General features: G+C 41.7%; 3 protein-coding genes across 4 annotated transcripts in view; 2 read left to right on the plus strand and 1 right to left on the minus strand.

Moving 5' to 3' along the window:
* The first annotated feature begins 233 nt into the window (after positions 1 to 233).
* synpo (synaptopodin) lies at positions 234 to 18467 on the plus strand. Of its 2 annotated transcripts, XM_078289168.1 has the most exons (5): positions 315 to 335; positions 1162 to 1205; positions 4423 to 5815; positions 10956 to 13087; positions 15224 to 18467. In XM_078289168.1, the coding sequence occupies exons 3-5, from the start codon at positions 5647 to 5649 to the stop codon at positions 16205 to 16207; spliced, it is 3285 nt and encodes a 1094-aa protein (XP_078145294.1). In that variant the 5' UTR covers positions 315 to 335; positions 1162 to 1205; positions 4423 to 5646; the 3' UTR covers positions 16208 to 18467. The 2 variants fall into 2 exon arrangements, with proteins under 2 accessions (XP_071772583.2, XP_078145294.1); XM_071916482.2 differs by lacking the exon at positions 1162 to 1205 and having other exon boundaries at positions 234 to 335.
* A 3073-nt stretch (positions 18468 to 21540) lies between these two features.
* tspan17 (tetraspanin 17) lies at positions 21541 to 38934 on the plus strand. The gene is made up of 8 exons (XM_071916472.2): positions 21541 to 22105; positions 29235 to 29285; positions 30931 to 31077; positions 31962 to 32132; positions 32662 to 32787; positions 34261 to 34308; positions 36709 to 36825; positions 37111 to 38934. The coding sequence occupies exons 1-8, from the start codon at positions 22019 to 22021 to the stop codon at positions 37174 to 37176; spliced, it is 813 nt and encodes a 270-aa protein (XP_071772573.1). The 5' UTR covers positions 21541 to 22018; the 3' UTR covers positions 37177 to 38934.
* Positions 38935 to 70212: 31278 nt separating this feature from the next.
* The window catches only part of mchr2b (melanin concentrating hormone receptor 2b), a 5788-nt gene continuing 3911 nt past the window's right edge, over positions 70213 to 72089 (minus strand). The window contains exon 2 of the mRNA XM_071916490.1: positions 70213 to 70852. Within this exon, the coding sequence (XP_071772591.1) occupies positions 70213 to 70852 (640 nt within the window). The remainder of the gene's footprint in view (positions 70853 to 72089) is intronic.

Below are 72089 nucleotides of genomic sequence, written 5' to 3' on the forward strand. Positions count from 1 at the left end.
AAACAGAGAGGGGCCCATAGGTCCGCCAACATCCCTGTGTTGAATATGAAAATATATTATGGCATAATGTGTTCAGTATGCAAGCTTGAAGGAAACCATATGAAAAGATCCCAGACAAAGAGCCTTCTGTGTTCCAACTGCTGCAGCTAGCCCCCCCCCCCCCCCCCCCCCCCCCCCCCATCCTCCGTCTGGTTCAATTGAGGGAGAGAGAGAGGGAGAGAGAGAGAGTCACACTCAGGAAGAGGTAAAAGGGGGAGGTGTGTGCAGAGCCTGAGGAACTGAAAAGGGGCAGTACACACTCGCCGCCTCACACAGCCAGATCCACCGGAGCACAGGTGAGCAGCATGACTAAGTCAACACACACTAAACGGGATGGAATAATGGACTTTTATCTGTCGCTGTGAAACTGCGATTGTCACTCTCTTGGCTTTGCTGGCAGACTTGAGGGTGAATTCACCTGCAGGCAATTATCTTTTATCTTTTTCTACGGGTAAGGCGCTATCTTTGTTTGGAGGGAGCAGGGAATGCAATGGGCTGCAACAGAAGAGGAGGGGAAAACTTTGAAAGAGAACTCTTTGTCTGAGTAGATGACAAACATCTGTGGCCGCTGTTTTTCCCCCAGTGGAGGCTGCAGACTTGCAGAGGGGGGTTTGAGAGCTACATTAGCACTGTGGTCACTGATATCCCAGTTAGCCTATTGTCCTGACTGTGTGGAGCCGGGTGTGGAGCCAGGTTATGACTTGAACCAACACAGTGTAACATTAGAGGGTGTATCAATTAAAGACCTGGCTGGAGACTGTATTAACTTACATATATACAGTAATTGCTTTCCTGTTACACAACAGGTGAGGCCCATTAACTGCTTTACAGGGGGCAACAGTAGGTTTGTTCAGCCAAATGTTGCCATATATATTAGCCAATGATACCCTATTAGTTTTGGTGTACACAGAAGATGCTTTGAAATTGTAGAATCACTATTCAGTCAAATGAACATTATGTGAAGAAAATAACTCTGCCTGAGAGCCAAGTGCATTCTCTTAAATAATTCCTGATTTTGCAGTATTGATATTGCTCACGCATGTTTTAAACATTTTTAAAAGGCACTTGTACGTTCTTCTTTGATGTATAACCGTTTTAAGGCTATAACTTTGATTGTTTTAGAAGGTTCCTCCCTCTTGGCACTGGCTCATCCGCACCTACTGAAGGTATTTATCTCCCCCCCCCCACCCCACCTCCACCCCCACCCCCCGAAGTTCTCCACCTGTAACTCTGAGAGTCGGATGAGCTGCACATGGAATAGACAATCCATTACAAGCTTTTCCTCTGCATGATTTATGATAGCCTCTGCAGGATTCTTCGAAAACCAGAGAGAGAGAGAGAGAGAGAGAAGAGAGAGAGAGAGAGAGAGAGAAGAGAGAGAGAGAGAGAGAGAGAGAGAGAGAGAGAGAGAGAGAGAGAGAGAGAGAGAGGAGAGAGAGAGAGAGAGAGAGAGAGACATTTGTGAACTTCAGTGGAGTCGGTGGTGACTTGCAGTGTTTTGGATGTCAGTCATCACCCAGCACAAGCCAAGGCATGTTGACTATCACAGCCTCCTAAAGAATTATGAACCAGGAATGCCAATTTCAGAGCACTACCCAAAATTATTTCGCAGTGCTGCGAGGGCCCTTGAATGGCTCTTTGTCTGGGTGAGAGACAGAGAGAGAAGGGCCCTGCTAAAGCCTTTAGCATTTACAGCTGAATGATTTTCGCATGCCAAACTGTAAAGGATTCAGGCAAAGGCTGGAGATTACAGACACACATAGTGGCTCTGCCCCGAGGGGCTGCTGTCATAAAGACTTGCCAGTCAATGTCGTGACCAGACGCCTCATTATAAGCCAGGTAACTGATACACTTTTAAGTCCCGAGTGGAATGCACACTCACCTGCCATCCACACATCTCACATTCCTCCCTACATGTGCGCCCAGAGCAAACAATGATGTAGATATGCCATAACTGAGGTGAACATGCACAGGATTTATGAGTTATTAGGGGGCTGACATGCCTTGTACAAGATGCCGATTGACACAGATGTATGATAAATGTGGGGGATAACAGCCATCAGGGACATATGAGTGATTATAGGACGTGTGGATGATAAACACAGCCAAAATACACTTGTTTTGTACATTGTCATTACAGTAGATACAATGCAGAGAGTGCAGGGATAGATTTGCTGTCTGGCTGTGAATCCATCATAGGTTGAAGATGTACAGGAACTCTGTGATTACACACTGAAGTGGCCTAGAGGGCAGACTGTAAATGATATCCTTGGCTGTAATCACGGAGGTCAATGGGTGGCACAGGAAAGCTGTGTGTGGGGGTGGGAGCAGCACAGGTGGGTACAGTAAAATACCTTTTGAACCTCAAGGTAATTGGAGGGTAGAAGGGGGAAAAGGTGGATAGATGACATCAGATCTCAGGTATGACAAGAAGATGGGATCAGTCAAGGAGTCAAAGGAGTCGAGTAGATATGAGAAGATAGATCAGAAGAAATACAACACCCAAGCAGGATAATAACAAGCTGGGGCGAATAAGAAGAAAAAGATTTTGGCAGATGGAGATTTCAAGAGTCCATATGTCAGTGTTTTGTTGTAAGCCAGAGTCGGGTCTGCATCTCTGCCGGTGTCAGTTTTGAAAGTCCTACATCTGTTCTTTGTCTGGCAGTTACTAAATATTTGCAGACTAGATCAAAGACATCAATGGGACCAAATTTTAATCATTTTGGTACAGCGGTGTTTGGACATGCCCTCAACATGTGTTCCCCCCTGCTCTCTTTCAATACGGTAAACAAGAGCTCTTGGAAGAATGATGAAATCTGTTCAACATGAAAAAACAAAATATTATGAAACCACTGCACCAGCAGAGTGAGGTACACAGTAAAAACTAAACTTAATCTAAAAACACATTGTCAATTTCCGAATGAGATCCAGATTGATTTCAACGTGGCTTTTTTTTTTTCACACTTTTTTTCTGGGGGAATCAAAGAGCTGTTGTCAGAGTGTCTAAACAATGCTGGCCTTCATCTCGCATGACACGATCACACCAGTAACCTAAAGTGTGGAGGATTTTTTTTTTTTTTTTTTTTGGAGGGGTTGGGCAATGTTTTGTTTGGGCTGATTGTCTTGTATTCGGGGTTGTAGGGGGGAAACGAACAGTGCTTCTATAGATTGTCACGACAAAGTACAAAACCCTCAAGAGACGCAAAAACAAGTTTATGGTGCCAGTACACCTTGAGAAAAAATGAATGTGGTTATGGTTGCTATGCCTCTGAGGAATCTGTGAAGAAGCATTTAAAAATAATGGTTACGTGCGGTTTTCCTAGTTCTCAGCAGAGCCCTCCCTCTCCTGAGTGTGATAGTGGTGAATCACTAGCACAACAAATACAACCCTGATCAGCTTCAAGGAGAGACAAGTCTGATCAAGGACAAGGACGCACAAACACTGGTTTATCATTACAAACCGTGCCAATGGGTCTTAATGGCTTTTGAGGGGGAACATGACACTGCCGTTCTAATGAAATGCTTTATGGGATAAGACAGGGGGATGCGATGGATACAGTACATGTCACTGAAGGCTTTAGGAGTTTCAAATCTCTCCGTGTTTGTCTCCTTACAACTTTATACAGCAGGGAAATCTTTAATCTGCATCCACTTTGTCAGCTCCTCAGTGTGCTGTATCACATCACCAGACCTTGAGGCAGAGATAAAGCTAATTTTTGGCAGGTTTAATAGAGATTTCCGACATCCAAGACTTAATGAATGGTGACCTTCCTTCCCCCTCTGAAAAGAACATTGGGTTTATCACGTTCAGACTTTTATGAAGGCGTCTCCTCGTTTCCTTCTCCACCCTTTAGCCTGACTGCAGTTCAAAGTGGGAAGGCTGATCTTCAGCTTTGAAGACAGAGCGTGGGCCTGAAACTGTGACCAATATGGACATAGGTTGAGATTTATGATATTTGGAAGTAAACCAATGCTCATTAAAAACATTGGATGAGGACAGCAAAGTATATTAACAAACGTTTTTCAAACCGCAGTCTCAAAAGCAGGCTCCCATTTCCAAATTGTAAAAGTTGCAGACTTTCTGTCAACCCAAGTCAGTTCTTTTGGATTGCTTTCTTGAGAACTCGTCATGGATAATACCTTTAATCATGTACAAAGCAGTGGGTTTAAAGTTATTATGCCATTACACAATGGGCGATGATGGAAAATAGAGTAAGAGTTTTGTTGCAGTGGATTGCCAAAGTTGTGGGTAGACGTGGCACACAGCTTTGTGTCTTGGTAGATGCCACATTCTGTTAAACAATGCAATTCTGGAAAGTGTATTGCTTTTATGTGATTTTCACATAGCTGAATTAAAAGCTGGATGTTTCTCTTGTTTTGCAGGTGGCTGTGGACGGGACATGGACACCTAGTGGGATTAGATTCAGCACAGTAACCTTTCATAGCACCAGGTTTTCCCCTAATCAGTCCTATTACATAAAGCCCAAGCTGAGTCCTCCAAACTGAAATAGCTGTCTCACAGACTGGCTGAACAACTTACTTGTCAGAACACACAGTCATCAAATCCACTCTAAAAGAACCAAAACAAACAAACTGGGAATTTGAATGGAGGAGCTGTTGACTGAGGAATGACTTAGTTCACGATAGTATGATGATATATTTCAACAGCTAATCAGAACTTACATCTAACAAATAAGAACTTTCCTTCTCATGATTAAATGTCAAAGGGGAAGAAATTGGTTATTGTGTCCACAGAAGCTGTTTCTGGCTATAATGTATAAAAAATAACACAGGAAACCCTAATCAAGCAAATCTAATTGAAGGCTTTGGAGCTCTGAACACAAACCCGTCTTTGGAATGACCTTTTCAGACTGAAATGTTATTCCTCACATCCACCTAACGGCAGGAAGCTACCATATACACGTCATTGCAGAGTTATGGTCTTCCAAGATAAAGAGCAGATCCTTTTCTCCGAAAGAAAAATAATCTGCAGGCAAGAGATTGTGATGCAGACAAAAGGCATGTTTTGGTGACTGAAATAGAAGAGGAGGAAGAGCAACGTCTGGGTGGGAGAGAAAAGGAGAGCAAGAAACAGACGCAGATAGAGAGAACTGGAGGGTTTCTCAGCCCCCTTTGCCGGATTTGCAACGAAGCACATCCCAATTGTGAAATTTTCGTGGCAATTGTCCATGGGAACTCATCCAGGGTGCTTTGGAGCTGCCCCTCCTGGGAGGTCTTGTTAGATTGTGAATAATACTGTGAGAAGACCAAAGTAAGAGTGCACTTCTCCCGTCAACTTCCAGCCGACTGCAGGACAACATTTGGTGGGATTACTGCTGAAAGGGGAGCCATGACCGGAAGCAGTAACCTGGAAAGCTAAGCTACTCCTTTCCTTGTCCCACTTGTGTGTTTTCTTGTACCTCCAAACTTATTCACTGCCTGCCAGTAAGGACTGAAATCTCCCTGTACAGTCCTGGACTGTGACCTTCCAAGTGGACAGACATCTGATCAGGAAAGAGGATTGAGCTGACTGGAACGAAAGCTCCACATCTCCCCCGCTGAGGACTTTGTTTCTCCAACAGCAGAAGCACTGTACTTGGGCTGGTAATGGAGATGGAGAAGGGACATATGTCTATCAGGAGAGGGGTGAGCTGGAGTCCAGGAGGGGTGAGAAAACCTCTCCAGGCAACGCAGGACATGCATGCCCCCAGCACAGAGTGCAATGCATCATGGGAGAAGAGAGAATTCAAGGGGGAACAGATGGGCCGGAAAACAAGTAAGTGTTGTTTGTTTATCTGGCATTTCTTTATCATGGCTGTTTGTATCTTTATTTGATCAGTCCAAGCAACAGGAAAAATATGTACTGTATAACACGATGACATAGTTGTAGATACACTTCCAGTAGGCTATTTGTAGCACTGCCTTAGTGCTTCAACAGGGCTTGAACTAGTATATCATCACGCCAGAAAAAAATATTACTTGGAAATGGGGAGAAAGGAGAAGACAGCAAATAGAGAAAACAGGCAGCCCTGCCTTGTCAGTGCAACTCCAGACAGTGAAACGCTCAGTGAAACATCTGTTTCCATGCTGTAAAAATGCAGGCTGCTCTAACAGCAATGGAAATGCAATCATGCATCACCATTAAAGGGCAATCTTAATATGCAACATAGCCACTGACAATAATGGACTAACTTGTGGGAAAAACGCTGTTCGGAAAGAATCCATAATAACCTCTTCAGACCCTTCTTTTTACTTTCACAGCTGTCAACTCCTAAATAAGTATGAAAAAGAGGAGTTCACACTCTGTAACACCAAACATTGTAAAGTCATTAAATCGTAATGTGGAAAAACACTGAAACAATACTCAACTGGCAAGATAATTACCTCCGGGCTGTGAAAAATACTCTCAGGACAGAGAGAGTAATCAAGGAAAGTAATAAGACATTGTGCTGTGAGGAAGCATAGCATAAAGCTCAGGGCCATAAAATAATTGTTAGTCAGTCAAGGCACTGATATAGATCTATGGCCTCTATACTGCCAGCTCTCCTCCCACCCAGTCAGTGCCCACTAATCACTTTTCTAAAACTGAACACAAATCATCGTGAAATCACAAAGTGACCATTTCTATGTGTGTACGATAAATAGAGATAGAACACATAACAAATATAATACAAAGGCGCTGTTAATAGGCCATAGTACATCTTTGAAAAGACATTTTGAGAATGCACAGAGGTAACAGTATGAGAAGAGCTTGGTTTCCACCTCTGGGCCGGTATATTATTTCCCCCATGGGATTCACTGGACGGTTAGGTCACATTCAGCCTGGTAAGACCCCAGGACCTCCGTTAATCCCTGTCTTTCCATACCGCTTCACACATCACCCACTGGGGGCCGGTGCCGTCATCCCGCTCACCCCATCGCCCGGAGAAAGATAACATCCGACAGGGTAATCTGACCTTTGATACACAAATGCATGGCTGGCCCCCCTGACTTAAACCCTCCCGCTTTTGAGGGAGTTTTCCCGTCTGCTCTCCTCTCGTCCCACAGAGGGGTGAGGGACGAGGTAGAGATAGTTGTTTGTGTTTGGAGGGGAGGGGGGCGGGGGGGATGTTGTGGAGGCACTTGCATCATTGCCAAGGGCTAAGTCTTGGCTCTGCTGCAGGACAGGAAATTCCTATCCTCCCCTTGCAGGTTAGAGCTCAGGGCCCAGGGATTCAGAGAGGGCCAACGCTTGGGGAGGGCAGCATCAGTTGGCCTACTGCAAAACACAGACACACACACACACACACACACACACGCACACGCACACACACACACAGAGTGATGTCCAGACAGACCGGCAGGGCAGAAGCAGTATCAGCAGAGGTCAGGTGCTGGGGCTCTGGAGTCTCAGCGGTCTAATCCATAACGTGTACACATAGTTTGGAGTATCCTTGTGTTCCCTTTCCCCTTAAAAACCCACAGCAGGGGTCAGACACTTCCCTGCAATCGCAGGATGTGAGACAGAGATAAGCCGGTCAATATTTGCCATCGATTGTACACCTCTCCAGCGCTGTCAAAACAAAGTGCGGTCTGTGCAACTACTGAAAACATCAATACTTTCTCAACAGAAGGGATGATCTCTTTTCACGGAAGTATGCCTCAGTTTGTGTGAGCGGCGCACAGGGTGTCAGATCTAAAAAAAATGACTAAAACTGACATGAAAGTTTGAGTCTGTGCTGCCAGTCAGGCTCCAGCCCGGACTCCCCCCTCCAGCCCCCCGTGCTGCTGAGCAGGCTGGACTGCGGAGCAGCGTTTGCTAAGAAAAAGAAACCCGATCCTCTCTCTAGCTACAGAAAGGGCAGAAAGGGGGTGTGAAGGTACCAGACGCAGTTAAATTGGAAAAGCTTGTGGAAGTGCTACAAAACAGCGGAGCTCTGAATAAAAAAACAAAACGGTAAGGAAACAGACTAAATAGGCAAGAGTAATTAACAAACTAGGATTTTTTTTATTTATATAGAATTAAAACCGCGTTTTCAACTTGCGCGTGCCTATACTTTCCTTTCTATTTGTGATGAAATAATTGTTACTGTCTAGCCGTCTAGCCAAGTATTTCTTTTTTGAAGTAAGTCATATGCTACTGTCAATAAAATAGATTATTATGTTTTCCTGATAACTTTAAAAGTTCTGACCGACACGCGCATCTTTTGAGCTCGTTAGCGCTGCTGCTGAGTGATCAGCTCCTCACCATGTGATCCGTGATTCACCGTACTGCCTGTAGCGTGATATTCTGTCGGTATAGTCTACGGCAGGGATATAGTGGATGGTAAACCCACCTAAACTGAGTTTATCTGCTTTTTTAGGCTGACAAAAATGTGTATAATGTAAATTGATAGTAGGCTATCAAAGTTGGAAGTATCAAACTGATCTAAGTTACCTGCAGATATGGTCTTTTAGGGGGGAGGGGGGGAATCATGAAGTAGTCTAATGCTTTTTTGGAAATTTAGGCTAACTGATCTTTGTTTATTGGTGGTCATTTGTCTTGTGATGATCAACGACTGCAATAGTTTAGCCACCACTGTATTTACCACTAGGCATACCATGATGACATACCTGTGCCAAGTGGTTACTTTAAGATCAATAAGTTATAGTAGTCCAGCTTACTCCATTAAACTAATTACTATCAACTTTATTGACAAACCCTGCTGTTTTTTTTATTGTCTCCTTGAAATGATAAACACAAGCCCAGTCATTTCATTAAGTGTAAGCTATAATTGAATTTATAAAACTTGTTTTCAGAAAGTCACTCACTATTTCAGTCATGATATTAATCACTGATGGGATTTGCACCAGCATGTTACTTGATCAGCAATCTGGCGTCCACCAGAGGTAGAGGTTACAGTAAACAACGTTCGCTGATGACATTTCATAAGTGTTATTCCAAGGCTGCTCTTCAGCTCACTGCTGGGATGTGTTCTGGTCGTGTGAATTATAAAGGCAAAATAGCTAATAAAAGTCTTTATTGGGCCTCTGGAGGTAGTGCCACCCACTGACAACCTTGATAGCAGGCACTTGAATGTGTGGACCTGTGTGAAATGTTGGTTCATTTCTCTAACGCAGTCTATAAAACTAAGTGATTTATACTCTTTCCAATAGTGGTAAGTGTATTGCTTGTTTAAAGATTGTTTTGATGGCTAGTTCTTTTTTCCTTGTAATGTTGTTGTCATAAGTATGTTATGTGATTGACATAAGTACCTCTCTCTCTCTCATGCTCGAGTGTTACAGTGACTGGTTGATTGATTTAGTATGGTGGATTCTGACATTGATGTATTTCCATGCAGACATGCCACCTATATCACCAGCATGTACTCTAATTCTTTGCATGGAATGTAATGCGAATGTTTATAACATGAACATGTCCTCTGGTCTCTCTTTACACATAAACCAATCAGTTAAAGATGAGAAAATAAACAAAAGCTATTGAACTAGGTGGATTAAAGTAAAAGAAACTATACCCTTCAATGAGTTAATTCAATTACTGTAAGGGTAGACTGTGCCTGTAAAATGAAAGACAGATGCACATTATTCCTTTTTGGCTGGAGCAATGATCATGCTAGCCCCTCTGCCAGGAAAGTATGCATTCAGAATGAGCTCCATAGGACAGCTTCACAGGCGATTGATTTACCCATAATTATTTTTGATTGGCACATAATTACATCAAATAATATACCTGTCTAGATCCATCACTTCAGTAAATGAAGAAAGACTCACGGCTGTGCCAACTCTCAGTTAAATGCATTTGAGGGATGTCAGATATCGTCCACTAGTCAGAGATTTACACAAATCTAACCTATCAGATGTAACAGTCATCTATTCTCCAACAAACTGAAATGTCCGTCAAAGAATCCAAGGCACGATAACTAACCTCAAGTCATTAATCAGATGCAGTTTCGAATTTCACATTGTGAACTTTGGTTGAATCATGATATTGGCTCTATATTTAGGATGGGAACACTTGATTCTATAGTAAGTTTATAGAGAGAAGTCAACAAAAGCAGCCCCTTTTGGAAGCTGTAGATTGTGAAAATGGTGTATTAAGGGGTTGAGCTGCAGCATTGGACAAATTAACTACAGAAAGAAACCAAAGGCATGTTGGAAGCTCAGGCAGGGAATTTTCTCAGCCGTTGAGGAATGCTCAGGGAGGGACGACTGCAGATGGCAGAGGAAATAGCTCTGCTGCCTGGAATGGAGCTCTTAAGCCCAGACAATAAACTACAGTCATTTTCAAAATAAATGTGTTGTTTTAGCACATATTTTCAAGCAATCAGCAAAACTGCAAAGTCAATGTATTACATGACCGAAAGAAGTATTTTTTTAAGGCACTGCAGTAGACACGGACCCAGACTTTCATATTTACTCAACTGCAGTCGAGAAGCTTTTCATGTCTTTCTTATTAAAATGTTTATTTGAAAGCTGTTTTCAGTGTAGTCTAGCTGCGTCTTTGTCGTCTGCTCCGGTCCGCTGAGTAAAGTGTCTAAAAAGCTGTATTTTTTTCTCGGGTACATTGCTTGGACTCAAAAGTACAGCAAGGAACAATCAGAACCATATGGTGCAGAAACGATTATGTGGGTTTTTAAACACCATATTCCGTCCCAGACTTGTTAAGAATTTGTCCTTGTTTGTACATTTACAAGCACTGTTTGGCGAGCTTTTATTAGGAGATGTTGAGGGAGCCGTCTTTGTTTAGTGTATAGTAGTGTATAGTAGATATAGCACACTGCTAAGTCACCCAAAGCCAGGATCCATTGAGTGATAATGAATTAAACATCTCTGCTATAGAAAATCTCTTGTTTGCAGCTGACCTAAGCTGTGATGCAAAAAACTGATTTATTGTTTCTCTCACTGACCAGGCTTTTTCTCTCTGTGTTTCACTCTAGATCTGACCAGGAGCGCCAGTTTGTCAGAGAAGGAGCTGAAGGAGGCTCGTGTCAGGAGTCAGATCATTGCCGCTCAGCTCACCATCCCATCTAACTCCAACTCCAGAGGCGTCCAGCTCTTCAACCGACGCAAGCAGAGAGTCAACGCCTTTACACTAGAAAGCTGCGGAGAGGGGTCAGGGGAGGACAGAGCGGAGAATGTGAAAGCCGGCCCCTCTTCTAATAAACTAACATGGGCAGAGAGGAGCAGTGAGGAAAAGGATAGAGAACTGAACTGTAAGAACAGTGCTGCCAAGCCACTCTCGTCACCCAGTGGGAGAGCACACAGAGTAGGTGATATCATGGAGGAACCAGGTGAGCATTTCCACGAGGTAGAGGAGATAGAGAACAGCATCATCCAAGAGAGACATTTCCTCCCCGTCAAGGAGAAAGAGGAGCAGGAGAAGGAGGCAAGAGATGAGGTCCTCGGGGAGCTCGAGGATAAAGTCAAGGATGAGATTACCCCTGAAAGTGATAATGCCTTTCCAGCTGGGTTGGAGCAAGCTGAGGGAGGAGGAGGAGGAGGGATAAATGGGGCGTACAGAGGGCCAGTTCCTCCAGGAAAGCTTCTTAATGGCTGCCATAGCGCCTCTGGCCCCGAGAAAGTCTCTGTGTCCACGTCCAAGCAGGCAACCGGCATCATCAACAGAACCGCCAGGCCGTTTTTCTCTCCGCCGACGGTGCAGTCTCCAGAGGCTGTCAGCCCGGTCATGGGCATCCCCCCTGCTCCTTCTTACTCCACTCCTCCTCTCCCTGCTTTCCCCCATCCTGTGGTGTTCTCACCTCCACCCCCGCCCCCATCGTATCCCACACCTCCTCTACCGGCCTTCACCAACCAGCCGCCGCAGTCCTACTCCAGTCCACCTCCGATGTCTCCGGTCATGTCCCCTACATCCCCTCCGGTGTCCCAGTTCCCCCCTGCTGTTTCTCCTGTGTCTCCGTATGTTCCTTCCAACCACCCACCCATGCCCAATTACGGCCCTCCCACAGCCCCCAGGCCTTCCACTTTTTCTCCTCAGCCCGTTGGAGAGAGGAAGGAGATAACAGCAGTCAAAACAGGAATACTTGAGGAGGGCGCTGCCAGACGGGCAAATAGGAAGTCTATGTTCACGTTCAAAGAGAAGCCAGTCATAGCTCCTAACCCCGAGCTGCTCTCTCTGGTGCAGGGGGTGGACGATAGGAAGAAACACGGACACAGATCTGTGCCGGAGCCAGTGTCCGAGGAAGAGCTTCTGGCTCTGGGCGCAGAAGCCTCCAACTTCCTGGCCAAGGATGAGGAGAGGACTGAGGAGGCAAAAGCTCCAGAGTGGGCCTCGTGCCTCAAGAGCTCCAGGACCCGAGCGAGGGCCGAGCACGGGCCAGAGCAGACCCTCACCAATGCGACAGGCAAGGGGGCTGAGCTATTCGCTAAGCGTCAGTCCAGGATGGAGAAATATGTCTTGGAGAGTCAGAACGCAGGACAGATGAGGTCTCCCTCTCCCACTATGTCTCTGCCGCCATCTTGGGTGTACCCGTCAAACATGCCCGGCAGAGTCAAGGCCATTGCTAAAAACTCAGATATTTCCGCTCAGCTGTCACAGAACCTAAAGACCCAACAAGTGATCAAGCGAAAGCCTAGTCAAAAAGCCCTGCCCCCACCGCCGGTTCCAGAGCCGCCGCCTCTGGAGAACGGCTGCACCAAGATAGAGATGGACCTCTCAAGGCACCGACCCTACCAGCTGAGCTCTTCCCTCTTCATCCTTAACCCGGTCAAGGATCCCATCAGTTCCTTACCCAGAGGAGCACCACGTCCCAAGCCGCTGCTCTCATCCCAGTCTTACTCCAGGCAGACATCTTTACCAAACAACCCGCTCACCCACTTCAGTACCCAAACCAGCCACAGGTCTGCCCAGTGTATGTCTCCCCAGCTCCCTCTCAGTCCCACAGGAGGAGCAGAATATCCTTCAAATTACAGGGGAGCCCCGGCCTCTGGGCAGCCCAGGATCACTTCTCCCACTTCTGCCATCTCTCCAGAGCGTGTGTCCTCTCCGCGGTCGGGGGTTCAAGCACCAAGGCCCACGTTTTCTGCTAAGAGGGCAGGGATTGAACCGCAGGTGTGGAGACCCTCTCGTTATTAGCCTATTAGATCTTTTGTTTCTATAAGCAGAGAGAATGGGCCTTTTGTAGAGATTGCACACATGATCACAGTTACAAAAATGAAACTGCTTTTAGTAGGTCTATTATTTACAATATACTGCACTTTATTAAGTTTAACTTGTGCCTGTTTAAATTGTACCTGCAGTTACATCTTCTTTTGTAGTATAATTTGCATTGTAGGTACTTAATAGAGTGGAATGGTTCTTATGTGTGGGATGTGAAAAATGTGAAAATTTTAGTGTTAAATGAACATCTTGAATATATCTTAATTGCTGAGTGATATATAAATGTTTATCTTCAAAATTCAAACTGAAAACTGAACTTTCGAATAGGAATTCTTCCGGTGCGATGGTCAGTTCAAAATGACTCAATGAACATGTGCCTCGATTTAGCCAGATGAATCGCCATACTCAAAGCTGCTAAGCGCATTGAAGCATTCAAAAACGTCCATTTTCAGTAAGATGTAAATTACGGCTTCAGAAATGGCTTCACACTTTTTCCAGTTTTTCTCCCAAGTCTGTGGGCATCAGGGTGATGCTGCTTTACAAAGCACTTTAGCAGATGGTCTGGCGTCTGTTTTATGATCTATGATTTGCAATTTAATACAGGCTCACTGACATAAAAGATGCAGTGACAGAACTCCTTTTATGTCTCTATGTCTTCAGGGTAATGTACTCTGCTTTCCAACATTTTCTTCGTAAATACTTGGATTCTTTGATGTTTCACATTTGCAGACTGCACACTATTTTGCATCATGGACCTATATTGTTTTCATGACTTAACAGAGCAATAATTCCAGATGAAGTATTTTTGTCACAGGACATCATGTAATGAAACGTATATAGGCTATCCTAGAGTAGAACTAGAAGCAATGGCATCAATCCCTGCTGTTTCTGACTATAGGGCATATGCTTTTTCGTTTCATAAACCTTGACTCACTGTTCTCTTCTGCTTCTTATCCTGTCTTCCTTGATTGAATTTTTGTGTTGAACTGTTTCTTTCCTTCTCTGATTAAAGCCTTTATGCTAACACTTTGCTGTGACCTCCTTCTCCTTTCCTCATTTCCTGATTCCACTGTCTTTTTGCTAATTTACTTTCTTAATTTCACAAGCTTATTCTGTGTTTGTTTTTCCCCCACTATCCTGCCTTTCTGAAAGTCTGCAATCACTGCAGGCACTTGAACACAGGTAGATGTATTTTATGAATCACCCGTGTGTGACATTTAAACTTCAGAAACAATTATTTCAGTTTAGCGTTGCAAGATATTTTTGCATTTACATAAGAATTTGAGGGATGTGTGTGCGTATTAAGACCTGCCCCTTTAACAGAGTGGTCTTGGCCTTCTCAAAGGGCCCGAGGGGCTCAGACTTTCAGACAAATGGAATGACCTTTGACCTGGTCGGACCTGTCCATGGAGACCCTGAGCTTTTGTGATATAACCAATAGCATACACACTAAGTCTAAGATCAGCATATCTTCTTTGAATACTGTTCTTAACAATTCAGCCAAATACACTAAAAACGGTCCTTATATTATTATCAGAACCAGAGATAACTTTCTCTTAACCACTACATGCTCAAGATGGAATGCTACCCGGTAGCTTCAGTAGAGTAACATCATCTCCCCGTAAAGGTTAGTCACCTCAGAAAGGCCAGATGGCAGAAACCTGAGAGAGACACTAAAGACCTGGCCTATGTGTAGTGTCCAGGCTTGTTGAAGAAACACACATAGAAGGGAGGGAATAAACAGAGATGACCTGGATGCCACTGGGACTCAGACTGCACACTAAATATTATTTTGGCAAAGCAGTGCCACTGAATGTAATTGAAATGGGTATGATTTATGGAATAGGGCTATGGTGTGTCAAGTTTTATAGCAATATTTATATTCTTATAGATATTTATGTGTGCGTCTATGCAGAACAAAACACTTTGTCAGTCTAAATCTCATAATTTAAAGTTCTAAGATAAAAAGAGAACTGTATATTATACTTATTTTACTTATTTGAAAGTTTTACAAGCACTTTTTACATTGTGTGGGTGGTTTTTTTTTGGCAGGAGTTTAAAACACAATATCTGTCTTTTTGCCAACAGACGAAAAAGGAGTCCTCCCCTGATGCAACGCCCAGCGGGACTTCCACACCAAACAGGACGCCCAGCCTCACCAGGCGTTTCAGCAGCCCACAGGGCCCCACCACTGGGACCTGGTCCCCCGGCCTGCAGACCAACCAGCCCTCCTCCACCTTCTCCAGCTCCAGACCCTCCGTCATTTCTCCTGTGTCTCCTCCCTGGGGTTCAAGGTGCCAGTCCCCCATGGTCACCCAGAATACCCAACCTGCCACTGTCTCCTCTATTTCCACTTCCAGACCCGCCCAAACATCTACAGCCACATCTCCTCTGTCCCCTCCCTGGGGCTCAAGGTGCCAATCCCCCATGGTCAGCCAGAATACCCAACCTCCCACCATCTCCTCCATTTCCACTTCCAGACCCTCCCAAACATCTACAGCCACCTCTCCCCTCTCTCCTCCTTGGGGCTCACGGTGCCAGTCTCCCACTGTCTCTCAGACCAGTTGCTCCTTCCCCAGCACTAAACCTCTGTACACATCCACCGCCAGCTCTCCTGTTTCCCCGCCCCGGGAGAGTCGCTGCATGTCCCCCATCGCCAGTAACCTAGACTCTAAGGCCAATCATCGCCTCCTGGCAAAGAACATCATCAATGCAGCCAAACGTAAAAACAGCCCTTCCCCCGGCGCACTGAGCAGTCACAGCCTCCCCATCTCACCGCTGGGCAATTCCCACCACGGCTACGACTGTAACAAGCCATCCGTCAGCCCCTTCCAGTCGCGGGCTTTGGGGGCCCAGTCCCCCGTCTTCACCAGCTCCCCTCCCACCCCAACACAGAGGATCTGCTCCCCGGTGAGGCTCTACAACACTCGCTCCCTCACCGACTCTGACGCCTCGGTGGAGTCGGAGGATTCGGGCCTGAGGTCGCCCGGCCTGCACGGCTACAACACCTGTCCCCGTGGCTGGGGGGGCAGCCTGCGGGTGAAGAGGGGCAGCGTCTCCACCGACCTGTGAGAATGAGATCGGCCCGTCTGGAGAAGTTATTGGAAGGCAAATGAAAGTTGTTTTGGGCTTTCATGGACTTAGATGCTCTTCTGTGGCATGGGATCAACCAGTAAAAGAGATACTGATGGGATTTGATCAGGCTAATATTTTACACTTCTGTAGATCACATTAAAGGAAATTAAGGGATTAAAAAAATCTAAAGTTACCTGTCTGTAACTTTGAATAATGATCCTGTGAATGACATCATTTGATGTTGCATTAAGGTAGTGATAGTGTTTTATATGACTCATATTCATTGTATGGACTGACAAGGACAAGCATTTTACATAAAGCAATTGCTGTGGCTTGTAGGCTTCTAACATACCAAAAAGTGCTCAAAGACTCAAAATACCAAAGACATTTTGAATTCACTTCAAAACAGTGTTACACTTGTTACCCCCTTATTATAACAAGCTGACTTCTACAGTCACTATTCAAGTTATATAGTTTTTAGGTAATAGGGTTTTGATTTTAAAAGAAATCATGAATTGACATGATGTTTGCTGGTCTGACACAAGTCAAAGTGGAAAGAGACTTAATAATTATAATGCATATATAAGGGATGCAGGGAGTTAGAAATGTGTAAATATATAGCTTATTGGACTGTACTTTGGTCAAGATGTTCTCTTGAATGTTGGCATAGTACTGTATTAGTAAAGGCTAAAATGAGACGGTGCATTCATAATGAATATGGATTTATAATAGACTGGCTAAAATAAATTTACGTCAACATTCCATAATCTTTCTGCAAAAGACGGTGGTAGGTGCTATACTTGCTATTAATAATATCATACATGGTTGAAGTACCACAGTTTATTATCCTTTGTAATCAATGGGGGAAAATCTTCTTATGCATTATCACAGTGCAATAATCCATTTAACACAATGTAAACAGTATATGTTGTTTTATGTACTGCATTTGCTCAAATGAATGTAAGCTTTACAGACAGATAGAGAACGGTAGAAAAGATAGAGAGTGCTGAGTGAGAAGAGTTATGTAGAGATTTGATGGGGCATTAAAGCACATATTCAATCAAACACTGTTTCCATGTTTCAGAGGAAAAACTATTGCATTGTTTTGCTGAAATTAAAATGTTGCTCATGAACAGCTTAATGAACAAATGTAAGCAGTCAACGTGTGAAAACTAAAAGGCAAATTGATTATAATATTCCTATTGCACATTAATCTATGCCTCGGTTTTGTTGAAGTTCATACTGTAAACAGTGTTTGGTGTAATATGGCAACAAACAATCGTACTTTTCTTATGTTGTTAATGTCCTTCACGAGCAGCAGATTAACATAGATTGTGGATAACAATGCATTATTTTGAAATGCCTGTTTGGATGAGGTTTAGAGGCAGATGTGTACGTCACGGAGGTAGAGAAGGTTCAACAAGACCACTGTTAAACCTTCATGAAAAAAAGGTTGGCAGAATGTTGTAAGATGTGAAATATTCATCTAAATGTTTGTGAATAGGATCAAAGGAACGGTATGTATTTCTTCATACGTACGTAGCTCTAATGCACATGCTCTTAAATGTCTTAATTTTCATATTATACTTGATTTGCACTTCTGTTCATTGCATTTCTATGGCTAAGTCGGCATTGTTTAAAACTTGATTCACTCAGACAGGGTGTCATTCACACCAAAGCATGCTCAAGTCAATACATAGAGGTCCTACTGTAAAAATCAGACCAGTCACTCTGCACAATGCAACATAATAGCATGTTGGCATGACGGAGGTAATTAGCTGCAAAATAGCTGCCTTCAGAAGCCCCAGCTGGCTTTCTGTTTCCAGTGTGGGGTCACTGAAAAACATTTTGCACCATTTCCATCTCTCTCAGACACAAGAGGCCGTTCCCTCGTTCCCTGACATGTAGGCCAAAAGCATCAGCACATTTCTAAATATTTACATGTGTGCATCTTTTGAGTGACAGGAACACCTGCTGCATGGTGACTTGGCACCTTCCGCACAGCGGGAATAACCTTATCACTGTCATGGATTGGTTTCAGCCCGGGTTAACCTCTGGACCGGCCGAGCACAGTTTGACATTCATTGAAAAACAGAGAAGAAACTTTAACATTTATGACTTTTACAATTACAACCAGGATTTTTGGATCTGATACTGCATGCCTGAATTACAACAAAACTCATGTTCCATTTCATAACTCTGTGATGTCTGAAAATGAACGCAAAATAAAAACATGATGACACACCAATTAAAACTATTTATAGTGTCTGTGATTTGTTATATTATTTTAGCGCTTTTCTGAAAATCTTCAGTCAGTAAGTGAAAACAATGTGAATAATAGTTGATTAATAGTAGATTTTTTTTTTTCTTCATTTGATGCAAATGAAAAGTGCAGTGGGTAAGTCAAGGGTAATTAATAAGTTACAGAACAATTCACGTACATTTAGACCCTGACATTTTGAGCTCTTGAATGAGCTATTTAAGCCATACTAACCTTAATTTAATCGTATTTAATTAATCCTTATTGCCGAACTGCAGCAATTAAGGAAAAGATATTAACAAACCTGAGACTGCAGTAATTGTGTTAGTGCTTCCTAACATGGCACCCATGGGCCAAATTTGGTCTTCTACATAATGTTTTTAGGCCCTTCAAAGGTTTCCATAAGAGTGATGCAATAATCTAATTGGTATATTTTGATCCATTTTAATATTTTTAGTGGCTGATTTGATATAATTTGCTAATTGTAAGGCATATTAGCAAAAACATACAGCACCTAAGAAGCTAATACAAACTTGTTACATTTATAAATAATTAATATCTAATAATATATTTTGGCATGCAGCACATCACACACTGTAGCTATTCAGAGGTGGAAAGTAACAAAGTACATTTACTCAAGTACTATACTTAAGTACAATTTTGAGGGACTGGCACTTTACTTTACTACATTTCAGAGGGAATTATTATACTTTAACTTCACTACATTTGTCTGACAGCTGTAGTTACTAGCTACTTTGCAGAATACAGTTTTACATGCAAAACATAAGCTCATAAAATATGTTGCATTGTTAGAGTTTAAACTTCCCAACAGTATATGTAGTAGTTAGACCTATAGCGCCACCTGGACCACCTACAACATTAAAATACTTCTTACATCATCAATAATCAATAATCAGTAATTTAACACTCTGAAAGGGACCGTTTGTACTTCTGTACATTTTACTGCTAATACTTCTATACTTTTACTTAAATAAACTTTTGAATGCAGGACTGGAGTATTTGTCCATTATGGTATTGCTATACTTTTACTTAAGTAAAGGATTTGAGTACTTTTTCCACTGTATCTATTAGCCACTGGTCCTTGGCTTTGGGTGGCCCTGATTCATGTGCTCCCATTTGGATATGTGTACAAGAGCAGAAGATACCTCTATCACCCAAGTCATCAATAATATTTGGAAAAGATCAGTTACCAAATTTGTACACTTATTTCTGTCACTGTGTTGTTTTCTGCTGACATTCATTTTCAGTACAACAGACTACATGACAGCACTGCTGGTTTGGACTCTGGATCTCCTTCATTAGATTGTAATGGACGACGTCCCTAACAGCAGCACTTCAGGGCGAACAGGAAACCAAAGCTACATTCATCACAGGTTCATAGACTGCCATCTGTAGGACTCTAGACAGAAGTTCAAACAAAACCACACTCTACATTATTGATGTGTTTAGGCTTTCAATATCCATGCTCATTCAAAATAAAATAAAAAATCTCAAAATAGTGAGGAGAAAAAAAAGAAAATTCTCATGATCTCTGGTTTTCTTTTTGCTGATTGCTCAGACTGTTGATCTGAATTAATGTGTGCTGCTGTTTCCAGTTTGATGTTCATCAAAGCAACAAAACAAATTTCACCAATACAGTACAAAGAAAAGTTAGAATTTCAGTTCGATATTCACCTGTTGATAAAAGTTAAAATTGCTGTCATCCCTAATGCTACACTCTCCCCATCCCAGGTAATCCCAGCTAATTTTAATAACTTTGCAATACATGTTGCATTACACCAGGGGACTGTAGAGCACAAAGCGGTGCACAGACAGACCTGGAGGCTCATATTACAACTTCTGTGATTCAAGCACAAGCTTGGTTCCAGACAAAAAAAATCGGGATTTATAACATGTAATAGGCTATTTTACACATATCACAAACTGAAAGGCTTGCAAGAGAACTGCAAATATAGTGACATATGGCCAGCCATTCTGTTGAAAATTGTTTTCACATGCTGAGCATCGTTTCCGTAACTATTACTCCTGTAAAAACTTGTTTTCATGATGTTCCGAGTGAACAGGGCCTCCCAGACTTTTTCATATCAAGAAGCTCCAAATGAAGTTTCATTCAAAAATGAGATATGCACCATTTCAAAACAGTGACACCTCCTCTAATGGAATAGTAAAGTGCATTATGGCTATGCTACGTATTAAGGTTAGGAGTCACCTTGACTTTTACTTGCAAAACAGTTGTTTTTGAGAAAAGAAGTATCTCTGATTTTGAAATGAAGGTTTCATTCCAACATGCTATATACCCAATTTGGAAAATATTGGCTTCCTAAATTTCATCAGTCACTATTTCAAAATCAAAGATGATTCTATCCTCAAAAACATAACCATTTTGTAAGTAAAGGTGTTAAAATGACTCCTAACTTTAATAGTTAGGCCCACCCATAACGGACTTTACTTTAATACCAACCATCGTTAGAGGAGATTTCAATGTTTTCAAATGGTGGATATCCCATTTTTGAATGAAACTCTTCAAATAATTTTCCCAAAATGAATATATAGCATTTTGGAATAAAACTCTTTAAATAGATCAGATTAGACTTCATATGAATTTGTGGAGAGAAACTACGTCTCAGAAGACTTGTGCTGTAACATACAAAATATAAAATGTATAATATAACTCTTACTGTGGATGGGGAGATAACAACGGGGGGGGCAGTGAAACATGTCATCAAAATACCTCTGTTGATCCTTTTTCCTGAATTTTCCATAAATAAAAGTGCAGCTTGTGTAATTCCTGCCCCTCTGTGCCTCTGTGCTAACCTCCCTAAGGAGTGAAATAACTGTAATTAAACTAATCCCCATTTTGCTGTGGACCCCCTGGACCCCCCCCCCCCCCCCCCTCAAGGCCCCCTGGAGGTCCCCGGACCCCACTTTGGGGACCACTGTGGGGAAAAGCTCCACTGAGGCACTAGGGGCCGCTCTTAAGGCGAAAAGGCGAAAGCTACTCAGCAGTGGTTTCCTCGTTTGACAGCGAGGGCTTGTTTTTACAGCACAAAACAACAAGGATGAAAATTTCAAGCGACCAGCCAGATAACGTTACAGTAACGGAGATTAATCGAGGATACATTTAGCTGAAAGGATATCATCTGTATCTCGATGTTTGTCTGTGAGCTAGTAATTTAACGTTAGGGCAATTGTATATTGATTGAATTGCAGCTGAATGTGTGTGGCTTCCACCAAAGAAGTGCCCCAGGATTTGTTGTTGTTAGCTGCTAATGCTAGCCATAGAGGTTGCGAGCTAGCTGGCCTAGCAAGCTAATGGTTAACGTCAGGAAACCAGCTGGTGTAGGTAATTAACCGCGTATCTTTGGTTTTTAATGTTGGCTGGAGAGTAAATCAGTGTTGTGTAGCTAATGGAGCCAGCTAACGTTAGCAGTGTTTCAGTGCTTCAAGAACTGCAGCTTTAGCTAAGCTTTTGAAGTACCAGTCGTACTAATTAACTAGCTCGCCAGCTAGCCACTATTCTTAGAAGAATGAGTAGAAAACATCATCATTTTAAAGGAGCCGAAGTTAGCTGCTGTGTAAAATACTTCTTGTTCGGATTCAACATTATATTTTGGGTAAGTAAATACAGCTTTTCTGCCGTTTGTCTGTCGATAACATGTTTGGAAAATAGTGCCAATGCTGAGTAACATTAAATATTCTGTTAGCTTAGCAAGCTAGCTTTCTTTTGGACGTAGGTGTTGGTGTATTGAACTTGATGTGGTCCCTGAGGTCTCACTAATATGATGATGATATCATACACCACAAAACTATTGACCAAGAAATTAGCTCAAGGCCTGTAAGTATGCTGTTGTTGCTTGATTGTGTGTTTGATCAAAAGTTTGGTGCGTCTGCTTGAATGTTCTGTAGGCAGTCAATAATTTACCACAGTGTACAGTATAACTAATGTTAGGCTAACATAACTTCAACTTATTTGCCTTGACTTATAAATCTTTGACTCATTAACCCTAGTGGGCCTCTGCTTCTTCATAATGTCTTGAGTGACCTGTGGGCAGCTGAAACTTTTGACTTAGGAAAGAAAACTTTGTTGGCCACAGTGGCGGTTAAATCCCCAAAATCATTAACCACTGTTTTATCAGCCAACAAAGTCTTAGAAGAGAAAGAAGAGAAAAAAGACCTTCAAATGATGGTTGATGGTGGAGTGGGCAAACTTAGCAGCCAGAGACAAAGACTTAGGAGCATTTGCGTAATGTTAATTTCATACCCTTGTTTGAGTCAGTGGTCACAATTGTTTTTTATTTTCTGAGGAACAGCGTCAACCTCATCTGTGTATTGTACTTCAAGAGAGCCCACATCTCTTTTCTAGTTGCTGTTAGTTACACCCCCCTCCATCTATCCCCCAGTCTGAAAAGTTCCTCTGTTCACACCCCTTCACCCCTCCCTTGTTGCCCGTCTGCGTTGCTTCTGTGCGGCTGGTATATAATGTCAGTGGGTGAAGGAATGGCGTGTCTGTGTGCCCCAGAGGGTCTTCCCACACACTGTTGGGAGGAAAAGGCCACACGGGCCTGAATACCACCCAACCCTCCTCTTTTCAAGCACCCCTTTCACTCCTTCCACCACTATAGTGCTGAGGCTCTGCATGACAGCATTGTCTCTCTCTCTCTCACTCTCTCTGTGTGTCTCTCTCTCTCTCTCACACACACACACTCACTCACGGACACACACACACACAAAGAGCGATGGCGAGAACAAAGGCTGGGGGGAGCTCCGGGTGTGAATTTCTGTTTTCTCCCCTCAGATGCTTGTCCTGCCGGACTCATCAGGCAGATGGGATCCACATGCACTTGGCTCTCCTCCTACTCCTACTCCTTTTCACTTCCTACCTCCTTCACCACCTCCCTGTATCCTCATTCCACAGCACACTGCACTGCACTCTCCTTCGAAATGTAGGAGTATCACACCTTACCTCCGTAGTGGTTTTTGTGGGACGGAAGGAATGCTACCTGTCAAGCAAGGCCACAAGCAACCCTTTGTTTTAAAGAGTGACGCAAAATATATTTCACAATTTGTTTCTTGTATGAAGATGCTCTGTATTCCAGCTTATCAACCAGGAAAGACTGAGTCATAGGTCTTGCGCCTTGTGTCTGACTCATATTGTGCTCTTTCAGACTGTTGGACACCTAGGCCAAGCTAACAACCCTATGTCTGAGACTCTGAGCGCTCTGTGAAACTATGGAACAAGTTCCAGCTCGCTGGCTGTTTCCGTTAATAATCACCAAAAGATGTTCGCCTCTTGTCTGTGTGCTGTGAAACTGGATTTGACAGACAAGCCAGTGCATTGCCAAAATGGAGAGAGATGGGGTTTATTCTCCATCAAGCAACCCATTTATCTTTCTTGTAGTGATGTTGTCAGGCTTGAAAATGCAGTTTAAATTCAGACAAAGTGCTTGTAAAACCGAGGATAAATATTGTGAATAAAACAAGAGTTTTCTAATAGAGCAAAGTGCTGGCGCTACTTGTACATTTGAATTCTTCTAGCACTTGAGCTTGTTGTTGACAGCCAGACATTCTCACCCAAGAACAACACACCTTCTCTAGTCCTTAGAATAGACACATTCCTCACATCCACCTAATTAATCACATTTTCTGCCCGAGCTGCTGAAATGTTTGGAAGCTGTGCATGCTGTAATTAAGAGCTTGTTAAGCTGTAACCAAGTTGCTGAGTTGGTTGGATGCAGGCTGTGTGTTATTAGCTGGCTACTGCTCTCTGCTCTCCATTGTAGCCTAGGTCTTGACTGTATAGTCCATTCCAATCAGATACATTTTGAGGACGGCGGGCTCTTGTTTCAGTTGTGCACTGTGTAATTAATCAGCCAATTTGATACATTGATTATGCAGTATCGGGTGTGGAGGAGTGGGAATGCAGAATACATAGAAGTTTTGCCTTGTTCTGGAGTTAGACAAGCTCCACAATTAGCCCCGTCTGCCACGCTATTGATATCGTATATCATTAACAAGGACTGCGTTAGCACAGACACCCACATTAGAAATTCAGCGTTTTAGGGAGTCACGGAGAGGGCAGTCACGCTTGAGTAAGCCTATAGTGTGTGTGTGTGTGTGTGTGTGTGTGTTAGTGTGTGTATGTGTGTGTGTCCAGGCAGCGTGGGGCTTGGTTTGTCTGCTAGTTAGTTGAGGTTAATAGGATCAGCTGGCTTAGAGGGGCATCTCCTCAAGTGTTGATAATCCCTCTGTCCACGTGGAGAGGAACCCTTGCAGTGGGACACAATCCTATGTGAGCACTTAGCGGAGAAAGAACATGAACTCACAGTCAGATTTGAGTAGCTGCATTATCTGCACAGCTGAAAAATAACAAGGCTGATACAAGAACTTCTAGTTCTGGACTTTATAGTTTATTTGCACAGCGATAAAACACAGAAGCGAAGATAAGTTACAAAGATTTTTAAAAAAGCACAGAAAGAAAAGAAACAAATTGCTTATTTGTGCAGGTGCAATTTAAAAAAAACCAAAAAAAAACCCTAAGGGACTTTTATAATATCTCACCCCAAAACAAACAAATAGCAGTAATCAAGTATAGACAAACAAGTACAGATTCTGTACAGTCCCACTGTGCCTGTACTTTTTTTGTGATGACGACAAATACTTCTTTCTGAATACGATAAGATGATCATGGGAATTTTGTGGGAAAATTGCAGCTAATGTTAATTTTTCACAAGGTCAGTTTTACTTTCTTTTTATTGATTACAGCTCAGTAAAGAGCAGACATGATTTGTAGAAAATGATTTTCTCAGGTGGTGTAAACCATGATGAAGTTTAGCACTGGTGGTGTGTGTGACCCTCACTGACCTGAATGCCTCTTCTTGCCCACATCACACCGTGGGAAAACATTTGATAAAGAGCAAATAAAGAAAGCACTGTACCAAGGCAGGGTTCAGTTCACATTCAGTGCAATCATTCAATTAAACTCACTTAAGTTAAAACCTTATTTTCCAGTAAGCAGGGTTTAAAATAGTAAAAACACACTAAAAACACATAACACAGGGCTCCAGACTTAACTTTTTCCAATGGAGGCACCCGCAGATAATTTAGTGGCACCAGTGTTTTGATCCGGAGATCACACACAGTAACTAATATGTTGTCTATTGAAATATGTTGGGCATTGAAATGAATGTTGGCATACCTAGGAAGTATCATTGTGCAGTATCGACTGGATAAACATAGATAATGTGCCACAATAAGTAATAAAGTAGGCTGTATTAGGCAGCTCCGTTTACATCCTCTTTACACCAGATTTTGGTTTTCCATCAGTCAGTGCAGAAGAGATTAAAAGTATAGAGTTGGTCAGCCTTACAACAAATAAACCTTATTTCACAACCACACCAAGTGACACAGGCTAATGGTAGGCCAAATCTCTGCGATAGTGTGTTCAAAACGGAAGCGAGGTAGGCAACGGGCCAACTGTAATTCATTTAAATTGACTGTTTTGCATTTGTGATCAAAGGTCAATTTGCATATGCACTGAATAAGAATCAGATTCAGAAACGCTGAAACAAAATGATAGACTACTGGGCACAGATACCTACAGAGCTGCCTCACTTATGTTTCCATCAAGGTCGCCTCATAAGCTTTGGCAGTCGGAAATAGACTTGACATGCACTCAACTACTTTTGGCCGGAAATAATAACAAAATGGACCATATAACAGAAGTGCTTTTTTGGTGGCTGGTGTTTTATTTTAGAAATGCTTTGTGCTGCAGCAGCAGAATGAGGAGTTGAAAATGCGCATCAGGCATGTATTGATGTTTTGCTTTTTTTTCTTGTCTTTTTTTTTTTTAATACAATTATTTTTTGGTATTTCTGCTTTTTTGGATAGTTCAAAGTAGAGTGGGACAGAAAAAATTGGAAGAGAGAAGGGGATCACTTGCGACAAAAGCCCCAACTGAGCCTCCAGGGCACCCTGTAATTGATGTTTTGAGTCATTTATAAGCCACAAGTCATTGTGTATTTGCTCAGTACTAATTATTTCCATAACATAACAGAATAGATCACTTTTGTCATCAGTTGTTGGTGTGGCTTCTGTGCTCCCCGGTCCTTAAATGTCACATCTCAGTAACTCTGGTGTCATGGAAAATTCCTGCTTTCCTCGTCATATTTATCATATCACATTATATTCATCACTGGCTGATTATGGCGCTTTAAAATGTTTTTCCAAGCACAGCCATGACAGGTTATAATTAACCCGAGATGGATTATAATTTACCCACGACTTGTGTTTGTTACATTTGCCCACAGTTCAAACTACATAAAAGTGAAACGTGTTTTATTGAACGATTTTCTGCTTTGGGTTGTATCAGCACTGATTCACTGTAATTTTAACTCTAGTTAGCAAATACTATCGTGAATGTGTGATCTGGCGCCTTTGCATTCGTCAGACAGTTTCCAAAGTACTTTGTCACCTACTGAGGACAGACCAACGGGTTTCAGTGTCAGCAGATCTGAACGGAGCTCCAGCAGCTCAGCCTTTCTGGAGATCTACATTCTTTAATAGCTTTAGAAAACACAAAACATTGTTTGTTTTTTATGGTTTGTTTGTTTGTCTTTTTTTTGTAGGGAAATATTTACTGGTGCAACCAAAGAAAAAATTTACATGGGTGTATTTTTCAGCCTACATCACAATGTGTGGCTTTCGCAGAGAAGAGTGTCCCGCCCCACTAATTGAGACCCAGCAGATTCCCCTCATTAATTTCTGGTGTTGGGTATGGTAACTGTTTGGAAACCTTCTCTGCACACAAGAAGTGACAAACTGAAACTTCAGAGCGAAACACAAAACTGTCTCCTGAACAGTAGCAAGCGAGAGCTCCGTCCAGAGAAAGCCTCACTCACCAACGATAGCTGAACCTCTTCACCACCTCCACCCCCACCAGCCACTGAGAACAACAAATTTAGGCCTGAGGAGTGTGCAGAATTCAAACAGTTATCTCCAGCTGCCATTTGGGGCAGCTAGCGTTGAAGTGGCAATGCTGGAAAAAGGAATCACAAATTGCAACCACTCTAGAGCTCTGTAACATAACAAGTACAGATATGGTATAGTCCCATGGCGCATTTGTGGCAGTGACCTATAGAACTAATTTATTAGCAGTTAATTTGAATGTTATCTCACCTCTCTAGATCCCTAGATCATCAGCTGCTTTAATCTCTTCTTTGGAGAATACAGTAAAGTTAGGCTACTTTGCTTGCTTAACATGAGCGGCTGAACTGAATATTTCTTTAGCATATTGCACACATACATAGAGGCACTGCTTGTACAAGTGTGATTTATTATAAAATGCCAGAGTATGTGTTGTCTTGCTATCATCAGAAGATTTAGATATATGTACATATCATCACTCATCATTGTATCGCAGCAATCCATGCAAGCTAATAGTTATAAAACCTGGAAGCAAGCCCAACCATTGTGTGAAATCAAAGTTAATTTGTAGACAGTTATGACTTGTGTGAAAAATCACACCTCAGATGTGAAGATTTATAGTGACAGATATTCACAATAATGCAACTTTTACCTCATTTTATTAATTATATCCTGCCCAATTAAAAACAGAGATAATAAAATATTTTCCAGCAGTAGTGAAACATTTTCTTTGATTTAGAATGACCACTGTAGTTGAAAATATAGGCTATGTAATAATCATGATTAATAATCGCGATGACTAATTGGTATTATCGTCTTAGACATAATCGTGCAGCTCTAGGTTCAGATTTGTATGGTGAGAGTTGTTTTCTCTCTCTTTAATCTATGTGGAGTATTCAGAGTCAGAGGCTAAATGGTTTAATGCTCTTTCTCTCCGTCTGATCCTCTCTACCTGATCTTCGCCTGCTTACCTTGACTCTCCCTGCGTGTCACTTTCCAGCTCAAGCTACCACACCCTTCACTACAACCAGTTATATAACCAAGGCCAAGCTAACAACACGGCTTTAAAATGCCATTAGGGCGAGCGCAGAGCCTTGCTGTTTAGCATACTGTTATATTGTTTGTCTTGTTAGGTGTCTGCTGATGCGTTGCCATAGGTTTACTTGCCTCCCCTGATTTAATCAGCTTCCCAACAATATGATTTAGCCTGATTTCAATGGGCCTATTTGAATCAGGCTCTGCTATTATAATGTGCCTCAGTTTAGTTCATTACCATCCAGAATCTCTTATGAATGACATTTTAGAACAGCTAACAAGTTGTAAACTGCATAAATTAGGCCTATATGACTGTTAGTAAAAGCACGCTGTCCAGAAATGGATGGTGACATTTTTGCTGACATGCAGTCTGATCGGTATAATCTTGAAGCCTGACGACTGCTTGTAATTTTGGATCCTTGCATAGGAATGGTCCAAGACTGTGGCCATTTCAAGCAGTCATCCAGCACTTTGGAAGTTCTCTTATATTGGCATGTTTTAAATGGTTGGCCTGGCATTAGCCCTAGACTTGCACGGCAGGCTAATAACGAAGGAATTGGAAAGATGTGCCTGACCCTCTGTACAGCAGCTCCCAGGATATAGAGGCTGCCAGTGGCTGTAAGCAGCAGCAATAATAATTTCACGATTCACTCTGGCCACAAGTTGATATACATCTTCAAGGGATGCAATATTGTATAACTGGTGAGAATTTGAGTATGTCTAACCAATTGGTACTGGCAATTTCTGTCTAACTGTGTGGCTTCTTCTGTGTGTTTTGTTTTATAGTTACTTGGAGCAGCATTCCTGGGTATCGGCCTGTGGGCATGGGCGGAAAAGGTAAGCATAAACACATGCACGCAGACACACACCAATGAGGTACAAGATGATTGCTACAATAGCATGCCTCAAATTCCTCCCCTTATTATTCCTGCTGTTACCTAAGCTAGAAGTAAGAGTTACAGAAAGGAATTTAGATGAAACGAGGGTTATTGAGAGAAGTGGTTAGTTTCACGGCTCATGCAAAATAGAAGCACCATTATGGCACTAAAACCCATATTACCTGATAATGGTCTTGGAACACATGTCTCGGGCCTCTCGGGAAATGAATTATGTTTCTGCAGCTCCAGTGTGATATGTGCCTTTTAACAATGTTGTACCCAGTGTTTAGCTGGCATACAAATTGTTTTTCCAATCGGCGCAGAGTTGAACAGGAACTGGAGAAATGGAGCACCATGTTCAATAAACTGTCTGTTATTAAGGCTGCAGCTACAAATAAACAGCCATATGGCCAAAATTACATATTCATTTGACTCACAACAATCAGGAATGCAGTGTCTTGGGCTCTAGGACAGAGTCTGTCGACAAATACAATTAGGCTGCAGAATAGTGGGGAAATTATGGTAACCATGGATCCTCTGTGGTTACTGTTTTATTTTCCACAGCACACTAGCTGGAAAGGTCAGATGCCGCCATTACCCTCTCATGTGTGAAGGAATATGGCACCATTCAAAAATCCTTCCAACTGAGTTAACAGTCAATTAGTTCATTAATTAGCCAGAAATTGTACCAGTTGGTTCAGTAAATGCTGCACTGGCGTGGAAACATGTACTGATTAGTAACGTCTGGTCATGAACTCTGTGCAAATAGGCCTGTGCAGGGGTACCTTTGTGGAACAGTGTGAATAATTTAAAAGGATTAGGCAGAATGATGAATTGTGGGAATTGGAAAAGGCCTGATGGTGACTTTGGGTCTCGGTGACTAAGATGATTAGTTTCAAGCCTGCTGCATTCAGACAGACTGCATTATTGTTTCAGGGTTCATGCTTAAATTCGAATCAAACCAGTTTCTCCTGCAGCAGTGTCATATGAGGAAAAAACAATAAAATGCAGTGTTGCCTCTAACCTAGAGTTGCCCCCTAGTTCATTGAAGCAGTAGCCTAACTTAAGCACTATAGCTGCAAGTCTTTGTGCACTATATGAGCAGCAAACAGGACGTAGAAACTGGAGCAGGCCAGAAACTGACAGGAAAGCATCTTGAACGCAGCAGCCTCGGGGCTGTGGGGGCAGGGCCTTTGGAGAGGAAGGACAGAGGTCTGTTTCTGAACCGTTTACAAAAGGCTCTGAACTCTGCCTCTCTTGAGAAATGTTACATGATTGATAGGCTTGTGAGAGATCTGCCAGAGTGGAACGACTGCATTGTTAATAAATTGTTGAAAATCTTTGTTGGGCTTTTTTCTTTTATTTAATGAGCAGCACACCTAGGACAGGGCAACCCGGTCCTCTCCTCTTGGTTGTGTGATTAGTTGAATTCTTTCTGGCATATTTTTCACATCAGAAGCTTAGCCTTTTCAAGGTTAACTTTGTGGTTTGTAGAGACAGATATTTTGCCCAGACCTTGGAGTAAGGATAGGAAAGATTGATTTCAGAAGCATTATAATTAGAAATCTAACCACTCTTGATTTGTGTGTCTTCTTTGCCTCCAGGGGGTGCTGTCCAATCTGTCATCCATCACAGACCTGGGGGGCTTTGACCCCGTCTGGCTCTTCATTGTGGTAGGAGCGGTGATGTTCATCCTGGGCTTTGCCGGCTGTATTGGAGCACTCCGAGAGAACACCTTCCTGCTTAAATTTGTAAGCCAGCTCTCGACTCCTCTTAACTTCAAGCAGCGCGTAGACGTTTAACCAATTCACACCTTCAGATCCACAGCTCACACCATAGCCGAGGCCTGTCAGTGTAGCAGGTGTTACTTTGACTCACCCGAGCCAAATGTTAGGGGTGACTGCGTGCCACAAATGTGTGTTATCACATCGCTAAACCAAGTCTCGTTTCATTGCAAAGTTACAGTCAGAATCATCGATCCATGCCTCTTAAGCTACCAGCGCATTTTCTCTTTGTCAAGCAATATTTTCTCCATCAGCACCTTTTTGCTTTTGGCTCATGATCTGAACTAAGCGGAGGATTATTCTGTAGCCCAAAGCCATGACACATCATTTTGGGAAGTTTTTTGGTTCAACTGCACTGATAACAACATGTGACTGACAGAGACAAACTGGCCTTGTTGCTGGCTTCCATTCTGAGTAGCTATTAACTCCGGCCCGTGTCCATTAGCAGAGGTAGGTCAGGCTTCAGAGTGGGGAGCTGATGTGGCTTTTGGGGTTGGGCAGTTCTTTATGACCCAATGCATTTATCATTAGCCCCCGTTTCCTCCTGCATTTACTGTAAAGGGATGATATAATGGTACCTCTGGGACTGTGGTCTTGTTGCCACATTCACATTCAGTCAGTCAGGACAGCGCCTAAAACTAGACCTGCACAGGACAATACGTCACAGCTGTTGTGCTCTTTGTTTGTTGCTTCACAAACAAAGGCACAAAAAACATATGCGGAGTGTTTTATCTTGATCCCTCACAAAAAGGATTTTATTGGGTATACCCTGATGGAAACGATAGACTCATTGTTTCTTTGTGTGTGTATGTGTGTGCACGTTTTTACACTTGTGTGCTTGTGCTTTCCAGTTCTCAGTGTTCCTGGGTTTGATCTTCTTCCTGGAGCTGACTGCAGGGATCCTTGCCTTCGTCTTTAAGGACTGGATCAAAGACCAGCTCAACTTCTTCATCAACAATAATGTCAAGGCCTACCGCGATGACATTGACCTGCAGAACCTCATTGACTTTGCCCAGGAATATGTGAGTCTGCAGCGCTGAGCTACAATTAGTGTGTCATCACCACTCAAAACTTCAAAGTTCCTTTGAGCAGTTTATGCTTCTCTGCTGAAGTAATGTTGGAGAAGATCACTATCTAACTGGAAAGTTTTAGTTTTGTTTACATTTGTTTCTAAACTGATCTTGTACACTTACGCATTTCTGGGCAGAGATGAGAATGAGTCAGACACTCCCTTCATGGAGTAAATCTCATGATTAATGTGATTGTAATTGCTTTATATGATTATCCAATTATATGAATGAAACGATTGAGATAATTGGCTCCCGTGTGTAAACGCCAGGCTCAACCGTGACGTCACGGCTGTTTAATCCGCTGTTATCTCACCATTTGTGGCTCACTATCTGTTGTAGCTACCTGCTACAGTAAGTTGGCTGCCCATTCACGCCGGCTCGAGCCAGCCTCTAAGAGCCGTTTCAAGACCAGATCAGAGAAAATAAATCTTCCCATTAGCCATAGTAGGTTGTTAATCCCTGTCTGTTGTTGCCGTCACAGTGGTCATGCTGTGGAGCTCACGGGCCCAACGACTGGAACCTGAACATCTACTTCAACTGCACTGAGCTGAACCCCAGTAGGGAGCGCTGTGGAGTTCCCTTCTCCTGCTGTGTCAAAGACCCCGCTGTAAGTTCTTCAGCACACTCACTATGTAGAGAAGCAATGCGGAGCATATTACATATTAGGGCTGCATAATTAATCGTGCATAATCATATATCAGGCATAGCATTAATTTTTAACATATTTTAATTTATTTAGAACATCCGCTGTAGTTGAAAATAGTCAAATGTTGATGTAAGATGCAAAAAATAAAAGAAAATATTTGGTTCCTCAAATTGAGACAAATAATCATGATCAAAATATCTTGCAAAATGATTGGGACTTTCATTTTAGCCATTATTGTGCAGCCTTTGCACATATACTCTCATGTCCCTTTGTGTATCACAACATTTAAGATAGTTACTCTCCACCACAGTGTATACCAGGGTAGAAATTTGGCCATGGCCGTCGTGAAATCGTCCAAATTGCACCAAATCCGACACTGCACGTCCTTGGTCCCCAGCAATACACCCGCCAAGTGTGAAGTAGATCGGACGAACGGTTCTCGAGATATGCGAAGGACACACACTCACTGAGACTCACAGACAGACAGAGATTCCTTGCTTTAGTAGATAGATGAGCTTTGGCGCCGCATTTCGAAGCGCTGTCCATTTGCTGTAATTTGCATATAAATATCTGCATTTGTTATGCACGCCGCGGCGTAGCCCGTTTTAATATCAAGTGCTGACTTAACGGTTAACCATTGACATCCCTAGTAGAAACGTGAGTAATTAAACTCTGCCATTTTTGGTGAAAATAATATAAGCCTTGGTGAAATATTTTGGCAAGAACATAGATTTTTGTCAGTGTGACTGTAAAATGCAAGTTTGTGGAAGTTTGACTGCTACGTTTCCCCGGAAATGGCGGACGTTGTATCGTTCCAATCGTGGTGCGTTTAGGGTCATTGGAAAGCTCGGAATTTCTAGTTTCCAGCGATACCAAGCAAGCATGTTATTGTAGACTGACGAGAAAATTATCCCGGATCTTTTGATCACAACTTGCTCTTATATTTGCGAAGTTTATATTTGTACGACTTTATTGTTAAAATACTTCGTAATAAGACATAGTTTGGACAACATACAACATACATTACGGATTCTGAAAGCTGAAGACCCAATGTTTTCAAAACAGTATAACATTCATATCTTCTATAAATAGACCATCTTCCATCACGATTTTTCATAACTACGCCACGGGGGTGGACCCGGTAATGTTACTGGGTCCGTCGGGCTTAACAGGATATTTGTAGGCTCCAAATCCTCTTATTTCACTCAATGGCCTTTGTGCCCTGGCATGTGGCCTTTGTGCCCTAAAAAAATTTGGGACACTGAAGGCCAAATGGCCTTGCCCCTAAAATGACGAAATTCCAAGCCTGGTGTATACTTATTTTTGTTGAGGGTTGGTATCCCATTGTTCAGATTTACTAAGACTCACTGAACATCAGGTGAAATTGTGACATGTTTGAGAGAGGATTTCACATTTTTGTATTGTTCCTTCCAGGAGGACGTCATCAACACACAGTGTGGATATGATGTTCGACTTCAAGGGGTTGGTATCTCTCGACTTCTTCCATTGCTTCTGTTGTCTTTATGAGCTGTACATACTTTACCATACATTTTCTTTTTTTTCCCTCTCCATTTATTCTCTTTTCAAGACATTGCTTTCAAATATGTTATGTCTCTGTATAAGAATATTGTGCTTCATGATGTGTTTTTTCAAATAAATATAGTTCAGTTAGGAGGAATAAGTATAAGTAAAGCCGCTTTTCCACCGCATGGTACTGGCTCAACTCGACTTGACTCTACTCGCCTTTTTTGGTTTTCCATTGGGCAAGTACCAGGTACCATATTACCTGGTACCTGGTACTTTTTTTGGTAGCACCTCCGTCGAGGTTCCAAGCGAGCTGAGGCGATACCAAAAGGTGACATGAAAACACTGCAGACTACTGATTGGTCAGAGATAATCGTCATCATTGCGCGAACATATGTTAACGTTAGCTACCAGGTTAGCTTACCCTCTTGCGTCGCCTTTGTAGGATTTCCCAAACTCTCCTGTTTTTTTCAGCAGCTTTTGTCTTGCTGCCTTCAGCCTCTTCTGAAATAAAATCTGTCTCCTTGCTGTGACTAACAGCCACATACCGAGAATCAAGAACACCATCCCTTCGATATCCTCCATTGTTGCTGTGTGTGTCGCGTTGAAGATGATGTCATGGCAGTTTCATGCGGCGTCGCTATGACGACCAGTTGTGGGGGGGGGGCAAATTGAGGGGGTACTATCTGCAGTGGAAAACCAAGTGGTACTACCAAAAGTGAGTAGAGTCGAGTTGATTTGAGCTGGTACCATGCGGTGGAAAAGCGCCATAATAGAATCATACTAGATAAATCTCACATGCAGTACAGTGGCAGTATGAGACCATGATTGGCAGACAGTGCCAACCTTCCTGATTAAAATGACGCAAAGCTGCTGAGTGAAGTCATTCCAGAGGGTGTGCCACTTCAAATGCTGCAAACCTGTTTGATTGAAAGGATTTAAGCAGTTGTTGAGGGAGGGGTGCCATTCAAGTAATTTGTGAAGGACCTACTTGTCTGCCTTTTTAAAAATGGCTGGATTTTTTTAAAATACAATGACTTTAAAAGGAGCCTCTCAAGCAAGTCAAAATTTGACATTGCCTTTATTAAACATCCTTGATCACAGACCTGTATAAATATAGAAAAGTTTGAATTCCTACGATAGCCCCCGTTTGAAACACCCCATTTTGTTCAGAAATAAACATGTATACCTAGAACCAGTCAGCCAGCACAGGAGAAACAAGAGAATGCATAGGGTTAAGTCGCACACCGCCTTCTCTGCTCTGCTCTTGCCTTAATAACAGATTGTTCTTCTAACAGGGATAATTAGGCTCCAGTTATAGCCTAGAGAGCAGCCTTACTACACTCTGTAATTGGCGACTCAGTGGGTTATGCCAGTCCGTTGCCTTTTCCTCTGTGTGTGGGTGTGGTGGTTACAACTCACTGCACTGCAGTCAGAAAGAGTGCTGTTGCTAGGCGCACTGCAATACAGCGAACCACCTGCCACTGACTTGGTATGAATTCATTTTCTCTGTGTGCTCTTCTGCTACTGCGCTAGCCAATGATATTCACCGAAACTATCAGTGAAGCGCAATCAGTTCCTGTGCAGATTGTTTATGGAGTGTCAGTGCCGGGTGGGAAAGAGGAAGAGCAGGAGACATGGGGAGGACAGCAGAACAACAAAGGCAGAGGGCTGAAATAGCTTCAGGGGAAGTTCACAGTCAGAACAACATACTGTTTCCTGCTTTTTGATTGGCTGCCAAGGGGCTCCCTTTACCTCCCATTGGTTGAGAGCTGGCTTTCCAGGTTTTGCAAGTGAACAAAGGGTTTCCTTGGTGGACTTGTCCCAAAGAGTAACAAAGAGAGCATTGTGGGAAGGCCTTTCTCCGCACCCATTCTTACCCCCCTTAGTCTTATTGGCAGCTCTAAATTACACCTTTTTGTTGCTGTCTCTGAATGGACCATGTACATCATCAGCTTATTCTAACAACACAAAACAGCCATCTGTGCTGTAACAGGAAACAGCTCCTGTCTGTCTGGTCAATCCTGACAAGGTCCTTGAAACACAGAATGTACTGCCTTGATGTTCCCCTAGATGTACAAATACTGGCATGTTGTAACAGAAGAGTGAATGGCCTATCACTCACACCTTCAGGCCCTCCTTCCCGGTAAAGGAGTCAGTGGGCAGAACACCATCTGTTTGAGAGGGGATGCACCAGCCGATTTGTTTTCCGCTCTTATTAGTCATCAGTCAAAGCTCAGATGTTTGGTTTGATTCATGCATAATCCAAAGGCCTCTTTTTTTATGTGATTTCAAACAGATTATATTTTTCTTCATTCTCTTATAATTTCCTGTTTGTCTGTTTTTGTTTGTGAAAAGGAGTTGGATCAGCAGAAATATATCTACACCAAGGGCTGCGTGGGGCAGTTTGAGAAGTGGCTTCAGGATAACCTGATTGTAGTAGCTGGGATCTTTGTTGGTATTGCACTTTTACAGGTAAGGAGTCTTCTCTTTCATGGCTTATTTTACTTGCAGGCATTTACATAAGGAGGCTCGGTGCGTCCCCTGAAATTAAGTCTTTATGTACAGGCTGTGTTGTGATTTTGGGCAATCACTGCCATCTAGTGGTGAGGACACACAACATCCAGCAAACCCCTGCAATCACTGCAGTGTGGCCAAACATACAGCAGTCCCTCCTTTTTTCAACAGTAATGCCCTTACTTGTGATCTCATTTTGTGTGAATATAAGTGAGCTAATGTCCTGTGTGGCTCCCTGTGTAGATTTTTGGGATCTGCCTCGCTCAGAACCTGGTGAGCGATGTCAAAGCCGTCAAAGCCAACTGGTGACGCCAGAAGTCACAGGAGAGGTGACTTGTGGGAACTCCTCCCCTCGGGCCCTCCCCAGGACAACCCAGCACACAACAACTCCCATCCAGCTTAAGACTGAGAGCCGAGAACACGAAGCTCTGCCTACTTTGCCACTGAGTTGAGCAACACACACACACACACACACACACACACACACATTTGCATACCTGCACACACGCATGCAGACACACACAAAGAGTTTACTTTCCTGTTTATCAGTGACACTTGCAGCAGGGGGAAAAAAAAAATCCCACTAGAACTGAACAGACAACTCAACTACTTTGTTTACCACTCAGCTGGGAATGTACCCAGATACACAGGGGACTGTCTATCTACTTCAGAGTTGGATTCTTCTTTCTATTTTCCTCTGATTTCAGTCTTTGGATGAGTGTATTTATGGGATGCTGTTGCACAAGGACTCCTGTCAACCGGGAGAGTGGAAGCTGTGGATGAAAATAGGAAAGGAAGAAAAAAAAACAGGTATAGACGAGGTTAACTCCTCTTTTACAGGTCACACATCACCTTGTCACACAGCCTCAGTCCACAAGGGTTTGAACATCCATCCCGTCCTTACAAAAAAAAAAGCCTTTATGGTCTTGTTTTTTTTTACATGCCCTCCCACTTGTCCCCCACTTGCTGTAGAGAATGGGCGGCTGGCTGGCCAACTAACACATGGATTCCTATAGTGTTGTTTTCTCCATCATAATGTTTTTATGACCACTGAAAGACTGAACACTGGCTGGTCAAGTGGGTGACTTCTAATCATTTCAGGAGGAAAAACATTGAAATTCCAACTCAAAATGTAAAAAGTGCCATTACTTTAAAGTGATATTTTTCTTTTTTTTTTCTATTCTTGACATGGAATTTCTCTTCCCTGCCCCAGAGTACCTCAGGTTCTGGCCAACATTGTATGTTACTGAACAGCCTGCTTTCTGCCACAGGCTAAAAGCATATCTATTTTTCCCATGTTTATTCAATTTAACTAACCGATGAAGAAAAACACTGATCCCCTGTTTGCCCCTATCTGTTGCTTTACTGAAGGTTGTTGTATTGTATTATATGGAATGACCTGGTTAGGATAGTTGGGTCTATGCTATACAGGGAAAAGGGTTTGATGGTAGAGATTGTTGTTTATCTTTGAGCATCCCTGAAGCACATGGGATTGCTGGTTTGGGGCCTTCTTACTTGACCTATGTTACCAAGTACGGTTTTATGCTTTTACTTTGTCCACTGTGTGTGCAAATAAGAGAATAAGCCAGTTGTTTTAAGACTTTATCCTTGTTTTTTTGCTGTCCCTATGTAGAGATACAGCGACATTTTCTATTTCGGTTCGTTATTTCACTTCACTGGGCACCTGTTCTTCCTCTGACTCTTCAGTTAACTGAGAAACGCCTTGTTATTGTTTTTGTTGCTAGCAGTCCTAATGGAAACCAAATAGTGTCAAGTTTTTGTCAGGCTACTACTCTTTGGTTTCTAGCAGGAATGGAATGGCAACAATACTAACAAAACATTTCTCATTTAACTAAAATGTGAATTTAAACCTTTTGCCCCAGTATGTAGAAAGTGCCAGTTTAAATGAAATAACAAACAAAAATATAGCCGCAAGCGGCAATTGCGGGGTCCAAGCACAATTTGAAAAGACAGACAGATAGACAAAACATTACGGAAGGTAGAAAGACACACACAAAAACTGACATGTTGTGAAGATCGAACATGCAGTCTAACACCGGCTTTTGTGTTGGCCCGTGACTTCTGTCAAGTAAATCTTTTCATTGCAACCACATTGTTGAAATTATTCACAACGATCAAACTTTCTATTACTTGGTCTTAGTGAGTAACAACTTCTGAAAGGTCAAGTCTGGATTTGAACCCACAACCTTTCACATGAAAGGCTGATGCTTTACCTACTGAGCCAAATGCCTGTTATAGGTTTAGTGAGGAGAAACTAACTAAAGGGAGAAGTAGTGTGATACTGCAACCTGTGATTGACAGAGCTAATCACTTTATAGAACATTGTAGTGCTCTCCATTGACGAATAAAACAATAGTAAGTCACACATGCTGCACTGATCTCTATGGGTTGAAAGGTCTGGCCACACCCCAATCAGTGATGACATTCAGGTATTTTGTCATTGACAGATGATGTCAAACACCTGCTTGGAGTTTTCTGCACTGTGTGATTTAGTGTTGATTTACTTTTCATGAAACTTCAGAATAGTCACAGTTCATCAGGGACTTCAACTCACAACCTTGTGGTCCAAAGACCTGAGCTTTACCACTCTGCCAACTTCCACTTTGGTGAGCCACAGCGGGGAAACAAAACAAAGGGACAAATGATTGATCATAGGTGATAGTCCAACCCATATTGAAAGCCTCAGAAAGAATAGGCTCGTTTGAGTTGACTACCTGCTTGCCTGGAAAATAGACGAGAGTAGCCGAGTGCAGTCAGGCGAGTCAGCGAGCCGAACGCTCCCGACAGCACACTCGCTGCTCTTTTTCTTCTTCTTCAGTTTTGTTTAACGGCGGTTGATAAACAATTTAAAAGGTGCATTACCACCACCCACACTCACTGCTCAAACGACCCAGCCCTTCACGTTACTTATTTTTATTTTAATGTAGGCATTACAGGTGGCATTTATGGAAAATATTACACAGCGTTCTAATAAAATGGTATATGGACTGCTCATGGAGTGACATCTTGGAATAGATATAAAAACTGAAGTCTCTTCATTTCACTGTGGGTGTGTGGTACACCTGTGATGAATCAATCAACGCTCAGCTCGAGGCGTTTCCCATCATCCTCGGTGCTGTGCAGTCGGTGGAGAGCAGCTGCAGCCGCCTCGGTCCCGTGAGATTCCCGTGGCTCGCGCAGTCGGGTCGGCGGAGCAAGTTGGACAACTTTTCTAACCATCATGCAACGGACCAAGGAAGTCGCTGATCAAAACTACGCTTGTTTGCTCATCTCAAACGAGCCTTTTATTATAACTGTATTAGTGCCCCACATTAATCAATTTACACATGGCTTTACAGACATCATCTTCAGAGTCCAGACATCATTTGTCTTTCGTTGGATGAAGATTGATCAAACTATCTTGAACATATCACATTGTCAATTTATCAAACTATTTGCAGCTGCACATTTCCATCTACCATACGCTCAGTTTTCAAGATATCATTAAAAATTTTGGGCAGTTTACTAATTAAGGTATGACGAGGGTAGGTACCAGTGTACGAAAGATTTATCTCACTTCAGCCGACATGTCCTGGAAAATTCAGCCCTCTAGGACATACGGCTGATTTTTAATGAATTTTTGAAGTTGTGACTTAAATACCAATGAAGATTTGGTTATTATGCAATAAGCCACGCCCACTTTCATCAATAAAGACCAAATTTCATGGATCGACTTGGACATCATCCTAGAACGTGTAAAAATTTTCATAAAAATCTATGCGGTCAATTATGAGATATGAATTTTTTGCATTTGTAGCGCCCACTAGTGGTACAGCTCAAAATGCTTTTGTGGGTGTGTTCACGCAACACTTCTCAACATGTATTTCAAATTTTGGCTTGATGAGATGAATGGTTAATGAGTTATGGCCAATTTAGTGTTATGGCGTGTTTCGTTAAAAGTTTATTGGTCGATAAAAGCCAAACCATTTGACCTATCACTAACCTTTATATAACTTTGAAAGAGTACGGTCCCAAGATTCTCCACACCAAGTTTCATGTGAATTGGATGAATGGCCTAGGAGGAAGTGTTTCTTAAATAATTCAAAATGGCGGACAATGCAATATGGTGGACATTGAAAGTGATATATGGGTTGGACTCGGCACATTCCAAAGAATCTAGGAACACAAGAATTTTCAGTCTATGACACATGGTTCAGAAGTTATTGGCCAAAACGTAAAGTTGCTTGTTATAGCGCCACCATCTGGCCAATGTGCATGGGCTGCCTTGCCTGAGTAGTGGTGGGCCATAGGAGCCCACCTGCCAAATATAGCTGCTGTAGGACTTACGGTTTCTGAGCTGCAGATACTTTTAGCGGAGAAAAAGAAAGAAAGAAAGAAGCAGAATAATTCCAGCAAATACAATAGAGTTCCAGCACTACATGCTTGGACCCCTAATTAAAAATGTCAGTATCGCTTTTATCTTTATTCCAATTTTGTGTCTGAATTGTCTTCCTCTTTTATTTTGACTGGTTTTTAAATAGAATAGTAAATACATGCTGTTACCTTTTGATATTAGTAACAATCTCAATATAACATGAATGCTGCTTTAACTTTGACTAGATTATTGATATTTAGTACAGTAACCAAGCTAACAATGCCTACATGATGGCTTATGAGAAATTTGCCATATTGTTATTGTTACCATACACAAAATTAGGCTGGGGCCTCATTCTGCTTATTTGTTCTTTGTCAACACAAAGTTTACACTTTGTATTCCCCAGCTTATTTTGCCCTTTGTTCATGATCAAAAACACACTGCATTAAATTGCTCATTTACTCTGAAGCAGGGGAAGAACTGTAGCCCTTGCCCCTTTTTGATATCAGACCCTCACAGAATGCGGTTTCTAGTGCGACCAGTTGGAGTGACGGGGTCAGCTTGTTAATTTGTACTTTACTGTCTGCATTTAACCACTAAAGTTGTTTCTGTTTGTAGCAATATCTCATGTGAATACACACAGTACGGCAGGTTTTGGGGATTTACTCGACCACACGTACACGTCCAGGTCCATCCATACGCTCAGCGAAACAAGCAACACCTTTTGAATTGTAATGTGAACAAGCTGAAAGACTGGTAGCATTACTATCCAGTGAACAGCACACCACAATTGCCCCGCTCCACTGAGTGAATCTGTATGTTAGGTCTGTACATCTGTCTGCTGTCAGTCCTTCTTGCCTGTGCAGCTCAGGTGTGTGTGTTGGGAGATGGGGGGTTGCTGTTCTCCTGGACTGTGTAGGGATTCCTGGCGTTCCCTTGTAGCCCGTCTCTCATTGAGTCAGCGGGCCACAGTCGAAGACATGTAGCTGATAATAGCTTCTGTTGCCGTGGCCCGCCCACTCCCACTCCAAAACAACATCTAAATTTGCATCTGATTTGTTCCCATTTCTGAGCTTGTCATTCTGAGGTGTTGTTTCTAATGCCAGGATCGCACTTTGTCCATACTGCAATTAAAATACATACAAAATATGTGCAGACTTCTACAGAAGGAGTATTGCAGCAAACATTTTCCTTGCAACTCTGATTCACTGATGAAACGTCCTTATCAATAAATCTTCACAGTGAGCTTGTTTAATAAAAGAAAAAGACAGGACAAACATTCATTTTAATTTAGTCCTGCACTCTGAATGCGTAAATCCAGTGCATGCAACACCTGCATCGCAGCACAATACATCTGCAACAGAATGATGGAGCAGCAATGAATTCCCTCTTTTGAAATTGATTCATTTCCATAGGAGAAGTTCATTCATTTCAATACATTAAGTGTGATCAATGGGTAAGAGCGCAGCCCGCTCCACATCATCTGACAACAGACGTGTTTCATTTCAATAAAATGTAGGGAAATGTTAATCGTAAAACACAAAGCTCTTGTAAATTCTCACCTAATGTTGCCATGTTCGCCAGCTGTTCAGCATCAATATGTTCTGGGACAGATGTGAGAATAAGTGTGAAAACAACTGCGATGAGAATTTTTTTTTTTTTTTTCACCCTGATATTATACATTTGCATGGGGCGCTTTCATTTCAGTAACTATTGTAAATCAGTCCGCCCCACTAAATGTTATAAGATGAGGATGAAACCAGTGTTTTCTCCACACCTTTCTGCCTGTTAACCTAATCTTTTAAAAGTTGGTCGGAACTGACAATTTGTGATTTATTTGTTCTCTTGTCTTTGACGTGTTTTTATGTTTTTTTAAACCGCCCTTAATTGGAAGAGGTTGCTCAGGGTCTTAACCATCCCTTCCCCATAAATCTCTGCTCATGCATGCAAGATGATTTTGTGTCGTACACGCTGAAATGGAGCGCCGCCGTTTGAGTGATGGGCAGGATCTGGCTGCAGGCGGATGGAGGTCATGGGTGTCTGTTTTCCACAAAGTTACTGCTGCAGCACAGAGCGCACGTCTTAAACAAAAAGCACTCCTGTTCACTTTGCAGCCGGCGGTCTCGTCTGGATATCAGAATAACCAGACAGTCACCTTGGTAATAAGGACAGTAATGCCGTAATAGCTAGCAGTGTGTGACAGGACTTCAGTATGCAGACGCTACAAAGGTTACTTATCACTAGAATATGTTTGTTTTAACGCCTTTTTGGAAAATTTGGTTTTGTATTCGTTTTATGTAGGGGGCAAGAGAGCAGGTTGCTAATTATGTTTTGTCCTTTATCATAATGGCCTTGCAACATGAAATGCCCCCTTAATTTCTCTCCTTCCCCCGTGGGCGGCTAAATCATTCCCGAGGAGGAGCCTTATGCATACCATGAATGTATAAGTCTGTATTAGTATGGACCTATTCCTCCACCCTCAGTTAGTCACTTCTCTCTACCCTTATGCAGCGCAATGCACAACAGATGTGAAATTTAGGAATGTGAATAAAGCGATGTCTTTTGCGAGGTCTGTTAGATATGGTTATTCAGATTTTGTTTCATAAATGTTTGAAATGTTTTTTTGGTGAGCGTGAAAGCAGACGAGCATTCCATTATGTGTTTTGGTTTCCTCTTTTCCTCTGCCAGGTGTGTGTGCGGGCCTACATGTCAGTTTATATGCGGTCACAAAGCATTAGTGATCATCAGAAACAGGCAGTTAAACTATGTCTTGGTTTTCATCTCTATTCAGCCGCTGTAAACATCATTAAATACCATTACTTCTGTCTTAAGGGGTTTTAATGAGAATCCATTATAGACACAAACTTATGGTGATTCTCAACATTATGCATTTATGAATGATGTGCACCTGGTTGACTGAACTTTTTAATGTCTTTGTCATATAATAAAAAGAATGATTGTCGTAATGACATGGATAATCTATTCTGTGCTATGAAAAAAAAATAGCTTTCAGTTCAAGCCTTGAAGTCTGCTAGAAAAAAAAAAAAAAGTAAGGCATTCGTGTTTACATTTCCCACAAAGCAGTGCGTTGAAAATTCCCAAGTCTACCTCATCGTGTGCAGACATTGTTCACATCAGAGTGGGTGTAAAAGCCACAGAGAATCACCATAATTGACTTGTTTGTGAGCACAAGCATTACAATGGATATTACTGCTATCTCCATTCCAGGTCATGACAGTTGTTGATGCTTGATCTGATTTGGAATGAAAAAGCACTCTTTCTTTTATTAGCTTACGATGGGGTTTACATTTTAGACAATTGACAATGAACTAACAGCATTGCTCACAATTAAAGGATATGGATACAGTGCTTTATGGATCCATTGCCCACACAGGAGCCACACTAAACATCCCCCTGTGAAAATAGACAACAGTAGCTTTCTATTCAATTTTACTCTATTTTCAGCTCTCAGTTGTTTCTCGATTGCAGCAAATTGTAAGAAACAACGCCGTACCATCCATCCACTCTTTTGTTTTAATTTAGACCTGCCTAGTCTGAAGGGTAGTCTTGTGAAGAAATGTTGAAAATGAGTAAGATAACTGTGGGACAAGGTCTGCTACACTGTACATGTGTTAAAATATGCCTTTCATATATTAAAGGATTTATGAAAAAGGAGAAGTGTTTTCTTTTTTTTTCTAAAGAAATGGGTTGTGATTTGCAGGTCTACAATCATGGGTTGTTAGACATAACCTAAGAATTACGGAATTATGCTACAAGTATTGTTCCAAATACATAGGAATGTTGTTGTTGTTGAGAAAATGCTTTAATTTGTCACGTGACGGTACAGTCAGCCAAAAGAGGGAGACAAATAGTGACTCTGTAAATTGAGACTGACTGTTGTTCTGTGATGTCATCTTTTTACCCTGAAATCAAGCAAAAACTCTGTGCTAGACATACACACACCAAGCATGTATGAAGTCTTGGTTATTTTGATCATTAATGGTTGTTGGAGACAGGCCATTTCTGACAATACTTGTTTCTGTCACAGTAGTTTAAGCTGATCTGTCATGCCCATTTTATTTGTTGCTATTTCAGCTTTTCTTTGAAATGTTGAAGGAAATGCCTCCTTAACCAAATTAGTCCATCAACTTCAGAGAGTTCAGAGTATGTTTGTGGAGAAGCATCCCAAAGATAAAAGGAAAACCTCTAATCTGGTGTCACCAAGACGCACAGACTGGAGCCATTTTCCTTCACAAACAATAGACGAATGACTTATTGGACTCATGCTTCAACACTCAAATGGCTTTTATGTTATAGCAGAATTTCAGACCACAGGAGACCGCAGTGAATGTTCACTTGTAAAACCTAACTGTCCTTCCACTTAAACAATTAATAAAAAATGTAAATTCATAGATTCAGTGGTGTTCCTGTTTACATAAAGCATCCAATTTTATGGCTGAATAGACAGCAACTGAATCCTCTCTTTTTCCTGACTTGATTCAAAGCAGTTGTATATGACTGCCCTTTTATCTGTGCAGGAAATGCCATGTAGAGTTGTAGGCCACAACAATCAGCTTCCATATATCCACATAATGTCATTTCATCATTCAAAACCAGACCATTTGATACCATTTAAAGGGTACAGTTCAGTGATATCACTGCTAGATACAACTCCATTTCCTTCATAAGTGAAATTCAGAAATGTAATTATGAGATTGTAATCGTGCATCTGCCAATGCCACGCCAGACGATGGCTTTCTACTTTGAGCTGCTGGTGCGAGGTTTCCTATATTATTAGTGTATAAGCAGAAAGATAGTCCATCATTCTGCTTTCCTCTGGTCCTGCTTCCTTCTCTGCAGTTTGTGGAGAGCGCAGGCCGCACTATCGCATCTGTCCTCTGACCCCTAAGGTGCATGGATAATCTCCCTTAACCTTATTTCAGACCTTCAGTGGCGCCTTGACATCTCTGTGCGGTTCAGTGTGAATTTGTGATGTCACACAAACAAACCACAAAGAAGACAGAACCTTGAAACACAGTGGGAACAATGGTGAGGAGTATCTGAATGCTGAGATCAAGAGGATTGATTATAGATCCATGAGATTCTGGGAAAGCCTGAGACTCTGTAGGCCTGTGTGCACTGTGAAAATCGTTTTATCTCCAAGCTATATTGTTAGGTAAGGCGTCATTTAATTTCATTATTTAGGAATATATTCTATTTGGCAAGCTATGTAGTGAGTGCATTGATGTATGAGCCAAGTATACAAAATAGCATTTGTTTAAGGATTTGGGTTTAATGTGATGTGTGAAGTCAGAATTGTCCCATTATGGCATTTTTCATTTTCTCAAAATTAAATATGATGGATTGGCTTTATTTACCTTTTTTTATTCCACACACAATGCTTTATGTTTTGCCAGATAATTACATTTTTTAGTGATTTAGGGCCTTGAAAAAGTATGGAAATAGATTAGTGCCAGCAGAGATTGTATTTGAATTGCACACATTTGAATTTGTAATGCTTGAACCAACTTTAAAAAATAATTTGTTGAATAAGTAAATTTGTAAATCGAATTTATGAACACAATTTGGCTTAAAATAGAATGTGATTATCACTGACAGAGCTCAACCTGAAATAAGAAAACTGAATTTGAACTGGGGAAAACAAAATTTTAAATTATACTTAAAAGTTAAATTTAGTTCACATTCAGTTTCAATTTGTGTTCACAAATTTGATACTTGAATTGATTTATGCAACAAATCCATTTTTCAAATTCACCGGCTCAATATGAGCATGGCAATTAAAATTGATGCAGTCCAGATGCAATCTCTGCTGGCACTAATCACTTTCCATACTTTTTCCAACGCTCCTACACATTTTAAGGTCTGTCTGTCAATACGCTGTGGAGAGATGAGATGAGTGTGTGTTTACCATTCACACATGACCACTATCAATAACATTCAAACATCTCCGCCTCTCCCATTCATTTATTTCTACACAAATTTAGCAGTTAAGTTCAAAGACAAATATGTTTATAGCGTCTTATTCAGCATAGCATTTGGTTCACCCGCAACTTTGGTGTAATAACTGGAACCCTTAAAACTCCCACTAGAGGCACACTCATTGATCTATTCTGAACAAGCAACAATCATCACATAAAGCTCACACATATTAACAGCAGTGGGAAAGGGCCCTATGGAGCGCCATAGGGGAGGGAAAGAGAGCAGCCTCCAGATAGGGTTGTTAGTCCTGCTGGCCTTGAAAAGCAATTGATTTTATTTATGTGCTCCGTGGAGTGAACCATCCTTGCCAGACTGTTTCAAAGGCACCCATTCAATGTGGTATGCCGTCATATCTGCGTTAGTTAACTTGGGGAAGCAGCCATCACATGACAGTGCTCAGCAGCTCCTTGCCTTTTTCATGTGGTGCGTTAAATGAAGCGGTCTTCCAGAACAGCAGGGAGACGGAGGGCACGAGGGAGTTATTGGCAGTTGTGAGAAAAATAGTAGTTTGAATAGTTCGGAAGTTACTAAATTCAGTAATTCTTTGAAGAGGCGTAGTGCTGTTTGTTATCAAGTGAGGAGGAGGAGGCATGGATGGCATCTTATCTGTTCCCTGTTCTAGCTTTTGTGTGGGGAAGAGAGGGGGGATGTGATTTTTAACTTAAACTTTTGTTGTGTCTCTACTTTATCTACAAATCCATATTAAGAGGTTATGGTCTCCCCTTACACAAGTTAAGATAGACAGAGGCATCAGGGCCCAGTTGTTAAAAAAGTTTAATTGGATCAGAATGATCCGGATTTGGAAATCCCATGTTTTGCTATCCAGGATCAGATAATCCATCTTACTTTTGTGCCGGTTTTTCAAAGCAACATTGGATTGGATCACCCTGATCCAGATACAAACTTTTCAAGATTACCAAATCCGGATTACCAGTGCTCTAAATGGGACTACATATCACAATGTAGGCTACTAGCTATGTAAAGAACAACAGGTAGAATAGCCAGCATGGGGTCACTTTAAGTGTTTTTATTTGAAGAGACAGAAAACAGCACAATAAAACAAACATCCCCTTCCATTTTCAATTTCTTTTAAACAGTCAGACCCCTCATCTGACCCACAACAAATAAATAAAAACAAACAAATATACATTATTCACAAATACATTGTGGAGATTTTGAACACGTGTTTTAAATCATAAAATGGCTAAATGTCCAATAGTTAACAAAATAAAGAACGTTCAGAGTTCTTCATTTGTGGAGAGACCAGCTTTTTGAAGCCTTGCTTTTAGGAGGCGGATCTCAAGTCTGGCTTTGGTTTGCTGTAGTTGGGTAAGAGTGATTTGTTCCTCTGCCAGACGAATCTGTGCTCTTTCGGTTTCTCGTTTAAGAAGTGACTTGTAGGCATCATCATCTTTGTTTGACAAAGAACGCTTCCAGCCTCTTTTCTGAGCTCCTGTGGCAATAACTACTGGCTCTACCAGTGAGGATCCACCTTCTTCCTCAATAACAGGGCTGAGATCCAGAATAAATGTTTCCTCTGCATTAGGAGGAACTGGCTCGCTTTCCTCTACAATCATGGGCTCACCGTCCCCTACAACACCTTGAATCCCATGCAGAGCTTGCGAGTTTTCACCTCCAATAATGTCAAGAACCACATCTGTGTAATCACCTCTCCTAAAGGGCTTGTTGCCTGTTTGGGTGTTTTTTGCTTCAGCATGGTCCTTTGTTGCCCTGGCCTTCAGATTCTTCCATCTAAATTTCACTTGCTCCGTGGTCCTCTTCTGGCCAGACCCCATGGCATTCACATTCTGGGTGATTTCAACCCAAATGTCTTTTTTCGTTTTGTTAGTCACTTCTCCACCCTTAGTAGAATTAAAACTTCCTGTTATTGAGGCATAATGGCACCTAACACCCTCCAGCAGTGCGTGGGTTTCTGCAACAGTGAAATTAGGTCCCTTTGAGTCCATGGTTCCACCTCTTTGGTGTAGTGAACATAGAGTTTATAGGCCTTGGGCATGATTGATTTAATTGAACACAAACCAAAGCAAATCAGCTAATTGATGTTTAATGGGTGTGTGTTTGAAAAGACCAATTACACAACCATCTTATTCAGCCTTTCTCAGAGGGCTTACAGAGAGGCACTGACATGGCAGGTATTGTCCATCGCCACCACCGTTTTGGTAGGAGAGGATACCGTCAAAGGGTGTACGTTGAGCGTACAAAACCACTGGAGCAATACACCACTGAGGAACTGTATGCTCGGTTTCACTTTGGGAATGCTGATATTAAGTACATTGCAGACCTTGTCAGGCTAAAACTTCAACGCAGAACCCGAAGGAGTCATGATCTGTCTGTGGAAGAACAGGGCCTCATTGCCCTGCGCTTCTATGCATCTGCATCTTGCATCTTTTTCTTTTGGGGAACACGCCCAATACTATTGGGGTTATCGACTGCACTCATGTGCATATACAAGCACCTCATGAGAGGGAGTGGGAGTACGTCAACCGAAAGGGGAGGCACAGCATCAACATCCAACTTGTGGGCGACGCTGACCTCATCATCACAAACTGCGTCGTGAAGTGGCCTGGGTCTGTCCATGATGCGCGTATCCTGAGGGAGAGCGCTCTATACAGAGAGCTCCAAACCAACCGACCGGATGGCATAATATTAGGAGACAGTGCCTATCCACTCCTACCATGGCCCCTTTTCTTGCAGCAAACACACCTGAGCAGGCACGCTTCAACACTGCTTATTGCAAAACAAGATGTGCAATTGAGCATTTAAATGGAGTTCTGAAGAGGTGCTTTGCATGCCTAAACTACTTGCGAGTGGAACCACAGGGAGCGTGCAACATAATACTTGCCTGTATTGTCCTGCACAACATCGCTACCAGGCGCAGTGTCCCTCTCTGTGATGACGTTCATGATCCACCTGAGTCTGCTGAAGACCCAGACCAACCTCCGGCGTTCTCTCAGAATGAGGGACTGACTGGACGTGCAATAAGGGATGCAATTGTTAGAAACTTTTGACTGCTTCATCTCTGATGATTGTGTCATTGTAATTAATATACAGTGATAAATGACAGTTAAAATTAAATATATTATTTTTGTTTGATATTGACAGCTGTTTGGGGGATTATTTTATGGGGACAAAATCCTTTTTTTTTTTTTACTGTACTGAAAGGCTTAATAGGTAGCCTAATGTCTACTTTATCTACTTTATCACTAACGGTTAAACAAATCAAGTGCAAAATATAAATAAATGTATACTACATGATACAAATGTTGTATTATTTGACCAATTTAAAGTTTTGTTACATTTTGTTCCTAAAATCCACCCTGAATCCACCCTTCTGCTGGGATCAGGATAATCCTGATTTTTTCGATCAAAGATATCCCAATCCTACTAAAAAGTTTTGAACAACACATACTGAAGGTTTGATCCAGATCAAAACCAAAACTGGATTACGTGATCTAATCCAATTTCAGAATCCTTTTTTTCTTTTGAACAACCCATTTTCACAGTGGCGTAACATAATTGTGATTGGCCCCGGTGCAAATATTTTTTCTTTTCTTGCTAAAAGCTTGAACCGTTGAGAAAAAATTGACGTCACGACGTCCACGCAAGTTATCACAAATGACAGGGAGCAAGGCCATTGGACAAACAAATTAGCATTTCCCAGCAAGCCTTCTTCCTTCGTAACTTTTGAGAAGAAAACAACCAAATTAAATAAGTGGTGGGTAGAAATAATATTTATTTTTAATAAAACATGCAGTTTTGGAACATTTCAACAAGGACAAATAAAAATACATAAAAATAGGCTATGACTCAAAACCGTAAGTGTTATACACAAGGTGGAAAGGTGGTATATATAACGTTAGTTATTACTGTCCAAGTAGTGATTTCGGTGAGTGGTCATTTTGAAGTCTACGTGAAACGTTCAATGTGCGACAAAACAGCAAATAGTCATCTTCTTAGATGGAGGTGTGACAGCTCCTGGCCCGCGGTGTGTTGCACCGTCGCCAGTGCGTTTTCAAGATTTGATCCAATCCGATAGCCGAAATCCCAGGCGCGGCGGCTAGGGGGCGCTTGAGCTACCCCTGGAATGAGCCAAGCTCCCCCTAAGCACCCCCTGCAATTTTCTTTGGAGAAAAAAAAATAAAACTTAGGATACAGAATGAATATAACATGGCTAATTTCTATATGAAAATATAATAAGTTTATTATTCTTTGCAATAACAAAAAAAAAGATCCCACTGACCTCTGTTAAAGTGTGGTGTGATTGGTTGCTCTGTTCATTACGTTTCGGAGAGAGTTTTGTTGTGAGAATCACATAGATTAGGATCATTAAGCTATAGGTGTTCAATTAAATTGCTTGGCTGTGGACTGTGGTGTGTCAAGATAGACCGAACGTGAAAAAAATGGATAATGGTAAGGTGGTGAGGCCTATAACATTATCGCTACGGAGGAAGAGGAAGGTGATGGCGGAAGAGGGACCCGAAGCCTAGAGAGGGACTCGGAGATTGAGGAAAATTCTCCAACTGGAAATGAAAGTGTGGAGGAAACCTGTATGCTAGCCCTGCAAGCAATCCCACCACTGGCCCGGTGGATTTAAGTCAAGGTGAAGGACCAAGGCGTCCTCAACTAAAGTTGTACCCCACTCGACCATTTGGCTCTCAGCAAAGTCACGGCAGATGCAGCTTTCTGTTACGCATGTTGGCATCAACAAGCTATGGGAGCTATGGATTGGACATTGACAGTGTGATTGGCCGCTTTGCTGTGAACCACAACAGGCGGATCGTTCTTCTGTGACTAGTGAGTTGAGTACACATTTTTTTGGTTGTCGAGGGCCAATCATAACAGTGTGATCATGTGAGAAGTACCATCTACACAGTGAGTTTCCTCAGTTGCTTGCTTTTAGACCATTGGCAATGAGTCGAGTCAGAGCTCCGCCCTTGCAACTACTTTTAAGCTGTCCAGCACAGTCCGCTGTACAGTCCTGTCAGTGGTGTGCCGTCTGTGTAGGCTGGTTGTTGTGTAGCAAAACTGGTTGTTATGTAGCGCTGTCTATATGAATGGTTCTATTGCTTTTTACTACAGCACATACTGTATGATGAATGGATGTGCCTGTGTATGTGGCACTGTTTGTTAACATGACTAATACAGTGATTCATTTGTCTGATATAGCACATTTTTAAATCTTTTGTGTAACTTCTGACTATATAAACACTTGATTTGCCGTCTAAAATTGTGTGCATAGCTGCATAGCCTTGTGTCTAACTGGACTCGGTGTTATATCATATACAGTCTAATAGGCATAGGTCTAAATACACAGTCAGTCTTCAGCTCATTGAAGCACGTGCATGAATATAATGTTGGGTTGGGGATTTGGCTCCCAATGGAGAAACAGTGGCCCTCCTTGTGTAGCAGTATAGCCTAATTCACACCCTAGTCTATTGAATTGTTATTATTATTTTTTATATTATTTAGAAAAAAGTTAGCACCTGCTGTTAATAATTAAGCTCCCCCTTAGCTCCCCCAGCCACAATTATCTGCAGCCACTGCTGCGAAATCCAATCAGATTACTTCTGAGATGATATCATGAGAGCTCTAAAGTTTGCGGCCTAATTGACCTGATTGGTTGATGGTGTAATTGAATGAATTTCAGTGATTACCAGGAAGCAGTGATTGAATCAGAGCCCAATTAAATTACTGGCAAGAGGGATTATTGCCAAAGGCCCAAACTCTCTGCGCTGCTCTCGGTTGGCTCGCACCTCGGTCACAGGAGCAAGCCGGTGGGTGTCGATGGTTAAGTTCAGCTGAAGAGGGGGAGAGACCTTCTCAGGCCAATAGTTCTGTTTTAGGCAGAATCACAGTCTAAGTCTAATTGCATATCACCCATTTTTAGCTGCAATCTCCAGTAGTGCTCTATAAGTGGAATGAGTGAAACCACGTTGACTTTAAAAATGCCTCTTTACAGAACAATTTCAGTTCATTATTATTTTTGGGATGTCTTGCACCAACAGGTCGCTTCAAGTATTGTCAAATGCCAAAGCATTTCAATTGGCATAAGGTCAGGACTCTGACTTGGCCATTCCAAAATGCAAATTTTCATGAGTTTCTGTTGTAGATTACTTCTTTGCTTAGGGTCACTGTCACGCTGTGTGACCCAAACTCTGTTAACTTTCAGATTGCAAACAGTTGCCCTGATATTCTCCTGTAGAATCTCACAACACAATTTGGGATTCGCTGATCCTTCAGTGACTGCAAGCTGCCAGACCCCGAGGCAGCAAAGCAGCCCCAAACACATGATGCTCCCTGCACCGTGCTTCACGGTCGGGATGAGGTCCTGGTGTTGGTATGCAGTGTGTTTTTTTCCCCTCCAAACACAACATTGTGTCTTCTTGTCAAAAGTTCAGCTTTTGCCTCATCAATCCACAGAACTTTTCCAGTAGCATTGTGAAACATCCAGCTGGTCTGTTTCAAACTTTAGATGGACAGCCATGTTTTGTTTTTGCTCTGTTTTGTTTCCTCTGTGGTGTCCTTCCATGAACTCCACTGCTCAATGTTCTTATTCTGAGCTCATGAAAACAGACATTAGCAGGTGTAAGAGATGTCTGCAGATCCTTAGCTGTTACCTTACAGCTCTTTGTCACCTCCTTGAGATTTGCACGCAGCTCTTTGCAGTGAACACCCACGCCTAGGGAAAGTAGCAAGTTAGCAACAGTGCTGAATTTCTGTAATTTCTTCCATTTATCTGCCTGACTGTGGACGGATGGAGGCTCAAGTCTTGTGTGATGTTTTTGTGAGCCTTGCCAGCCTCATGCGCATCAACAACTCTTCTTCCGAGGTCCTCCGCAATCTCTTTTGATAGCTGCATGTTTCACTCCAACAGATCTCTCTTGTGAAGAGCAGACTCTATTGGTAACTAAAATTTGTGGATTTTTTTTTTTTTTTTTTTTTTTTTCTAGAGCTGGGCTGAATGTCATCACATTGATTGGATTACCTGACTCCAATTACCCCCTTTCAGAGAGGTCATTATCCCAGCGGTTCACATACTTTTCTCAGCCAAGACTGCGAATAATGTCTTCAATAAAAATATGAGAAAGTACAATTGTTTGTGTGTGATTTGTTTATTCACATTGTGTTTATCTGATGTTATGACTCAGATGAAGATCAGACGCATTTTAGGACCAATTAATGCAGAAATCCAGGTAATTCCAAACTTCTTCTCACCGCTTGTAGAGTTTGAGCTTTATTTGTAATGAAGTATGGAATGCTTTTTACACAGCCGTAAGACCATAATCACATCACTCCTCAATATATCATCAAGGCAAGGTTACGTAAAAGCGGCGGCTGCCAACTCATCATAGTTAATCGTATTACTGAGTAACAGCTTCTTCGACACCTCTTGACACTTTCCGAACCCTCTTCAGTGTTGCTGATTTGTTTGTCTCCCATCCTTACCATGCTATTATTTTACAAGGCAATTAATTCAGACTCCTTTTCATTTAAGGTTTTAGTGAAGTCATGGACCCATAGTTAGCAGAGAGCGACATTAAGTCTTTTTTGTGCAGGATGGATGCCAAACACTGGCAACCTTGCTGAAAGGGATCCTTTGTAGTCCTCAGTAATGGTAGATGAGGCTAAAAAAGTGCACACATTCCTACACAAAGACACTCACATGAGCGTGTGCAGACGCTCATCCACTCACCCAAACACCCAAACATCCCGGTCTCTCTATTGCACAGCATTGAGCAGCCAGAATTCGGCTTACTAATATGCAAATTATATCACAATTAAAGCCTTATTCATCATCTTATTCATAGTTTTAGAGGATGTTTGTTAGAATTAACATCGTTCTCTCTCGTGCTGATCTCAATGTTCAGCTTAATTCTCTGTATACAAGCCCCACTATATGACTCCTATCATATCGTCTTTTCCTTGTTGGGTGAAAACCTCGTTACTCAGATTTTTGTTATTTCTTAACTTCAATTGAAGGATTACATGTTCCTCTATGGGTTGAGAAGATTCCCCGACTTCTTGGGTTTATGAAACCCTTTCAAACCCCACTGGATAAACTCAAAAATGCATGTTGGTCAAGCTGATAACGGCTGTTTTTCTTAGCTCCTGAAAAGATGACATTTTGGATAAACCAGGTTTTCACCCAACAACGACGATTACCTTCGTCTCACTCTCAAATCCTAACTTCATCAGATTCACAGAGCTATGTAGGCACCTGCTACATTCACAACACCATACACTCAGTGGGACAATGCAGTGGGACAGTTGAGCCAACACACCAGACACACACACACACACACTCCCATCAATTTCCCAAGACTGATTAAATTATGTTCTTTTTCTATATGCAGTTTACTACCTATATATGTGATATACTGTACTGCACATGGATATGTCAGCTTTAGCTCACCATTCATCCCATCACTAAGTAGTATTTAAACTCTTTAAACTTCAGCCCAGATTTATGCATTGCCTTTACCCATGAGCTTGCGTTCCTATTAAACCTGGTCTACTGATTTTTGCTGCCAAAACTCTCGTCTCCTGAACCTTTATTACCTCTTCAATTCTGAGCCAATAGCTCTACCTATATCCCTTCTCTTCAGCATCACGGCTCATATAGTACATCCTCTGGGAAGTACAGGTGCACTGCAACCTCAATTACTCAGCGATTCCTTTTGCAGATGAATTTGCTGTGTGAAGTGAACATTATCAAACATAGAAAAACTGCGAATCGCTTTGTCCCTGGACTCCATTTCCTTGCTATTGAAGACCAACAGAGGAAGACCTTTCCAGTGTTGCGCTCTGCAAAGCCTCTTGCTTAGAATCCATTTATGACTTTGGCTGGTGGTCAAGAAATATTGAATTTCCAAGAAAATAGCATACAAACTACAGTAAGAAACTTGAAAAACATGTATGTATTGCCAATAGGCCCGAGTTTCCGGCACGCATTGTGTATGGCATCAGCAGGAGTCCCTCTCAGCAAGGCAAACACCCCATACCTGTGAGGCCGCGTCTGGCTGTGCGTATGAAAGCGGAAAAATGCTTTTCAAAGCTGAAATTGAATGTCGAAATCGATGTCCAGATTTAGTTTTGATAAGGCTGAGGGTTGTCATATCACATTAAGATAGATGGCTTCTGGGAGGTGTTGCCAGGAAGCGTGATGAGGAGGATCCTTGCCTCCTGCAGCAGCTAATCAATATGCCTCTCAGACACTCACTTTCTCAGCCCGAACACCACTTTTTTTAAACACTGCTGACACAGTTCAATTAAACTTGTGCTGCAAAAAAAAGGCTCTATTCAGTGGATGGAACAAAGTCTAACCCATTTCAATTTCAGTAGAGTCAAGCGGTTCCCCTCTATTTTAATCTGCATCTCCCACCTTCCTTAATATAGACTAACAAAACAATTAAGTTACGATACATCTGCATCAGCACTTGAACTTAACCCAATCTCACTGCAGTAGTTCGTTTCTGGTTTCATAAAATCAGGCTGTGTGCGTCGATTATGAAAAATCACACCTGGGCCCGTGTGGCTGCATCCTCTGTCATTCACTTCATTGCTCAGAAGGAGTGTGGAAGTGATTGCATCGAGGTGCCTCACGGGCTGTACACAGGAATCTGATCAATATTCAATCTCAGTTATTTCACCTCACATTACCGTCCTGCACACGGCTGGTCAATGACTGGAAGGTCCTCTGCTCATTGAGACTGAGAATCATTTAATCAGACTAAGTAACTGCATCCAGTGGCGTCAATAACTGCATGTTAGCTAATGTGTTTAACGGATGTGGAGATATTGCGGTGAGTCTTTGATGTAGTATAACAAATTGAGAATGATTCTTCAAACACCTTCCAGATAAGGGAGAAGTAATGGCTGCGTTCACAGGCCTTAATGCTCAGTTCTGATGTTTTGCTCAGATCTGATTTTTTTTTTTTTTGTCTTAACTGTTGAATGTTTGAAAAGTGACAGACCTCTACCATGAAACAACATGCATGTGCAAATGTACAGCAACAAATGAAAAAGATCAGATTGCATGTGTTTTTTGTTGTCACACAACTCTGAAAAAAAATTAGATCTGTGTCACATGTAGGAAAAAAAAGCACAGCAGAGTGGGGTAGAGTTGGTCTTTGATATTTCCAAGAGGCAATTCATCTCAGACAACAGATGAAACAACAAAGCTATGACAAAACACAATGCACATCACATAGTACATACAACCAGGTGCAGAAAATAAGGCAACAGTACAACAGGGATCTCCACATACACAAAGCACAAACAGCTAGAGTACATCATCCATCTATATTGGTTGATTGATTGACTGATTGATTGACTGGTTTCTGTTTTGTATTAAAACAAACATGAGTGTGTGAAATTGTTATACAAGATGTAGCATTTCCAATATACAGTTGTATTTGCAGGCTGTCTGCTCTCACGTTAGGGTGAACAACGACCATAATCAACAGCAGATCTGCTCCAAGTGTTCTTCCCACGCCGCGCCATGCAGCTGGGGGCAGAAAGTGGCAAATTCAGGTCACTCACTCACTCACTCACTCACTCATGGACGGTTTGCACGAAGCCTGCGCTTCGTTACACGGCCTCTAGAGGGCGTCTACGCGCCGTCGGTCTGCACAGGATCTGTGCTTTTCAGTGATGGGCATGCACGGTCACAAAATGGCCGTGCCCAATGTCAACACGAAGCTCTAAAACCAAAATGTGGCACAAGTAAGCTACTGAGACCTGTGCGTTTAGCTAAGGCTACTATGGTAATTTAGCTAAGCCCGAACGGCATCATTACACACTACAACCAAACATCTAATATAAAAATAAACAGTACACACAATAATTAGAATGAAGGTAAGAATACTAATCATCTTAATAACTAACAATTAAAAAGAGTAACCGTGAAAAGAAAACAGGTCACTGACTGTCTGCCTCGTTATCTATGCAATGCAGGTAAATAGGAAGCTAGTTTTAGCTACGCTAGCACTTCCAATACTGTGGCTATGAAAATGGGCTGTAACTCACCCAATAACTGAAAAGTTATTTTTCAACACTTTAGGTTAGTGGGAGCAGTGATGCCACAACTCAAATGTACAAAGCAGCGTGCAGAGGCCCACAGAGCCATTTCATTTCATTTCATTGCTTGCCACGACGAAGAAGACGAAGAGATACAGTAAGTGGAGAAAGGGCATGGAGGTCCAGTAGAAGATTCAGCTGGATGATAAAAAGGTAAGCTTCGCCCACAGAGCAACAGGGCAGAGAGGCTACCTGGAACTCCCTGTAGACGGGAAGACTGGGGTCCAGGACCAGATTCTTGAGGATGGAAATGTTTAAAATGTTTTTCTTTAAGTTTCACAGGCAATCAACTGTTCATTTGACTTCTTGTGACTTCATTAGACTTCTGTTCATCTTCTGCTTTGTATTAAGGCCCTGACACACCAAACCGACTTCAAAGAACCAGCGGCGACGAAGGCCGACTGTTGCGTCGCCTCACGTCGCCTGCGTCTGGTCCAAAAAGTTGCACTTGAACACACCGCAAAGACTACAGCCGACGGCCAACTAGCACGTACGTTCTGCGCATGCGTGAGGGGAAATAACTCTCCATACCTTATGTCTGATAAGAAGTTGCAAATGGCACTGGCGTTGTCAGCCCTTGGTCTTTTGGTTGTGGAAGAAGAAAGGAAGAGGCGGAGGCGAAAAATAAGGAGAAACCGCACTAAATGGGTGAAATCATGAATAACGTTACTCCAGCGACAGGCTCAAGGGGCTTTCCCGAACCTGTCTCGAGAGCTGGAGATAAATGAAACCTCCGATTTTAAAAATTTCGCTCGGCTCTTTCCTGTTCAGTTCCACATGTTGAAGGAATTTATCAGTCCAATCATCCAGAGGCAAAACACGAACTACCAATCAGAGTGATCTCTCTCACCGACGGCTCCGACGCCGATTCAACATGCTCAATCGGCCGAAAAGACGCCGACAGGGTCCGACTAGTACCGACGGTGCGGGACACACCGCAAAAACTAGGGACACCGACGCTTACCGACGGCCCGACATTGCCCGACGGCCGACCGTCGGCCTGGTGTGTCAGGGCCTTAACACATAGTATCTTCATATTCAGAATAATCATGAATCTCTAAAGGCCCTGACACACCAGGCCGACGGTCGGCCGTCGGGCAATGTCGGGCCGTCGGTAAGCGTCGGTGTCCCTAGTTTTTGCGGTGTGTCCCGCACCGTCGGCAGTAGTCGGACCCTGTCGGCGTCTTTTCGGCCGATTGAGCATGTTGAATCGGCGTCGGAGCCGTCGGTGAGAGAGATCAGGAAAGGAAAGAGCCTCCGCCTCTTCCTTTCTTCTTCCACAACCAAAAGACCAAGGGCTGACAACGCCAGTGCCATTTGCAACTTCTTATCAGACATAAGGTATGGAGAGTTATTTCCCCTCACGCAGGCGCAGAACGTACGTGCTAGTTGGCCGTCGGCTGTAGTCTTTGCGGTGTGTTCAAGTGCAACTTTTTGGACCAGACACAGGCGAAGTGAGGCGACGCAACAGTCGGCCTTCGTCGCCGCTGGTTCTTTGAAGTCGGTTTGGTGTGTCAGGGCCTTTAGAGATCCACCAGAAAATGTTGGTGCAACACTGCATGATTTACTGTAACTAACTAAAACAAGCATGGTCTATCAGTCATGGAGACTTCCAAATACCATGCAAAAAGGAATGATTAGTTTATCAAAACATATCCTTAGCAACACAGTACTAAACTAGATTAGCACTCACCTACACCTACTACATGCTACACCTGCGCTGCTTGCATGTAAGGGTCATGAAGGAAGGTGTTACACGTGGCAGTCATGTTTTAGAAAGTGTACAAAATATTGATATTCTAGTGCAAGTCTGTTAAAGGTTTTGTAGTGAAAGTCTGTTGCTCGGAGCCTACAAGTAAAACAAATCCATCTCCTGCCAAATGCCTCTTCAGTGGGGTGCAGTGAGCTCACGCTGCCTTGCTCCGTCCACAAACAAATGTGATTTCTCTGATCACGGGTGTAAGCCCAAAATGATCAGATGACAATCGTAGTCAGAAAAAACACAATATCCGTACCAGATAGTTGTTTTGTCTGCAGTGGGCTCACCCCTAGCCTTTACAAGGCCATGAGTGTCTGTCTCCATGGCTACAGACGTAACTTTCTCATTTGGAGTGAGGGCTTTTATCAGAAGTCGACACACCAAAGCAACAGGTCGGTCGGCTATTTATAACAATCATTACACTGGTCATCTACTATATAGAAATATAACAGACACACTAAAAGAAATTGTAACAGAAATACTGGAAAGTGTAATTAGAACAGCAACAACAAAACCATTAACCCTAACACATTGCTAAAACACTACGTGCAAGGCATCATGGGACGTTGCCTTGAAACAACATGGCGGTGCGTGGGTGTAATCACTGCTGTCACTGCTCTAACAAGCATAGGAAAGCGTGCTGAACTCAGGTTACTGAGAAAACAAAGCCAGATCCAAACGCTTTATGCAGTGAATCCATAAGAAAAGCTGGAGAGCCCATTACACAGCCATGTTACACTTATTCTATTTATAATGTAGAGCAGTGCAATACATTTAATAATCTCACTAACACTTCTGAAGCAGCTTGCAGACTTTGTTTAGTTGACTTCTCTCTAGTACGAACCAGTGGGTGAAGGTCTGTACTGAAAGCCTTCACAAGACCTCAGTAAACTTAATTGGTCCTTAAGTCATGCAGGAATTCCCCAAAATATTCTTTCAAAACAGCTTTCAATATTTTTTTTACTGCAGAGTGCATGAGGAGTGGATATACAAGCTTGCTTTGTGACTATTCATCTTCGGCGAGGCCCAGGGGAAGGTGTTTATCAGCACAAGGCAGGTCATTATGTCTCACTGAACGGGAGGCATGACTGTTGCCTTCATGCTCAGTTCGATGCACAAATGCCTGCCAGTGTTGAACAGTGATGCGCACAATCGACCAAATACCGGGAATTTTGCAGTCAGTTGCCTCTCCTAATTCCAGAATAATGTTTTCACAATCGCTTCAAAAGAGACATGCACAGACTTTCTTGAAGGCCATTTCTTTAGTTCATTACAAGGGCATGCTTTCCAAGGATGAGATGTTTTTGGGGTTTTTTTTTTATTAATTTCATTTCAAAATCAAATAAAATGACTTTTGACAATTTTCTATAATTACCTAACAGCTTATTTTTCAAATTATGAAGCTGACACCAAAAAGAGATCCCTATCATCATGTTTTTGTGTGCCATGAATAGAGAGGAATAACATAGCCGTACTTCATTTAATTTTGTTTCACCGATCACTGCTATTTACAGAGAATCATATTCCATTTCTCGTCTGGATTCTCACCCTGTGGACCTGGGTTGGATTTCCCCGGGCCATGCCGTCCGCCTATGAAACATGAAACTGCCCCTTGGTGACTGAGGCAAAATTAAAGCATAGAGGTGTCGTTCAGATTCTTAAATTGATTGGCCATTGCAAATATTGGCTTTGACTTTAAATGATCGGATATCCCTTTGGAAACGTTCAGCCATTCAGAAATGAATATTCCTGTTCAACTTAAAAACATTTATTAGACAGTTATTAGATTCACTTTTTCTAATCGAGGATGGACATAACTGTGAATATGAGGTAAAAGGTGAAAATGAAAAGCTGCCCAGACAGAGACTCTCGCAGGTCTCGGACAATTTGAGAAGCTGTCTAAACATTTATGCAGAACAGTTTGAGTGCTGGCAAAATAGCCGGGGATCCCTCTAACACTGATGACCGTATCATATTAATTAAATTGGCTTTTCAGAAGATTCTCCTTCATAACTTGTGTCCGATGGAGCTTCAAGCATGCCGACCTAATTATTATAGTCTTGTTCGGAGATTAATTCCAATTGATTAATTAATAGACACATTTAAATGGCACAGCTAATGAAACTGTAAATAAAGCAATTACTGTTCATTAAATGTGTCAATTAATTATTCAGTTTCATTTTTCTGTCTTTCAGCAGTAAATAAATTGAATTTATGAATCAATATGTACAAGGATTTTTAAGAAGGTATTTGAATTTTACTCTATAAATTGTTTTTGTATGTGTCTGAGCCTGTGGTCAAAATCACCCAATTAGATAAGTGAAATTCAAAGGAAGATCTACATAAATATCCCTAACTACAATGGCTGATTTTCAATTATGATGTCAGAGGTCTGGACTCATTGAATGATTCCTAATGGGTTGATGTATTTTTGAATGGTCAACTTCACAAGTCCAAGAGGGGTGAAGAAAAGACAGAAAATTAACTTGAAGATACAATTATGGATTCAAATGGGTGACAATGGTTTTTTGAATGCTTACAGTGAGGTTCACAAATGTTTTGCAGCTTGTAGTCATCACAGCTCTAGCCTGAATTGCTTACTTGTATTGATCTAGTCCGCTTTTGCTGCTTGGCCTGCTTGATTTTGGCCCAACTCAAATAAGGACAAAACAAGCTAGGAGAATTTACAACAAGCTAAAAAATTATAGGAGGGATTTGTTCAAAAGCGATAAACGATATGCGCAATCCTCGGTGTAAACAGAACTGGCAACCACGCTCAGTGTTCAGACTACATTGATCCTTGATTGGATAGCCAAATGCTATGTTAAATCCAGCATCCCCATTGGTCAATTAGACTGCTGTGTCAAGTCTGTGCCAAAATGCTGTATTTGAATTAGTATGTTACATTTGTGTTGTGCCTGTCATTTACAAAAGTTGATGTGCAACTACAAGCCTTTTTTCTGCATTCACAACTGTTTATAATGTTTATAAATGATTTACAAACCTCACTGTATGCATTCAAAAAAACATTTGGCATCCATTAGAGCCCATATACAATGTAATGATACAGAGCTTAAATGAAAGAGTTAATAAACTGGTTGATGAACATAATGAATATCATAATTGCAATACACCCTTGACATGTGACATTGCATTCATGCTCTGACTGATTTTTATATAAGCACAGTAAAGTGGTCAGTTATCTTGTTTGAAATAATTTTCCATTAAAGGGCTCAAGAGAATCTGCATTAACGCTCTGGAGGGATTTTCTGACCTCATAGCCCTTATCCGTCCCAGACTTAGTGAGAGTGTGCTTCAGTGTCTAATGGTCTGAGAGTCCAAGGATGGCTGGGACGACATTTGGGATTTAGCCTCGTCAGCCACAAAAATCACTCTTTATTCTTTTTCTCCCTTTTTTAAGCATTTTATTTATTTTTAGTTTTCTTTTCACATTTCACTTTTCACATATTCTCAAGACAAAACAAAAAAGAAAAGAAAAAAAGCAGAACATTAAGATAATATCCCCCTTTTAAGACTAACAGGCAGAGATAATAACCTGTTCCTTAATAAACCTTATTAACAAGTCGACAGCCTGTGCAGCACATGAAACAGCACAGTGGGTGGTGCCTGTCAAAGCAGAGTATGATGTCTAGCGAAGATGTCTGGAGTGAACAAGCACAATAAAAATATCTTTAATAATATCTATCTTCATCTAGTTACAGCATGTTTTCAGATATGCTACACATGAACTGCACAGGTAATGAACACCTTTTATTTTGCTCTATGACGCAGCAAAAAGTCCATGTCTACAAGAGCGAAACCCTATTCAATTTCTATGGGCAAAGCAAAAAATTGACATTTTCTGTGGTTGTATTTTCTGGGTTCTAATAATTGATGCGAGATGTATATGGTGTAAATAATTTGTTGTTACCTTTTCACGGCTGTCAAACAGCATGATCATGTTTGCTAGCTTGTTAGCATTTTGTGACTTCCAGATAATTAAATTATAATGATCATGCAGAAAAGGTTATGGGCAATTAACAACACCGGTGTTGTTAACTGCCCATAACCTTTTCTCCCATAACCTTTTCTCACATAAATTAACACAGAAATAGCGACCACAGAAAATGAATTTTAAATTTTGCACTTCTACTGCACTTTTATAGGCGTGGCCAATTTGAAATGTCATATACATGACATAGCTAGCTAGGTATTTAGTGATAGTTTGTCAAACAATGCGATAAGCTGCTTGTGTAACTTTGCAACCCCACTCCCATGTAGCAATTGTTCACCTGCTATACAAATGTTTGTAGAGTATTTCAGTCCCATATTGTCTTTCCAATTACAAATCGGTCAGGAGGTGTACAGGCAGAAAGTTCAGTTTTCCTGGGATACAGATGTGTTCACCACCCCTCCCCCTCACAGCTCAGGCATGTTCATGAGAAAACAATCTGAAAGAGATTAGCGAAGCGAGTTCGCCAATACTGGCATCTCTACGACCGATCTTCTTGAATCACCATGAATTTCTGGTGGTTATAAATATATATAGCGCAGATAAATATTCCAGTTAAAAATGGGTGACATGAGGGGCGTCCTGGTGGCTGAGTGGTCTATGGCACATATTACATTACATTATGTCATTTAGCAGACGCTTTTGTCCAAAGCAACTTACAAAGGGCACAAAGTGCATTTTGACATACCATAGCCATAGCCGCCATGTCCTGGGGTGGAATCTGGCTCAGGACCTTTGTTGCATGTCATCCCTCTCTCTCTCCCAATCGTTCTTTTCTCCCTTCACTTTCAACTATATAATAAAGGCAAAAAATGCCCCAAAAGATCATTTTAAAGAAAAATGGGTGACATGCAATTAGCTCCAATCATGCGTTCCCCTCCATCTGAGCACCTATATAAAGCACTAGCGCACTTGTTTCATTACATACAATGATTGTCTTTCAAAAGAGCAGAAAAGCTGTCATGTATTGCATTTATTATGATCTCACAATGGTAGCTCTTACTGTAACTCTGAAAAGAGTGTGGCCTTTTTCCTTTTCTTGAGTCTCGATATACGACTGTAAAGCACTCATCATTTGATGTATGCTCTATACAGGCCGACTGCAGGATCTGGTTCATTGAGATAGAGAAGAGAACTGGCTGGCTTCAGTGTAGTGCAGTTTATCTGAAGAGAAAATCATGTGATTTATGTATTTGCCCAGATCATAAAAGGACCTGCTATCTAACCATATATTGAATCAGGATTGGAATGTGGATGAGGGTGTTAAGGTCCAGAGCAGGTGCTCTGTGTGCCAGTGAATGTGGAGAGGGAGGCAGGATGTCGCCTGCTATTTTGCTTTTTATTATCAACTGTCGACACACAAGTTGTGATATTAAAGTGCATTGGACAGAATGAGGAGAATCACACTTTAAAAAGAGCAAATGTCCATGCTCAGTGGAGGATAAAATGAGAACAAGAAACTCTCTTTACTTTTATTTAGCCATCAAATTAGTTTACATTGAATTTGAAAATTCTTTTGGATTTTCCTTATACCTCTACCTGTCTCCTCTCTGCTGCTTCATCCTTGGCTGCAGTTGTAGATGTGTTGTATGTGTTGTAGTCTAATGTGAAGATCCAAAAAAAGAGTTTCAATAGAAGATTATGAGCTATAGGAATTTATCTCTAATTTGGCCATTAGTTGGAGTCATATTGTGACTTATTAGATTGTGTCCTTGTTTGATCCTGTCCTGTAAATTGAATCAAGCTAAATAATCTTCTGATGCCAGGACTTGGTACAGCGCCAAATCTAAGTCATGCCTCCCCTCTTGCATAAACATTTAAATACTTTTATTGCTCTCTGTTTTATCCATTGATGTCATGGCAGACAAAGCAGGCATGAGACACTAGTTACTGGAAACACATTATACACCAAAGTATAATCCCTCTCTCTAATTACGAGATGTGTGTGTGTGTGTGTGTGTGTGTGTGTGTGTGTGTGTTTGTTTGTTTTTAAACTAAAGGTCACACATTAGACTCACATATTAGCTGTGTGATTCTCACAGAAAACTAATGGCTGCGAGGCTTTAACTCCAGGCAATCTTCTGCCTAGCAGGAGATGAAAAAACACTTTAAATCTACAATTTGGGCTATGCTAATTTTGTTCAACTTTATGACCATAACTTCAAAATCAAATTACAGTGAGAATCTATAATTCCTACGGCGCTCGGCCTCATAGGAGCAGATGCAAGAAAATTCTAACATTCATTAAAGTTTTCTGACTTGATAGTTAAAAGGGAATATCATTTAGTTTAAGAAATTCTCTATATTCTTCCTGTGGTTAGAACGGTTGGATCAGCATTTGTTAACATGAGTAGCAATTTTCCAAAACTAGAACCAAGATTTTTTCAAGGGCCTTGTTTTGACACAAAGCAGGAGCAGAGATCAGCTAGTACAATCTGTTTTTGTTGTCAGCCTTTTCACCTTTGCAGTCACCGCTCATCTCTGCTAGTGAAGCACAGTGCTTCCCATGCTGTATACGGCAATATCAGACAATCGTGACGCAAATAGATTTACTAAACTGATGCAATAGCCTAATTGACAATGCTTCTTTTGTTGCACACACATTCCTTTCCACTGCTTATCTTAGCATCCCTTACCCACAACTACCATATACCATCACAGATAAACAAAGCGCGCGTGACAAAGACTGTAAATGGCAAAGTCGAGAATGAAGTCGGGAATGAATTAAATATAATGAAATCATAAGAGAATGGATTAAATCAAATTAAATCATGACTGAGGAGTAGTAAATTAATTCAGAGATTCATTCTTTGGTAAATTCATTTTAAGTCAGCTTACTTTCTATAAAGCCTGTTCCTGAAGGAAGAGAAGAGAAAATATAGCTGCTAGCAGCAATAAACAGTTTACCACAGCGTGACCAAGAATGCACTGAGTTCCCTGATTGCCCCAAGGAGCTGTGGGTAGAGTCTTTGTTATTATCACAGCACAACAAAAGTTCAAATGGTTGTATTTTCTGCAAATCTCAACACATCATGTGGCTTGGTAAATCTCTTTAAAATGATGTTTCTGACCAGCCTGTACAATTTCTCTCTAACAACCTAAGTAGAGCCACACAATTAATGTACTTGCAAAATTTTGTGCCTTTCTGACCTGTGGTTCATGAAATGAAGTTTTTTTTTTAAATAAAGTTTTTAAAGTTAATGTGGACACCATTAGGAGTAGTTGTTGCCTTGGTAACAACTAATGGGGATCCAAATAAACAATAAACAATAAAGGTTTTTCAAAAAATTCAAAATGGTGACCAAAAAAGTATGGGTCTTAGAGGCAAACATTTTCAGCACGTCCAGATACATCTGTACCAAGTTTCACATCTCTATGACTTAAACTTACCATTGTTTGTGTCCAGGTTATGTTTCACCAGGACGATCTATGTGCCAAATTAGGAAAAAAGTTACCAATCTATGTCTGAGTTATTGGACTGAATAAATAATAATAATAATAATAATAATAATAATAATAATAATAATAATAATAATTGGAATCACTAGAAACTTTAATACCACTAGAAACATACCATTTTCCACCAACAACAACGGTGAATGAAATTACTGAATATTAATTGTGGACCCGTTCCAGTTCTAATTTAGGTGCAATTGGGGCAGCCACAGAAAGGTGTTGATTGGAGAATGATTACACATCTTAGCTCTATCAAAGTACAGCCTACAGCTTCTCCACTGACAGTGATTGGGAAGCGATTGGGAGAATGGGCCTGAAGGAACAATCACATATATAAGCTTTAAGTGATTTCTTTACCCAGTGAATACAGTCATCATATACAATCTCAAACAAAAAGGATGAGTATTGCTAAACATTCCAGATACTGAGATACTGAGAAAGAGTATATTAAACTAAATAAACAATGCACATAATCTTTGTACATAGCACAATAGAACCATACAAAATGGTGTGATCCAACTTTGCTTGAGTATATGGAAAAGTGATAGTGTATAGGACAAACATATATCACATTCAGTGCTACAGTGCCATCGTAAACATACTTAATCATTTTGATGACTTAACTCAACATCAAAAAGCAACACAAATATAATTTTCCTGTACATTGCCATTTGTGTTTTCAGTATGCAGCTTTTTCCTCTTCAAAGGTAGAATCAGGCAAATTACAAGATAATGCACGTCCATTTATTGATGTAAGAGCATTACCTTTCCTTCGCATTGTCCTTGATGTATTAATGCATTTGTCTGCTGAGTCTGTTATGAAAGAGCTCCTTGTCACAACCAAATACACTTCAAAGTGAGTCCAATTAAGTCCAAAGTTACAAGCTGCTCATGGGTCTTGCAATGAAAATGAAACGACAAAAACATCAACTGACACAATCTGAAGTAAATTTTACAACAAATAAAACTGTGACACCACAATATTCTGCAAACTGAGATCACCAACACTATCTAAATCAATAAACAATATCAGTATCAAGGTCACCATCAACAATATCAATTTCACCAAAGGAGTCAGATCACTATATCACCCTGTTTCACTAGAGGTCAGGAGGCTTAAGGCTTAAAGAGAGAGAGAGAGAGAGAGAGAGAGAGAGAGAGAGAGAGAGAGAGAGAGAGAGAGAGGACAGATTTGTCTGATGTAGGCTATACATTCTCATATCTAATCCATAAAGATTGCAATACATCATAGTGCACCACAGAATAAAAGAGATGACATGAAAGACCATTCATTTAAAGTGATAACCCGCAAGATTCCTGTTTTTCTTGATTTTGGTGACACTTTTGGGTAATAATCAGTCATTGCTTTGGTCCTTTGCACTGCGTTTCCCAGTGATCACTTTGCAGCAGTGTCACCAGTACTGTGTCACTGGACTGACAGCAGCTCCAACATCCCCAAACATACAAGCATAGGCTTTTCTACTAAGAGTAATGAAACGACTACAAATACAAACAAATGAAGCTGGTGCCTACAAGCAACCCACGTCTACAGAGACGGTAATATTAACACTATATAAATATATCCAACAAGTTTTATAAAACAATGTGATAACTCTTTAGTTTGGTGTTATCTGAATTAGCTGTGAAATGTTTGCCCAATGTTTCACGACCAAAAAATTGCCTTTCAAAAGTTGGCTGAGTTTGTTAGCTAGGTATGACAGATGTCAGGGATTTCATAATGTTACATCAGTTACATTCGATAATTGCCTTGCCATGAATACACAGCCAGCGTTTGAAGACAGAGTCACAGTGTGTGCAGCTAAAATTAGCAGCTAGCAAACACACAGCCACAATTGAATTGGCTTTCACAAAATATAGCCAAGGCCTAGGAAAGTTGGCTAATAAGCCAGTCAGCGTGAGTTGGGGTTAGGGTTTAGGGTAACCCTAACCCTAACCCTAACCCTAACCCAAGCTAACATTAGCTAGCAATAGATCTAACAAGCTGCACCTCAATGTAGGCACTGGCCCAACATAATAATAAAGACATTCGATGTAGACTGCAGTTAATAAATGGTAGTGAAACCTACCAGTCCAACAGAAAAAAGAGCCACTTCTACATCTCTCCACAGTCCCTTCTCATCGTTAAGTGCGTTCCATCTCGGAAAGACAATGGCGATGTTCACTCTAGTTTTGGCTCAGACATCGTGGCTTTCCTCCCTGTTTCTTTTTCCTTAGAGTTTCTGTTGATGAAGTTTGAGTTTCTGTACTGTTCTTTTATTTGTCTGTTCAGCCATGGTGGCTATCGCTGCTTATGCTAACTACCCAGTTCTTCTTCTTCTATTCCAAACAACCCGCTGTTGCTGCGTCCGTAAACGTAAACGCATCACTTCCTGTGTGCCAGAGGAATTTTCCCAGCAAAGTCCTACCCGATACCGAGCGTTCAGGACAGCAAATGGTTAGGTTGAATCCCCATTGTATGGTATTAATCGGCGATAGAGAGTAGCAAAAAGGACATTTATTTTATGAAAAGGTTGTGGATTACTTTAAAAAACCAGCAAAACCATTCATTCAAGCTACTTGCTTTTGGGGCCGCAGAAAATCATTTACAATTTTACATGTATATACAGAATGACAAGTTCCTGATTAGATGACAGTACAGCGATAGTTGGGGTCACTAGCCATACTAGAGCCATCAGTCTTGACCACAGTGGTCTTGGATGAGTGCTGGGAGCTGCGCAATGTATTTCTGCGGCAAAGGCGCTCGCGGTAATTCTGGGCGAAGATGAGCAACATGAGGGGGTTTATGCAGCTGTGGGAGTAGCTGAGGCAGATGCTGATGTTGTAGGCGTAGACAAAGGCGTTAGTTGGGGTGTTATTACTCAGGTTGATCACCTGAATTACATGGTAGGGGGACCAGCAGATCAGAAACAGGGCGATAACCATCAGCACCGTCTTGGTGGCCCTCTTAGCCCAGACGGACTGCTTGCGCTTGACCCGACGGATGGAGCGGAAAACGTGGTAGAGGGTGAGGGAGTAAAAGGTGCTGATGATGATGAGGGGGATGATGAAGCCCAGGATCGACTGGTAGAGAGTGTACCAGTACATGTCCTCAGGCCCGTCCAGGTACATCATGCATATCTCCATGTGTTGCTTGCGTACAACCTTGGCGTACATCATGACCGGCACGGTGAGGAGGAAGCTGCCAAGCCACACGAGCATGTTGATGATGATGGTCCACTGGATGGTCCTCTTCTCTGAGGTGGGGTGGACGATGGCGATGTACCTGTGGGGAAAAATTCATAAACACCTTTTTTAGAGATGGGCTGCTGTGTGAGATTGATCATGACAACTTTGCTGAAGTGCACTTGGTTTGCTTTAAGAGGTAATTTTCCTCCTTGACAAGCTGAGAGAATCAAATCTGGCAAGGGAAATTATTAAACCAAGCACCGTCTCAGAGATACAGTCTCATTTTCTCTCTCAAAACAGTACATTACATGCTCAGTAAAATGATTATGAATTCAATAACAACTAAGTTTGATAGAGAGAGTACAATTGCTATGTAGAATAGCAGTAGAGTATGAAACATTTTTTTTTTCCTGACATACAAGATGAAACAGAATTACCATTACACGATGAATGTGTAAAGAGAGATTTCAATTGCTCCACTTTCGAACAAAATGTGATCATGAACATGGAAGTTGACAAGATAATAACTGAATTTTTTTTTGCTATATTTGGCACAGCAGTGGTTCTGAATGTGTATTGATTGTGTATGATTTTGGATTTTATCTCTTTACAATTTTAAATGATATTATGACAGGTAAAATCAACCATTTCTCATAGATGCTATTGCAGTATGTTAGTGTATTATAGCAATATTTTACAACACAACACTCTACAGCCAAAGTTCTTAAACTTTTTTTTTTCCCTAAGTGAAATAAAATTGTCTCATCCAGGCTCATTAAAACATATGTAGGCTCATAACCTTTGAATCTGAAACCAGAGTTTGAGAAACACGGTGCTATTGTATTAGTGCACACTATTACTGTACAATAGCAGCCTATATGCCTCATTTAAACCTTATGAGGGACAAATGCAGCAACAACAATAATATCCTGGAAAGATTAGAACCACCACCTTACAGTTAAGTCAGCCAACAGTTAAAGTTTCCTCTGGCCTGACATCTCCATTACAATGGGGCTCCTTAGTGACAGTTTGTATCTGAAGTGCAATGCAATCACACAGTTTGATTGCAGCGAACGTCCCCTAAAATCACATGCTTAGGTATAAGGCATAGATCATAGGACTGAGCACATGTTCACGTGAAAATGTAAAGATTGCATTACCATTTGGCTAGTTGTAACCCATCAGTGATTGACCTAGATCTTCAGACTTTTTCGACAATAGGGGTTTTTGTCTACTCTGTGATCAGGCCATGAATCAGCAAACCTTCAACTGCCTGTTGACTAGACTATTCTTTACGGTGGATCAGCCACTGAAGCCACACTTACCAGCAGTCA

Source organism: Centroberyx gerrardi, chromosome 16 (assembly GCF_048128805.1).
Source record: "Centroberyx gerrardi isolate f3 chromosome 16, fCenGer3.hap1.cur.20231027, whole genome shotgun sequence".
NCBI lineage: Eukaryota > Metazoa > Chordata > Actinopteri > Beryciformes > Berycidae > Centroberyx > Centroberyx gerrardi.

What these genes read in the sequence shown, in the direction of transcription:
- synpo (XM_071916482.2), top strand. Translation starts at nt 5,647, where the DNA reads ATGGAGATGGAGAAGGGACATATGTCTATCAGGAGAGGGGTGAGCTGG. An exon ending in ACAGATGGGCCGGAAAACAA is followed by an intron (nt 5,816 to 10,955) that starts GTAAGTGTTGTT and finishes GTTTCACTCTAG; the next exon opens with ATCTGACCAGGAGCGCCAGT. An exon ending in GGGCAGGGATTGAACCGCAG is followed by an intron (nt 13,088 to 15,223) that starts GTGTGGAGACCC and finishes TTTTGCCAACAG; the next exon opens with ACGAAAAAGGAGTCCTCCCC.
- tspan17 (XM_071916472.2), top strand. Translation starts at nt 22,019, where the DNA reads ATGAGTAGAAAACATCATCATTTTAAAGGAGCCGAAGTTAGCTGCTGT. An exon ending in TTGACTTTGCCCAGGAATAT is followed by an intron (nt 32,133 to 32,661) that starts GTGAGTCTGCAG and finishes TTGCCGTCACAG; the next exon opens with TGGTCATGCTGTGGAGCTCA. An exon ending in ATGATGTTCGACTTCAAGGG is followed by an intron (nt 34,309 to 36,708) that starts GTTGGTATCTCT and finishes GTTTGTGAAAAG; the next exon opens with GAGTTGGATCAGCAGAAATA.